This window comes from Homalodisca vitripennis, unplaced genomic scaffold (genome assembly GCF_021130785.1).
Source record: "Homalodisca vitripennis isolate AUS2020 unplaced genomic scaffold, UT_GWSS_2.1 ScUCBcl_573;HRSCAF=2883, whole genome shotgun sequence".
In the NCBI taxonomy this organism is placed as follows: Eukaryota; Metazoa; Arthropoda; class Insecta; order Hemiptera; family Cicadellidae; genus Homalodisca; species Homalodisca vitripennis.
In genome coordinates, this window is record NW_025776689.1 from 54,239 (window position 1) to 126,327 (window position 72,089).

At 31.8% G+C, this 72,089-nt stretch overlaps 2 protein-coding genes across 2 annotated transcripts; both read left to right on the forward strand.

Moving 5' to 3' along the window:
• The first annotated feature begins 6,045 nt into the window (after nt 1-6,045).
• On the forward strand, nt 6,046-8,137 carry LOC124370839. Its single transcript, XM_046829140.1, has 2 exons — nt 6,046-6,190; nt 7,742-8,137. Exon 2 carries the CDS (start codon nt 7,796-7,798, stop codon nt 8,135-8,137), a length of 342 nt encoding a protein of 113 aa, XP_046685096.1. The 5' UTR covers nt 6,046-6,190; nt 7,742-7,795.
• Nucleotides 8,138-28,909: 20,772 nt separating this feature from the next.
• On the forward strand, nt 28,910-39,490 carry LOC124370840 (protein IMPACT-like). Its single transcript, XM_046829141.1, has 3 exons — nt 28,910-29,096; nt 35,785-35,855; nt 39,317-39,490. The coding sequence occupies exons 1-3, from the start codon at nt 28,910-28,912 to the stop codon at nt 39,488-39,490; spliced, it is 432 nt and encodes a 143-aa protein (XP_046685097.1).
• Nucleotides 39,491-72,089: the final 32,599 nt, after the last annotated feature.

The window sequence follows — 72,089 nt, forward strand, 5'->3', positions numbered from 1 at the left end:
CCATGCAAAGAGGCAAATTTATAAAATATCACTACAAATTGTCTGGCTGCTATAAAAATTTTAAATAAGTATTAGATTCAAACATTAAACACATAGAAAAATAAATTTCACGTTTTCAATAACATATTTGTCTGGAAATTGTTTGTAGCAATAACATATATTTAAAATTGGGCTCACATTTTTGAATTATTTAACCCATAATGTAATTTACAAAGGTAAAATAGCATAAAAATTGAAAAAAACTCGAGACTAGAATATTACAGAATTATTGATAGAAATAATATATATATATATATATATATATTTATATATATATATATATATATATATATATATATATATATATATATATATTTATGAAGTCGAAAATCCTGAATGAGTATAATGTATTGCTCTTTTAATTACGAGTATGTTGAAGAAGTAAACCGAAATAATTTACTAGGAAACGACAAAAACCTTTTAGCTTAAACACCAAGAATTTATTTAGTAACAATGACAGATCAATTTACCTTAAGATCCAAAAGGATATTGTTTGTAACGTCCCGGGACTGTAAAGTAGGTAAACGCTTTCTGAGTTTGTCACTTCATGGACGTTTTATTTAATTGCATTAGAATGTTACTTTTAGCATTAGTGAATTCAAATTCAAAGGCAAAATTTTTTCTTATTTCTATGGTATTCATGGGAAATAAACTTCTACTTAAACTTGTTAAGGTTTTGTTCCCTGCAACCATATCAAAGACAGTCAACCTTTTTGTTAGTAAAAAAATGCTCTTTTGATAGGCTATTCAAATGATTGTAAAAATAATGAAACTTTAAGGTTGTAACTAATATTATACATACATAAATACGAAGTGTTACTTATCTTGTGTATTAAATAACATGAAGGCATACTGCTATGTATCAAATAAGCAATTCAGTTGAATTAGAAGGACATGTAAATAAAATAACTAAGAAGCTTTTTGCTGCTTATCTCGTAGATGTTTATCTTAGAAACAACGATTAAACAGAAAAAAGCTAAATATATCGTCTATAATTTTTTTAAACAAAATTTATTATAATATCGAACTGTGCTTCTCTTAAGCAAGTAAGATGTAAATTCTCTAACGCGTGAACTTATACAACCTTACTCGGGCTTAGAGGAGTCCCCATGACTTTATAGGGTCAGCTGTGTAACTTTTAAATATCAATGTCAGCATACCTCTGTTCTCGCTCAATATGGCACGTGACACCTATGAGAGTCGGCGTACGTTTAATCGAACGACATTGGACAGGCCCGTTCCGTGTGTAAGTGTGTGTGAGTGACAGTAAAATAGTTGTGGTACCTTTTAGGAGGTGGTTAATACCCCCTACAAAGTAAAGAATTATACGAATAACACATTGAGAATAACAGCTTAAAACGGACAAAGACTTTTCATGGGTATAAAAGAGTCATGATCTATTTTTATCTTTGGAAATTTATTCCCGAGGATTTATAAACCTCTCGGATATACATTCATCTTTATGAACATTTTAAACTCTCAGTAAAATTAAATTTCTATTATAGTAAATATATTGTGAGTTTGATACAGTATTCCTGGACAATCGCATTCTAGATACATTATAGATTAAACTGAGTATAGAAAAGTAGTTACTTACAAAATGAAACGAATAACCCGTCTATTTTATAACATACATACCCGGAAAATATTTTGCATATCAATTATCTTTTCCACGTCTATCATTCATTTTAAAATCTTGTTTAGGCCCTGCAGAGTTAGAAACTATCGATTTTGATGAAAAAGTTGTATCTGGAATCTCAAATTTACTGCAACCAGAATACGCAAGTGTATCCTTATATAATTTTAAACCAATATAGGGAATGGAGTTTTTCGTGGCAATCTATGGAGCCAGGAAGACAAAACACCGAGCTTATACAAAACTGATGTGATCCTTTACTTATACTTTGTTCTTACAGGGCAACTCTCATTCGACATTTATTCCATTACTCACATTAGCAATTAATAATTTTTATATGCGATATTATTTATAAGAAAACTCTTGTATTGTTCAGTTATCTCTACAAGCTGTACAAATAAATCATTGTATTTTCCCATCATTTCTAATTTTGATATCCATTCTTTAATTATGTAATTTTCTTCTTTTGGTAATGTAGAAATTATGATCTGATATTGATTAAGGTACTATAATAATAATAATGCATTAAACGTGATATTGAATACAGTCTCTACACATTTGTTACCCAATTTATTTTGCTCTCTTATCTAATTAAATTATAGTATCAAAGTAATATTGTTGATAGCAGTGTTTGGAATTATTTTTATTTCTTAATAACTATCGATTGTATCAGGTTCGTGACGTGAAGAACGAGACAACATTGTATTTATCATTCATCAAAAGGCACAGGCTACCTGCAACATACAGTCAGAGTGGGCATGGTTTTCCAACAAATGGATGATTAGATTTTAAATTCTTGTGTTTTTATATTCCTGAATGTTTGTTTGATTTGAGTAGCGTTTTTAAAGCTACATTGATTTTTTTTATTAAAATTTAAATTAAATGAACATTTTGGGATCGAAATATTGGGATTTTAATTTTAGATTAGATTGGGAAAAGTCAGGGTAAAAAAGAACATGTAATCCTTTGGCAAGTTAGAACTGGTAGTTTTAAATTTTTAGGAAGGCAGGTTGACTCCCTTGAATTGATTAGAACTTGTTTTGTTGCGACTATTGTTTCTCCTTGTTTGATACAGCTGGACCAATGAGAGAACGCCGCGGATGTCCTGCAAAGTTGATTGGAAAGGGAAGTATTTAAGCGCCCGCTTATAATTTTCGCCCTTATTTTGGTTATTACAGTGCGCCGTGTTTCTTAATTTTTTTTTCGTGAGGGATTTTTAGGTAAGCGCCAAATTTATTGTACGTTCGTTGAAATAGTCTTCCTGATGTGATATTAAATTAATTTTGCTGCATAATTAATTTTTTATGAACAATAGGGCATAATAGAATCATACAAGTTACAGTTGGTTCAATCTTGCAAGAAAGCTGAATTAAAATTGAACTTTGTTAATAACTTTAATTGAAAGTTGGAAATTTATTAATTTATTAATATTTAACTGGAACTGTTTTACTGTGAATTATTAATTGGAAATTAATTGAACATTAATAATTGTTTGAGAGAGTTATAATCTGAATTGCAGAGACTTGAAAGTTAAGGATCAACAGTTGATGTTACAGTGTACTAGTTACTAGTGTAAAGTGAAGTTTAAATTTTTATGTATTGAATTGTGAGTGTACTTAGAAGTGAACATTTTTATTTTAGTTATTTCCAAGTGGTGTTAGATTTTTGTTTTAAAACTTTATTATTTTTGAAGTGAAAACTTCTTTAGGCGCGTTGAGCGTTTTGGTAGAGGGTTGAATCCTCGGTTCGCGTCACCGACATGCTAATGATACTAACCTGCATAAAAAAGTCGGTCTCGCTGTGTTTTTTAACCGTAGACTTGACCGCGGACTACTAACCTGCATGAAAAAGTCAGTCTCGCTGTGTTTTAAAAAACTGTCCCGGCGGAGTATATGAAAACAGACTGCGAAAATCAGTGACCTTTACGGCTTCCTCTCGCGATTTAAAAGTAAAGCCAATGTCGTACAATTCTGTAAGATGCATCAAATTAAAAAGCTCTTAATATTGGCAATCTATTGGTTACATTTTTAAATATTAAAAAAAATTTCGAAATAATTTTGATTATTATTTATTTATTTATTTATTTATTTTGTCTTCCAACGGCTTAGCCAATTTACAATCAGTATAGTTAAATACAGGACATTATACAAAAATTAAATTAAATTGATTATTGTTGGATTATTGTTTAAATTTTACATAGCCTTTACAATGACAAGAAAAAAAGTAGTAAGCGAGGATTTTTTTTTTTATTTTTTGGTCAGACAAAATTTGTCAGCGAGAAAGTTGTGTGAAAATAGATGAATATTTTTTTTGTAATTTATCATTTTTTATTGGAAGTTTAGTTTAGCCTGTAGTAGCGTATGAAGTGATGAGGTGAACGTTTCTGCCGGAACTGTAGTTGGCGCATTGGCTCACTGATACCGTATTAACTCAATAAATTAGTTTATTGTGCAATAAAAATACCTTTACGAAAGAACCAAGTTAATTTAACTAATTTATTAGTTTTAAAAATATTGTGGGTTTAATTGTTATTGCAATTATATACTTTATCCGTAAGTAAAGTGAAATTGACCACGTGGGAAGTTCAAAAGTGAGTATGAAACATATTAATATTTTTTATACAGATAAATAAATAATGAAAACAACGAATATATTTTTAATCATTTTTAATATTTGTACGAATATTTGTATTTAAAATTTAGCATTATTCATTTTAATTATGTTTTTAATATTTAACCTCTTCATCATGAAATGAGTATTATTACGGTATAAGATTTATCTTACTAGCGTGGTAAAATAGATTTCTAGTTATTTGATAATATTTTTTTCGTGGATTTTAAAATTGGAAAATTAAAAACGCGTCACACATTTACAATTACAGATGTACTGCTACTATAACGTATTGTTAATTACTCTCAACTTAATAGTTCCGTTTTCACTTCTATCGGCAGTCCCACGACTGCTACTGTTTTTTTTTTAGAAGAGAGCCTCTGATTTTTAGTTTGATATATTTGATTACAATTTTTTATTTCTTGCCAAAGGAACTTTTAAATTTTACTAAACGGTTTGTCAATTCTTTGTGGAAAATAGAGTGATGAAAATTCTGAAACGTTGAACTTATTAATTTGCCAGTTTAAAATAAATCCATTGTTTTTATTTAGAACTGTGATTTTAATTTTTAGACAAACCAGATAATATTTAATAGTTAAACAATTTTGTAATAAAGTGTACTGAATATTCACTAGGAACATACTAATCAAAAAAATATTTTATATCGTCTTGGATGTCTCATTGATAATTTAAATTTTAATACTCTGTAATAATAATATTAACAATCCAAGTCGTTATAAAAACTGAATTTTAGCATCATTGATAAATCTTTATAGGAAAGAAATCTTTTATATTTCCTAGACTTGGGTGTAAAACAAAAAAGAAGGATTGTTAAATTTGAATGAAAATGAAACACTATTTCTCCGGAAATTTGCCATAGTTTAAGTGATATAAAAAACAGTAATACTGCGTTCCGAGATCTGGAATCTGATCTCTTCCTCAGGTGAATAACTAACCTAACACATAAGTAAAATCCAGGTAAAAAGAAACATCGTACCAGAGCGCTGTGGCATGCATAACTCAGGAATCACAACAACCATGCGATTTAGCTCTATGGATACCTATTTTAAAACAAGAACTTAATAAAACAAAAATAAATAATTATTATTATATCTGAACTACAGAACACAGGTCACAATAGGTCTGCGGTTATCCCGTATTAAACAGGACAATTAATTTCTTATTAGATTTCGGTATTGAGTCATACATTCACTTGTTGTTCAGCAGGAAACTGTGTTCGAAGCTACGGCTTCCTACCATATACTTTCTGATATTGTATCAAGTAATAAATTATTTGCTTATTGCTGAGTTGTTTACTACTGAAATACAGCTGTATAAGATTGGAACTGAATTAAAATTAATTCATTTGCTTGTCGCTTACATTGTACTAAATATATATCCGTTTTAGAATACAAACGATATATATGTAATCATTATAGATAAAATCAAAATTTTAAAGCTGACTTTATTTTTTTCGAAATAAAAACAGTTATTATAAATTACTTAGTAGAACTACACACCAAGGCCTTTCTTTATACACCTCAATCGTCAAAACCATATATTGATTAATCAAAAATAGTAGAAGAGTCTGTTTACAAAAATTGGCTCAGTTTATTATAGAAAGATTATAGCTGTGATAGAGCTGTATTTATTTGTTTTTAATAAAGAAACTTTTTAATGGTTCTGTAGAAATGTGTAATAACCGAAAAAAATGCATTAATTTATACATAATCAGCGACATCGGTCAGTTATGGCAGAAGTGCGACAAGTGACATTGATATCAGATGGAGAGGTCTGATAAAACTAGCATTATACATTTACGTACGCATTCTTGTGTATCGTTCTGTCGGTTTAAAATGAACTTCAAAGTTTCTCCTTAAGTTACAGTGTCCCTAAATAATACAGGTAAGCCAACATCAGTCACTACCATGTATTAAATGTATTATACTTTGTAGTTATGCTGATCTGTTGCCATCATCACAAAGTGGGTTACACAGGTTAATGTGAAAACTTACAATAAACAGGAAAGTGATTGTGAACTTGATATTTCTAATTATAACAGTTCACTAACATTTTGGAGTACAACATTAATATGTTTTTTATTAACTATCAGTTGTATGCTAACTTGACTTTTAGTTTTCATTGTAAAGTGGTTACTAATTATTCTGCATAGTATCAGGTTAGATATATTATGCTGGTCAAGATATAAGACGGTTTTAGTTTATATATTACAAAATAGAAATTTAATTTTGATTTGAAATTGCTTATTGTTTTAATTGGGGCAAAGTAAATATTGCACATCGTACTACTACTGTATAAGAAATTTAATGATTGTAAATAATTCTAAACTTTATCTAATAATATATAACACATTAATAAGATAGCTATTTTGCATTTCTTGCAATAATACTTTATTTTTATCAATTGTATCAGGTTGAATCCATAAACAGTAATAGGTTTTACTAATAAATTTTACTGCGTCGAAATTTTTCGTAATATTATAGTTCTTATGATGGATTTGGCCAAGAATTTTTGTTTATAATTGTAAATACCTGGACTTTGTACTAACTTCAGACCAATATTTAATAGAACTAATGAAAATAAATTATAATTTTATAAAAATTTATATATTTTTTGAGCTAATTTATTTTTGTAAATTATACGAGAACGTGATATATATTACTATAAATTTGATATAAAAAAGTATATTTGTCATAATAATGCATGCATTAAAACGTGGTCTACTGCACATAGGGTAAAGCTTGTCTCATCAGTTTTATAATGAAAACATTTGAAGCTTCATTGCAATATAACATTTGAAATTTACAAAAACACCTATAGACTGAGAAAGTAGAAACTTGTTACAGTAATAAAATTTAACGATAATAAAAATTATATGGTTGTATGAATATGGAAAGTTTTACACAAATCACAGAGCTTTCACAATACAGCATACAATATGCAAGGTCATGGAGCAAGACAAAACGTTCCGGTTCATTTGCTGTAGTCTTGCGTTGGCTAACTGCTGAATTCATACCAATAATATAATACCTGTTAAACCAAACTAATACCTAAACACACAATATAGTAGTACTAAATGTTAATAAAAAACAACACTTTTCCAAATAGTTTATTTTTTGGACGAAAGTCTTTCGAAACCACAGTTTTCATCATAAGGCGATGAAATAAATCTTTACATTATATTTTTATAATTTATATTAAAATACTTCATGCCAATATTTTTCAATAAACTCTGTGTATTGTTTTGGGTCGCACACTGTTCATTTGTTAAATAGTTTAAAAGTCCAAAAATATTCAACAAAAAGTTTATATATTGAGCACATTTAGTAAAATTAATTTCAATTTGCCGTACGCAATAGGTCGACAATTTTTCGATCTATTTAAGGAATCAATTAAATTTTGCCATTAAATTAATTAAGCAAATTATTTTACCAGACAAATCAAGATAGGCATAAGACAGCCGAGCAAGAGTCAGCACACGTGACGTAGATGCTGCCAGGAGCAGGAGTGACTGTCTGGTTAGCGCTTCCAGCACTGCTGCTAGCTGCCGAGGACCTGGACTCCAGCACCTGCCTCACCCTTGACCCATTCGACAGCGCGCTGCCCCAGACCACACCCTCGCCCTACACCCTCTCTTGTAGCAAGACTGGGAAGATCACGAACCAGGACTCCATCATCTTCACCATCAAGTCCTCGCGACCAAGGGTCGACTTCGGACGGTTCGTTGTGGCAGGCCCTGGACCGCGAGAGCGGTGTGGCCGTGGGCATGTTCGTGGACACAGGAGACGCCGACATCACCGTCGTCAACTGTTTTTGGTCGCTCTGAGGTAATGTCTTATTGATGTTGTAAAGTGGTACGGAAATACAAATAATAGGTTTTACTGGTGATACATAAGATGCATACTTACATAAGATGTTGGTTGGTCTAATGCGGAAATCCTCAGGAGTACAAATTAAGCGCTTGAAAAAAAAAATTATCAAATGTTGTGATTCAGAGAGCAAGTTTTGTCTTAGTTTTATTCTCACATCACGGTTATAAGTACAGCAGAGAGTTCCGTGAGACACCTGTGTGGTACAAACGGACCATACAGTAACTACCATATCTGAAAAGTGTAACACAGGGGCAGGTATATGATCTCTGATTAATGCCCATCGTACGTACCGCGTGTAGAGCTACAGCTGGAATTAGTCTAACGTGACAAGTTATAAATTATTCGTGTTAGTCTTTAACATTATTTTATTACCTAAATGTTAATGGAAATATTCATTTTTACTGCAATTTTAGCAATATATAAAAAAAACATGAAATAATGCATGCAAACAGTATAGATATACGTAGTAAAATACGAAGCATTCGCATTAGACATAGATTGCATAAACTAAAAAAAAAAAATAAAATAGTGTAACATTTGCACATTGTTTCTGGATATAACTATCCAGATTTGCTGATGTTGGCTGAGCAGTAAATAAATCCATACATGAATAAGATTAATCAAGTGTGAGGCTTACATGGTACCAGTATATAAATAGTACTTAGCTAGATGTTTTATCATGAAGTAAAATCCCCCTGTATGTAAAAACAGTTTTAAGTGGTAACTGTTTAAGTGGTATTGTTTTGCAGAAACACTGCGATAGAATTCGATACAGAGCCGAAGACAGAAGCGCGCATGAGATGGATGCCTGACTTTGACTACGCAGGCAACATCACTTTCTTGTAAGCAATTCTATATAATTTAATAATAATAACAAGTTTATAACGGTCCCTATCCCAGGAAACCCAAGCCCGGGGATGAAATGTGTCCAGGCCATAGAGTATGGACAAAAGTTTGAGTGGTTTTGCAACTTCATTAATATTTCATAATGTGTGATAGAATGGTGGTGTGTACACGCAAGCACTGTATCCATTTTGTTTCATAGAGATACATAAATAAGACATGAATTATTTTGTAATACTGGAAAGTTGAAATATCATGTTACCAGCACACAAAATAGTAAAAAATCAGATAAAATCAAACAAGCTGACAATGTATATTGGAACATTAATTTATCACGTTAATTCATAGCGTTTTCAATGAACACGGGCCAATGTTATGATTACCATAATATATATGCCCGTATACAATCAATAATAATATGTTTGGGAGTCTGCAATGAACTCCACCACGTAGTAGTAATACCTTTTCAAATAGATAACTCTTCAATTTCATCTTAAGAGGAGCTGTACATACACTGTTTGGATTTTAGGTCCATAAAAAACAATGTTAATCTTCAAGCAATTCTAACACTTTTTGCTACGGTGCAATTAATTATGAGAGATGTCCCGTTTTAAAGATATTATTAAAATGAATTTAAACATCTTTTTATTTTTTCCCACATTTATATTCTTTATTCAAAATTGTCAAACTTTTTATTTCTTCATTGCAAATTTAAAAAAGTATACATTTATGCGTAAAGTATACACAGTGTTTGGGTACTCACTAATCATATCTTTCCAAATAAGACATATACTGATTGTACGCCCGAAAATAGGGGTTTAAAAGTGCTTAAAGTTTTACATTGTTTTATGAGGTAAAGCTCAGGATCGTCATACAACAAAACGGTTCTTAAAACTCATGCGTCCACTTAATTATTGAGAATTCCGCCGATAAAACTGTTATCTCAAACAGAAATCTGTGTGAATATCACCGACGAAAGTGAAATACCGTGTATACTGCAGTGTTCTAGTTTTGTTTGTATTTTTTGTGCTTTTGACTAGCGTTCTTATACAGGGACATTGTTTGGGTTCATTTTCTCTAGTCAGGACTTCTAAGCTGATATTGTTCAATTCAGTTATTATATAAAGTTTTTTATTACGAGTGGGTGTTTTTATTTCATAAATACCCCATAGATTATTGTAAGCATACACGACATCCTTAGGAATTTACAATCTTGGCAGGAATTTTAGTAAATTCTGTTGCTATATTTTTTCTTGAATGGAATTAGAATCACTACAATACTTAAGAATGTTGGAACGTAACATTGTCCCTACAGTACATGAAATAAATTTGGGACAGTTAAAATCCCTACTTCCTATCCAGTTGTCTACCTCACTAAGACCTCATTCTTATACCGCACATGGTTAGGAAGACATGGAGCTGTGGACTAACCAGCTCGCTCATCCGATCTTCCCCCTAGATTTTCTCTAGAAGTTTTAGTAAAGTAAACTAAACCAGACTACCAAACCTTAATGGCTTAAGAATGCCGAAACATTCCTATAAATAACGATTGAAATGTTGTGTCCTCTGAGTCCAGCTTTTATTTCTGTAAAGAAATAAGAAGGAGGAATTTCCAGCATGTATTTTTAGTTAAGACTATGCTCAAGTAGAATATTTTTTATCGCTATTGTGTTTTTTAAAGATGTTTTTTTATATTACTAAATATTAAACACTTATTAACAAATTTATTGATGTTTTAGTGTTACTTAAATAACAAAATTTTAAACACCGCGATTTTAAACTAGAATTGTTCCCATTTTAAAATAGCTATTCATAAGAAAATTTCACACAAAGTTTAGTTTGCGATAAACATGTTTATCGAGAATTGATCGCTTGGTTATACTAGTTGTATGCAGTACTATAAAACAGAGTTTCTAAGTACCATATGTAACGTAAGGAAAAAGGAACAAAATCACTCATAACATATTGGCGAGTGGGCTTGCTCTTTTACTTTTTGGTCTTCAAATCAATAGAGTTTCATCTTTGGAACAAGAGCCATGTATCATGTTTTGCAGACCTCTCGGACCTTTTTATAAATATTTATCACACAGACTAAGGACGAACAAACAAATAGATAGACAAAGTATGCATTCAATTCGAGAGCGTTTGTACTTCCTAGGCAAGTAACCGGAATTTTGTAGAAGTTGGAAAGTTGGGGACTAAGAAAACGAGGGAGAGGTTATCGTCAAACACTGCTCGAGCTGTAGACTGCATCCACGTTCCAGATATGGAGAACTCATTACATTCCACTGTATGTTTGCTATTTTCCAAAAAACTATAATGGAAGGAACTAATATTATAGCTGTCATGAATTCACTAGCTGCAACAGTAGGACTCAACGCAGATTTAATAATTACTTTGTTGAGGTTTTTTATTAGTGTTAATTTGTTTCTACGAGGCACGTCCAGAAAAGTAAGTGTACTGGTACTCTCACAGCTGTAGGAAATACTTTTTCGACATGTTGACAACACTGTCGCGTATTCTGAATCCTCCCCTTCAAAACGAGAACAAACCGAATTTAGTGTGTTGAAAACTCTTGACGCAGTAGCATCTCACGCGAAAAAATGTCGATCGTATCTCCCGCCAAGTGCGAAATTCGCGCCGTCATTCGCTACCTCGTTCCGAAGGGAAAGCTCAGGTTGATATTTATAATGAGGTGAAATTGTTATTATTTTGTATTATCATTTGTTTATACTAACTGAATATAGATATAACAGTAACGCTAACGAAAGCAGGTTTATTATAACCCAATAATGTACCTAAATATATTTCAGGAATAAAGGCATGTAAATAATAAACATAAGTTAATTAATTGCAGTATTTACTTATTTTAAGTAACTTTTTCTGTATAGCCTTCATATATACCGTTTTTTATCAATTTGTGTTAGGATTTGTGCATACTAACGCCATATAGCTATAACAGTAAGCGGTAAAGGAATGAGGTTTCACTTCTTGTAAGTAAGTTTCATTGTAAAGCCTCCATATATACTGAATTAACCAATTTTAACTTTCTATTGACTATTGATTTATACAATGTGTTATAGTTTTGTACTATTTCCTGTTTTAGGGCCACAATTGTCCAGTCTGGGGAGATATTCTGGCTAAGAGAGAGAAGGGAGATTCAATATCCGTATACAACCCCTGGTAGTACTATACAAATTGTTGGTGTATGTTTGTATATTTTCTTTACTGTAAGTCGTACTGTGTTATTATTGCAAACCTCTCTTTCACGCTAGGCGAATTCTGTCAACACACAATATACATGGAATACATTTCTTACAGTTAAATCTTTCTATATTTGTAACGAAATTGTTTTACTTACCAAATTTTTTATTGTAATGCTGTATATTATTGTATGAGGAAATAATATTATTAAGTATATTACAGTACTAAATGTTGAAGCAAAACAGTCTTGTTGTAGTTCTCTGAGGGCTATATAAAATTTGTTTACATAAGATTTATTTTTCAATGTCTAATAAACCAGTTTTCAATATGTTAAAACATTCTTTTAAACAAAACCCCTAGTTTTTTTTGTATTTTTTGCCACAAAGAAGTAGATTTATGCTTTTAAGAACAGATACAATTAATACCTTATTTGTTTGGTTAAGCTTTTCATACAAGTTGAAAATACAATTGGTATGAAACAGGTGTTGGAAAAATGATGAGTATCATACGTCTATAGACCGTACAAAAGCAATTTTATGAGCAAGGTACATAAGTTATGTCAATTATAACAATTTGCTTGTAGAACAATGGCTCATTAATAATACATTTATTATAAAATACAAATGTTATTAGTGTTTTGGAATAACACTTTGTACATAGTAGTATTTTTTACATAATTGTTTACACAGTGAGAATATTACTGAAGGACACAATGGAGTGTTATAATGAAGGAATGATATGAATAAATGTGTATGTAAATGGCAAGTAGATCTGGAGTATCAATGGAATTCATCGAAGGACGAAGATGTGGGTTCAAATACAAAGTTATATATTATAGAAGTTAGTTGTGGACCCTGCAGTCCCTCTGTCGTAGTATCGCTCTTAAGTTACATATGGAATATGCTGTAGGAATATGTACATGGCAGGAACTTCCTCTAGTACTTTCCTGGACACATTACTCATCAATACCACTTGTTAATTCTTTGATTCAATATTATTAAAAGAAGCTAATTTTACATATGGTTTAAAAATACAATCCCTCAAATATACGTGATTGGTGCCTTGCATTAGACTATATTTGTGTGGCAGAGTCTTTAATGAAAAATACGAAGGCATTTCCGTGATTTGTATCAGTTATTAAATTTGAACATTTTTATTTTAATGAAAGGAAGAATTGAAACATATATTTTCAAATGGTTTCCATACTAAGTAATACTTTTCAAAATTAATATACAATTATGTATTTTGAAACCACTAAATCTTTCTCCGCCACACTTTCGCTGAAAAAACTGTACATTTATTAAGGAATAAAATACAATGAGTTATAAAGTATACACTAAAAGTGTGAAAATAATGCAGTGCGTTTTGCAATCTAATTTATAAATGAATTTAAAACATATTAATTTGCACAATTTGACGTTTTTAGAAGACAAACATATATTTTTAAAGTTAATGATTTGTATGTTTAAATGAAATGACAATCATTCCAGAGATTATATATTTAACAAAGTTATACTCATGTTTCACCAGTAGAAGTCAACTAATAATACGATACGACATACAGACCATCTGTAATTGAGATCTTGTAAAGATTCATGTCTTAGACAATGTAAACGTTAAGTGATGTGCACGTTGGTCAAAATCAGAACTTTTTTATAGAAATTAAATATCTAGTTTGAAAAGGAACAGCTTTTGTGCAACAGGTTTTCTATTTTTTGTTGTTATTGTAAGTTTTTATATCACTTAATGTATAATATACCATATTTTTAAATTTTAATTCTCAGAAAAGCTGGTTATACAATATTAAATACAAGGCTGTACGAACAGATACCGTCCTAATTTAGTAAAACCGATCAATAAGCAATAAAATCTTTTAAAACGTACAGAGATATTGTAACAATTTCCAAACCTGTACGCAATGTTACATATTTAGTTTTAAAAAGAAAGAATTTAATTTATTTAAGAATGTAACGTTTATATATTGAAAATGCAATATACGAGTGTTTCCCTAATACTGTTTGTGTACTACACACAATGTGCAGTGACCAAACCTGCACGTTTTGCTGGACAAATGTGACATTTACCGGCAGAAACGTCACCGAGGACACTTTGTGCAATTAATTGTAAATGTTACTAACTGTGTTCCGTAATATACGTGACATTTCCATTACCTACGTTGTATTATTGTGTTAACACAAATACAGTACCATTTCTTCTGAAAATTAAATTATAATTTTACACTATATTAAGGTAATATTACTAATTATTAAACACGATATAATTGTTTTTCACAATTATAGCATATCGCTAATGACGTACAGTGTACAAAGCAGTTTCCTAATTAAATGCTAATATTGAACACGTCACAATAATTGATATATTTTAATGCATTAATATAATGCATCTTTACTGATGCTTTTACGAAATGAGTTACTTCAACAATAAAATAACTCAGCAACAGCAGTAATTCCTTTATTAGATAGTATAGTACTAACCACAGTTACTTTTACTATTATAACATTTACTTTTTGTGTGTTAATTGATATTTATAGCTATAAATTATGCATTAGGAACCCAAAGTAGATTAGAATAAAAAACACCTACCGATAAAAAAAATTGTATTAGGTGTTATTAATTTTCATATTATTCGTATTGGCATGATTGTATTTCAGTGTGCAATTTAAAATCTAAACATTAGTGTTTTTAATATTTTAATAGTTTTTAGTTTTTATTTTTATTATTTTACTAACCACTGTAAGTAATGCTATACCATTATGTATTGTTGTTTATTGTTGCACGTTACATGTGTTTTGTGTGGTTATTATAATTGGTTATAATTCTTTAAAATGACCAGTAGTATTTAATAAGAAAACTTAGATTTTACTAAAGTATGTTTGTTATATTTGTCTGGATGATATTGGACAAGTGTTTGTTATAGACTTGACTATCGCTACACAACATTACCAGTATCACTACTGATGTCGGCTCGTAGTGTAGAAGTGAAATGGTAAACGTGTGTCCTGTTATTGCTAGTAATCCCAAGTTGGGCCGGGAAAAGTGTGTGTTATGGACTCGACTATCGCAACACAACATTACCAGTAGTGTAAATGTGAAATAGTGAACGCGTGTACACATGTAGAGAGTCCTGTTACTGCTAGTAGTCCCATGTTGGCCGGGACAAGTATGTGTTATGGACTCGACTATCGCAACACAACATTACCAGTAGTGTAAATGTGAAATAGTGAACGCGAACGCGTGTACCCATGTAGAGAGTCCTGTTATTGCTAGTAGTGTCATGTTGCTCGGGACTAGTGTGTGTTATGAACTCGACTATCGCAACACAACATTACCAATAGTGTAAATGTGAAATAGTGAACGCGTGTACCCATGTAGAGAGTCCTGTTATTGCTAGTAGTCCCATGTTGCCCGGGACTAGTGTGTGTTATGAACTCGACTATCGCAACACAACATTACCAGTAGTGTAAATGTGAAATAGTGAACGCGAACGCGTGTACCCATGTAGAGAGTCCTGTTATTGCTAGTAGTGTCATGTTGCTCGGGACTAGTGTGTGTTATGAACTCGACTATCGCAACACAACATTACCAATAGTGTAAATGTGAAATAGTGAACGCGTGTACCCATGTAGAGAGTCCTGTTATTGCTAGTAGTCCCATGTTGCCCGGGACTAGTGTGTGTTATGAACTCGACTATCGCAACACAACATTACCAGTAGTGTAAATGTGAAATAGTGAACGCGAACGCGTGTACCCATGTAGAGAGTCCTGTTATTGCTAGTAGTCCCATGTTGCCCGGGACTAGTGTGTGTTATGAACTCGACTATCGCAACACAGTATTTCCGTGTCATCTTGTTGTCTGAATCTCTGACTGTGTATGTACCATAAGCTTTAACATGAATATTATAAAACTTTTTATACGTAATTATTTCACACGTAATTTTTTATTATATAAATAAAACCTCTTCCATTAAAATCCTACTGCGCAATACAAAATTACTTTAGTTGGTCCAAAAGTGTATAGTGTGGCTGCCTATGTGAGACAGTGCAGTATCTGGTCACGTGTCTACATACACTACAATTACGTGTAATTATATGCTACATACGTGAAACTATCACAATAGTCAACACACAAATTGAAATTAATATTCAATAATTTTCTGTTGCAGGTTGCTAGAATTTTTAAGTTGGCTCTTTTTATTTTCAAAACATTTTGAAAAATCAATATACATCTTTACCCCAAAGTTAAATTGCATTGAATGTACTTGGTTTATTTTGTAACATTTATAAAAATATTTAATTTACAAACACGTGAGCCTTACCATTCCATCAAAGGTGATGCTAAAGTCTAAAAACATTGAGAGGATCATCTATATGATAATAGTAGCTTAAGCTTTGTATTTCTGTTAGCTGATTTGGGTGATACTATATTTTCTCATAGGCGTTCAGAGGTGCAATGAAACATGATCATATAGTTAAGAGTTTGAAAAATTTCCAATACTATCTATATAATAAAACACATTGTTTGTTCGTTAATCGACTTCTAATCATGAACTCGTAATAAGGTTTTGAGTCGAGCTAACAGATGCGTAACTAGTTAAGATTAGACTGCAACCCTCAAATGTATAAAATACAAAACAAATGTAAATGTGTGTGTTTGAAATCATTGAATATTGGTATCCTACTTTTACCCAAAGTTACTCTAGGAATGAAAACATCAAATAAATCACTTCAATATACTGGTGGCGAGAGAAAAGAAGAGACCTGGCCCGTGCCGGCGCACAGCTGTGTACTAGTGTGTTGCAGCGCGGTAATTTCAGGCGCTTCGCCCCACAGCCAACCTTGCGAATTGTTTATCCTAGCAATGGAGTTATTTGTTTTCAGTAATGTGGCATTCCTGCAGAGTGTGACTCATCTTAGACGCGCCCATTATGTCAGTCTGTTAGTGTTGCATCACGTGTTTAAATTTTTTTTATCCAATTACAAATGTTCCTATTTTTTGCGTAAGAAGTTTTTTTGTATACTGTATATTGTGTTAGTCAGTAAGGTATCAATGTTAAATTTTTATATACATAAAAGCACTACATTTACATTATACATATGAACATTAGTAATTGTTAACAATACAAAAATCTTCAATTTCAGCAATTTATTCCTTTAATTATTGTTTGTTTACAACCAATGTAGAGCCTCATTATTAGAATTTATTACAAACATAAATTTTTGCTCAATTTTAATTGATCAAAACAGTACCGTCATTTAAATTATCTTATAAAACATAACAATTATGCCGTAAATCAATCAAAACAGTGAAACAATAATGGAATTAGGAAACAAGGCGCGGCAACATACAGTACTAGTAGTAGCGCCTGCAATTTTCAGATAGGCCAGAATCCAGGCTCTTCTTTTCTCGCGTCCATCAGTACTTAAGGTCTTTCAAAAGTAAAAGTGTCGTAAAAGGTTAGATAATTTTAGTTTTATCCATATATATAAAGCCAGCTGTTTATTGTCGAATGACACAAATGTACATAAAAGACTGTTATCTAACAAACTGTATGGATGTATTTGGGTGGACCTCAAAGCTTTGAACTGTTGAAGTGATCAGGCCAGGAATAAATGCTTACATGTCCTTATTCTGAAAAGAAGCGTCCATGCACAATTTCAAGTCAACAGGATACGAGATATTGTGCAGACAGACAGAGAGAAATACATCTTTCCAGCCCTACGAGTGATAGTGCAACAAACCTATCTGTTGGTTTAGATCAAACAATTCGGTACATTATGAACTAGTAATGCATTATAGCTCTGTTTGATTTATAGCTCTAATCTGGCCATGTTCCAAACAACATAAATTAGTTGTTTGAGAAGCTGAAGTAAGTACAACACAAACTGCATTAAGAGGTAGGGGAAGGATATCTTGCTTTTTGTCATCAAAGACACTTTTTAAAAGGTTTTTCCAACATTATGTAGATGAAGATTCGTAAAACAAGTTTATTTTCTTAAAGTTAATTTCTGCCATCAGTAAGTAAGTAAGTAAAGTATCCTAATTTTCCTATCATTTGGACTTAAAAAAGTTTCAAAATCCCTATCTAATGTTACATAGTAATCATAGTATCTGTATTTCGGACGTGGTAACTGGATTACGATTTACAGCTGCTCTAAACATTTTATACCTCATATAACTTGTATTGTTTTTTATTTATTTCTTTATCTTGAAATATATTTTGTATTAAAATTAGAATATAATTATTAGACAGACAAATGAATAAGTTATATACTAATAGTAGCCAAATTTTATACAATTAAACAGTTAAAGTTGCAGAGAAATAATAGTTGTTTTTACAATTTCCGATTTATTATTACTAATCTTAAATTGTTGGTGGACTTCTTGAGAAAATTGGTTCATGTGATCAACCTACTTTGGTTGAGTAATGTCCCAGCATTAATACCGAACCATTATATAGTGTTTCCAAAGGACTGACTGCACAAACAAGATTTAAAAGTACTTTTCTCTACGGTTCCTGATTACTTAAAAAGAAGCAGGATTAAGTCCTCAGAGAAGTCTCGGGGTGTAGTAAGCATAAGTGATTAAACATTTCAAGGTTAAATTAAACAAAACCATTATATACAAATAAATATTAAAAAGCTGTTGATATTTTTAGTTTTTGAGCAATGCAAAACTAAATTATACGCTTTATATTCATAAAATATTGAACTCAAAGAATAAATTAAGTACAATGAAAACTGTAACATTTACGCAGGTGTCCAAACTGATCTCCTCTCAAACAATATCATCGAGGGAGATCTGAAGGTTAAACATTATTGCTTATGTGAATTCAATTTGTGATACAATAATTTTCCTAATCCCTATTCTCAAGTTCACTTTTTAATAAATCTCTTTTTTAAATTATCTAGTTAAAAAACCATTTAAAGTTTTTAAATTGAATTTAAAATGTAAAGATAAATAAAAATAATAGTTTCTATCTTTTTAATATTTTTACAGTATTATTTTGGCCTGTCAATAAATTTAAAATTATAAAAAACTAAGAATATATTTACATGGAACATAAGCTATAATATATTTATTTTATATTACTTTTTTGACTTATAAACTAATAATCTTTTAGAGCCCGACACACTGACACTGAGTTGTCCATGGAGAGAAATATAAATGTAACCAAAAAATTATAACATAGCCGTCCTGAAATTGTTAAATTTACAATGACAATAACAAATGTTAAATTCTAGAATATATAAAAGAAGTTGAAATGACCAAATTAGTTTTTTTTATAAATAAGGATAAATATTGTTTAACAACAAGTTAAAGGGTGCATGCGATATATCTCTTTGAATTAAATAATTCTATCAGTGTAGGTTTTCAAGCAATTAACTGTATTAACATAAATATAATGTTTAAAAGAGAAATGATGCTATGAAAGACAACACTACTACTGCATGCAATATTTGTCAATCAATAAATGGTATGGAATAATCAATCAGAGCAGCACCGGTGATTGCACTCAGTTTGCCATCTCGTACCGCTTGGGGCGCTGCGCCGGCTTGTGTGGCTTTATTTCATGTTAAATGGAACCTGTAAAATAAATCTCTATATTGTCACTAAAAATAGTAATCGAGACTCCAGATGAAAACATGCAATACTCAACATACTGTATACCACGATGACGTATACCTAGCGAATCATTATATATATTGTCATAATTATAGATTGCCCTTTAATCCCGATGAAGAAAACATGTAACGTACGTATGACTGAAAAAGTTTACTGCGACAAAAACAGTTAGTTTGGAGCGCTTAAATTTACTCCCGGTCTAATTTATTTACGGAGCCACAGTTAAGTTTATGTTGTCGCACTGACCAAGAAAATAAATACACATTTGGGATTTGTGTGAATGTAAGTAGATTATTTTTATTGTATTTTATATATAAATAAAAAACAAAACTATAATTGCAATTGAGTTTTTAATTCTGTAAAACTTTACTCCGGAATCACACTTAATGTCACCACTTTGATTTCAAATGTATTGGTCTGATGATGTTTTCATTGAAGTCTAAAGCCTTTATTGAAATAAAATTAATCTTATTGAAATTTTTATTTAAAAATTATTTACTACCCATATTAATAAAATAAAACTTACTTTGCCAATGTTACGCATTACACTTGTTTGCTCATCCATCTGATTGATGAGTTTTAGCTAATTGAAGTAATAGATCCACCGGAAATTATTACATATAATAATATCATTTAACATACTGTACATGGCACGAGTTTTTTTAATACAGTCGTTATACCTATCCACCAATACTGTTCTTGTTATATTGGACTACTGCGCACCTCTGTGTTATAATTGTGAAGCTCAAGCTACCAGTATAAGGGAAGAGGTACTCATAGATTTAGCAGTCAACCCGCAGATGACAACGAATCAGGTCTTTATGGGGAGACTCTCTGTACATATCCAAGCTTCCATAGAAGTTAATACCGAGCTCATTAAACACTACTCACCTTACCTTACCATAAAGCATGAAAACAAATTAAACTTGTTATAAAATTACCAAGTTATTCTAAGTAACAATTATGCATAGATAGAATATACAACAATTAGTATACAAACAGTGTTTACTTAGTTAACTTCACAGTGGAATTACAAATAGATGAAATACTATATAATGTGAAGAACGTAAGTAAATTGTACTGTCTATAGGCTTGCTCGTATAATAAAACAGTACAGGTTTAAAATATGATCCAGCAGACAAAGTAAAAGTGTTACTTAAAATCTTTTATTGTTACTGTATAATTTAATGTCCTATCGGAATCCTGAAAGAGTTTATAAAATATCCGTGTCTGCACCGCAAAAACTGATGATTTATACAGTCGATATTCAGTGGAACAATTCCCAAGTGGAGCGTTTAATAATGTATTAAATCTTCCTTCTCTAAGTGCTTTGGACAGTGCAGCTTGTCTCTGGTTTCTTTCTGTCACCACTTTACTTCAACCAGTTCACTTACTACATAGCGGTTTACTTACACTAATCTGTGTATAAAAATATACAATTACTTAATAAATATTGTGGGAAAACCAAGCGGGACTGCAAGCAGATGAATGAAAAAATAAAAAACATGTGGCGTCTGCCACTTTTATATTGTTGGCCGTTGGTCGTGCCGACCTTTTTTCTGTTCTCGGCCTAAGCTGGTTTTGTTTTTCTGCTTTGGCTAGGTTGTTAACCTCATTGTTAGATCAGCTGTTTTGTTTACTGGTGATTACCTGTGGCTTATGGGTTTTTGCTTTAGAGGTTTTAAGCTCTCTCTTCTCCTTCAAAAGTCTTTGGGTGAAGACGTCAATTACCTCAATGACCTTAGAACTAGTTACTTCCTTCAAAGCTGGCTGCCTCTCTCCCTATAAGTCTCGGCAGTGTTAATATGTCTAGAAGTATAATAGTTGGAAGTTATTAATATATATCCAAAAAAGGTTCTGATGTATTTTATTTCTTTTTCAGAAAAATCTAACCTTTCGTAAACAAAAGGAAATGTGACAAGTAATAACTGCATCAAAGGAAAATAAGCAAAAGCTATGCTGAGAATCAGAAGGCCTAACAACAATCCACATTTTTACTATTTACTGGCTGATGACTCCGATAAACCATCTTACTTACCTGGACATTAATAGAGCACATAAAATATTTACCTAAAGTTAATATACGATTTTCACTACGTTTATTTCGAATACAAATGTTAATGATACTCTAGCAATGCATTTAATAAATACAAGCTCAATATTCTTAGTTCATTTCTAACGTTTTTTATGTTGTTATTTGGTTAAAATACAAAACAATTTTGTTTTAAAAGTTTTGAAATTAGGATGAAAAGTACCTATTAGATTATTTCTTACACAGTATCTGAGTTTTAAAGCCAACAATTTTAGATGAAAAAATTAAACTCATTCCTTGCCGAAATTACTTAGTTAACATTATTTTCTGTCCTAACATTGTTCTTAAGATTTCAAAATTATCTCGGACGTGATGAAAAAATTACAATTGATTTCCACTGTAAAGAAATTTGTATCTTAGGTAGATTTTATATAAAAAATTAGCCTATTTTACTAAGAAGCCCTGAGACAGAATCATTGTATAGAGTAGTTTACAGTAACAACGCAAATACAAATAGGTTACGTTAATTGGTAGTTGCACCACGGCGATTGAGGCTAAATTGTGCTGATCTTGATTGCTTATACTAACAGCAAATCGATTTCAATTTATCTTTAGTTATTTCATTGGATCAAGTTAAAGCGATTTTCAAATTATTACACTGTCACTCTTACGGATAGTGCTATTTGTATAATATTAAAACTCTAAAGTTCATTAAAATTGCATTAAGCTGTATTAATTCAATAAATTGTTCATTTCGTAACAGTTATACATATTCCATAATTAGTTTTAGTTTAATTTGTACACTCTAGTTTAATAAAGCCAACGCGTGTACCTTTGTTCATTCGAACAGAGTCAAAATCTATTCTAGAGGCTCAACATCTAGGAGTAATTAAGTGGTTCATACTGTAAGATTAATACGTTATAGGTGGAACAAAGCAACGTGCTTAACACTTGCGTTAACAAAGAAGAAACAAGTATCCAACTTGGCGAGAAAATATTCCAAGTTGTAAGTTGGGATAATCCATCATATTCTCCCAGCAAGTATATCTTCCGTTGTGTTGATGGCGAAATTTTATAAGGTATAAATATCGTTCTTTATCCTTGACGAGTTAAATAGAGCAATTGTATTTCTAAAGGATTTTAACACCTAAATTAAGACGTAAAAATCATAAAATAAATCTCTAGAATATTTAACTATATTGCCCGAGCATTAGCGAAGTTTAATGTTTATGTAGGTAACTTTAGTTTTGATAATTTTGTGTGTTACTGTATGGGATTTGGCTAATAACCTTAATAGTAATGCGAAAATCAGCATAAACCACTTTATTAACATACTGGAGTACAATCAGACGCTATGATTATTTCACAAGTGGAATTTAATGGATATTTATTTCAAAACGAAACATTGTAACACACGTAGTCTACTTATCGTCTTGATATCTAAAGAAAAGTAAATTCCTCAATCTTGACATGAAATTTTATTTATTCGTAAACAAGAAAGAATTCTATGATAGTTTATGTCTGTCTATTAGATGTAACCTAATGTTACATAATTCTATCACTCAGTAGGCTGGGGCAATCTCTTTTTATCTGCTAGGGGTTTGACCTTTCTTTACATTTGTCTGTATACACGCAGGTTATCTAAAAATTGATATGAGATATAGGGATCGTGCAACCTAAGAGAATCCTGTTGTGCGATATTTCGCTTAGCGTAATCCCATCTTGTCTATTTTTAGATGATTATATAATAATTAAAACACAATGTACAAAAAAAATTAAAATCCCATAATACAGGCAGAGAAATGATAACAAAATGGCATACCTGTAGTTCTGACTTATTAATAATTTTATAACTGTGAAAGTGCCTGGGTGCGTGGTATAAAAGACAAAGTTACTATCGACTTAGGGTATACTGTAAATCTTTAGACTGTTTAAAAACCCATCTTTGTTGTATTTGACAAATTAGGTTTCTTAGATATTTTTTTCTTTTCTTAATTTTATTGATCGAGAAACAAGGCAAAATCAACTATAGAACAAAACATACAAAGACCGGAGTAAATTACAATGGCCATAAATATACACTTTTTGACGGATTCTCATGATCGCAACCTCAACATTGGTGTAATATATTAAACCACATGCAAAGCTTACTAAATTGTGAGTGAAGTTGTAGGTAATTGTAACAAACTATATGAGCAGTGAACCAATTTACGTTTTATAAGCACTCAAAATACATTTTGTGCCATTTATAAAGATAACGATTCACCTTGTGTATTTAATTTGGTAGTTGTGTGTTGGTCCATACCAGGCAACAAAATATGACAAAACATGATTTGTAACCTTTTTCAAAATTTTAAAATACTTCAAGATATAGATTTCCTTCACTGAACCTGCATTACTTTCAAAAATACAACTTATCTATTATTCTGACAAGTTTCATAGTCTGAACTACTAGATGACTTTTCCGTTTCGCCCAGTCTACTTAGCTGAACAATAATTTGAGAAAACAAAACGTTGCAAAAATAAATCTATTTAGTTAAGCTATGTCTTTACCACTAGCTCGTGGCACTTAACTAGTTTAAGTACACTTTTCATGACATAGCAAAACGTTGATAGTTTAAAACGGTTTAGGTCACAGAGACATATTAAATTCTTGACTTCATTCCTTAAAACTGCACAATTATCAGTCACAATCTGAGCAATATTAAGAACCATTGCCCTTTGTTGACACTCAATAATAATCATAATGTAAGCTAGTTTTTGTCACATAACACTAGGTACTTGAATTCAGCATTTATGTTACATATATTTTATTCAAAGTTTTTCCATAATTTGAAAGGAAAGTAGGAATTTTGACGTTTACCCCATTGTATTTTACACAGGTATAGTCTTATACTTACAATGACTGTAAAAAAGTACAATGACTTTGAATTTATCCGTAATTGATAACCATTGGCACGTATAATTATTCCGCCAAATAGTATGTCTGCACGCAACAATGATATTGATAGTGTACCAGTGACATGTGGAATATTAATGAAGTGGCGGCTTAGAGATAGGGATGTATCTATTGGCTACGACTTGACATCGTGTGGTTACACTTAATGTTCGTACACTCAAGAGAAACTCATCCTCAATAATAATCCTCTGTAATCGAAAAATAAACTAATATTGTTTCAACTGACAGTCTACTATGACAATTGTCCCCTCTGATATGTTTGGTGAGCCTAAGTGAACCATCGTTAAGAACTGGAGACGCAGGAAGTCTCTTCCATCGTGTGCTACATTCACAGTGGTCATAAGACCTTCACGACAGGGAATATTGATGTGTTACTTAGACCAAGTTATTCATACATCAGTCATAAAATTATGACATATGGTGTATGGAGGATAGTGTACCACTAAATTACATGGCTTTTAATGTATATTACTTATTATGAGTTATCCACGAAAATCGTTGATCTACATAACTACGGGACATAAATTATGTTAAATTTAGTATGGTTACTTTCATATTCTAAATGTTTTAACATATTCATAAAATGTAATGAATGTTACCTTGGGATATAAATTATGATAACACTAGAATGGTTACTTTCACATTTTAACTGCGGTAATGTAATGTAAGTAAAATTATAATTGTAATATTTATAATACTGGTCCACAAATATTGATCGAGATTAATTCAGGACAAAATGTATATTAAATATTATTATGTTGACCAAAATTAAATTTATATTACTTTTTATTACTGATCCACTAAAATTCATCTACGTTATTTCGGGTTGTAAATTATGTTTAGGATAGTTACTTTCATATTATAACGATTGTAATATATATGTAACATAGTATATTTCTTATTATTGCTGGTCCACAAATATCAATAATATGCATCACTTCAGGATATAAATTTCAATTAATATAAGACGCTTATTATAATATTATATTTTATTTGTGCTTATATATAATTAAAATTTATTTTATATAATTTATTAATACTGATTCACGAAAGTTATTGATTATATGTTACATTTATGATGGTTGCTTTCATATTTTAACTGAGATAATAATATATATTTAAATCTTAATTTATATCACTTAAGCACATCAATAATTGATTTAAGTTACTTCAGGACGGAACGTATGTAATATTTATGATTGTTGCTATCATAATTTAACGCCGGTAATGTATAATTAACCTTTAATGTATATGACTTTGTACATGTTATAGTGATTTATAGAGTGAAATAATGTAAAACCCCCAAGATAGTTGGATAAACTGAGAGGATACGATGATCAATAAATATGATTTATACTAATTACGAAGTCTCCTATAACTGTATAACTAACAATTATAGACAGGTGTATAGCATGGAATAAACAGTATTTTTTAATATTCTGTATAAAAATATTTTAGTCATTGTCATAAATGTATTTGTAAATGTTAGAAACTGCATTTTTGACTATTTAATTTTTAAACAGGTATTATGATTTACCCTTATTATACTTAAATAAACGTTACGTTGAAACTTAAAAGAATGTATAGAATAATGTTATCACATTTCCTACCAACTATACCGATGTTTCAGGAATGTTTTTGTTTCGCTCAAGCAAACACAACAATCTCTTCCGTACACATTTTCTTGTTTGCAAAAATAAATTTGCCAAAGGTAAACAAAAAGTGCGAAGCTATAATGCATTAAACTTTGATAAAAGTACGTAGTTCTAAAAATAAGTCAGGCTATGCACTTCAATAAATTTTAAATAGTTTCAAGCTTAGCAAAGACGATTAAAAAATTTAATTCTTAAAATAATACCAGTTCACAAGTACAACCTGAATGTCATTCTACAACCTTTATAATAAATAAGAAGTATCGGCAAATAATATCTTTTTCCATCCAGTTACGAAACTTATAAGGACGATAATCTCACTTTACAATTGATCTTATCTACCATCTCCATCCTGTTCTAAGGTAGACATTTGTTGCAGATGAAATCTACTGCTTTTACACATAACTCTTTAGCTGGAGAGGCGAATAGACGCCGAAACAAGTTAATATACAAAATTGACAAGAGCTTGCGCTCATAGTTTAGTTTGCGAAAAGCGTTTACGAAACGCGGTTTCATCAAAGTCACACGAGTAACAGTTCCCAAAATTGTAACCGATCTCTTTGTGACACATTCATTCGAGTAGGATCCCAAAAGAGTTTTGATCTCTTTGTGACAAAGTCACTACCTGGTCCCAAAAGAGTAACCGATCTCTTTGCGATAAAGTCATTTGAGTAATGGATTCACAATCCTTGCATGTAACTTTTCAGTACTTGGTGCGTAGAACTCGGTTAATTATCAAGACTGTCTCCCTGCAGACAAATTACAAGATCTAGCAGTTATTTCTAGGACTACAGACACTTGTGCCCAAACTCACCTAAGCCACAGATCACTGCGTATGTAATACACAAGTTAACCGTTATAACGGTAGACATAGTGGGGATTGGATAGTCGAAGGTGGGCAAGTATAAAGGATTTTGTATGAATGGATTTTCATTAAAAGTGTTCAAATGTCGCACAGGACACTTCCACCGGCTGTGTTCTGTGCCTGGACCCGAGACTCGGTGGCTTGAGTTCAACTGTTCTTTCTGACTGCAAACAATAGACCAACCTCGTACCTGCTCTTTCTTTAGCTTTTTTATGTTTCACTAGATGTTCAGTTTTAAACACGAATACTACTATTAGTATTCATTGGTTTGAGCTGTTGAGTCTGAATCTAGTAAGCCGAAGCAGCATTTTAACTACCATCTAACGTTTTCGGTAATACTCGGATGGACTCGGCAACATTCGGCCTCCTCGCCAAATCTTCCCCTTCACACTCACAATCCCCCTCCCCAATTTTCAGATGCTATTACTTACAGAAGTAGTGCTATTGCGCTGTTACCGTTCCGTTTTGCGTGAAGAGAAAACAGTTCGTTCGCTGTTTAAGGAATCAGTGTACTTCTACTGTTCTAATTCACCATGGAAAACAAACAAAGACAAGAAAGTAACCATATATGTTTCTCGTAATGTTTAATGTGCACAAAAAAGTGTATTTAAATTCCTATTCAATATGTATATTTTGTATGCCAGTGTACTGTTTGGAAAAATATGCTTTATGTACACCTATTACCTACATATTGAACACCTATTACAGTTGTTTTATGACACTTTATACTACAAATTAGTTGTAATTTATTTATTAACAGTTAAAACATAATTTTAAATTACAATGAAACATTCAAAAAATAAACAAAACATATGAGTAAAACAAATAAAAAAGAATCGTACAAGATTATTCTTAGTTTTTTCAAAAATACACTTGATTGTGAAATGAAATACAATAACTTACTCTAATGTATCAGATAATATGACATACGAGTGAAAAAACTTAAACCAGAACTGCCAACTTCAAAAAATTTGCAAGTCTATTAGCACATTAGTAACAATAAAATTTCAAAGCTCAATCTAAAATATGTGCAATAGTAAGTTATGTTCTTGCTGTTAACTTCGTTTTTAACACTTTGCAAACTTTCTTTTTAAACTACGCCACCTCTAAAGATGACCCTTTAATATTACCTATTATTATAATGTACATAATTTATTAATATAAACTAGTGTTACTGTTTTCTTGTTTCACTGGACGATGGCAAATGTCCGGAAAAATCCTGTTTTCCTTCATAATTTATTAAGTACACAAAAGTAATCACAATAATTTAAAAGCAGTACTGTACAGTATCAGTTATTTAATAGTACAGTAAATTAAACTTGGTATAACACAGTATCCCTTTTAAGCCTAACCAAATAAAAATTCCTTAATTTCATAAAAACAATTTCTTGCTTTGGTAAGATTCAATTTCCAATACTCTAGTGAGGCTCTAGTTGAAGTAACTTATTAGTAGTATAGGGAGTTCATGTTAGTTCTATGTTTTATGGAGAACATTGGTGAGAGTGTTATTTACCAATGGGTAGAGGCACTAATGGAGTTTCTCCAAAATAAATATTCATCCAGTCACAACTGCGTAGTGCAAGACCTAGTTCAACACGAACATTCCAACCGCAAAACAACCAGCAACAGAAGCCTAAAAATCACCCATGGTAAAGTTGTCATCGACCGGAAGAGCATATTTAAGGCTCATGCAGCTCTTATAACCCCCGGTGGAGCAAGTCAAGTAAATAAACTTTTATTGAATGAGTTACATATCAATAATATTTTAATAACGTATTTCATCACCGTGTTGATTATTTATAATATAGTTTACAGACAAATATCTAAATTATTTTATATCTTATAGATTACGAGACGGTCTAAGCAAAGCTAATGTTAATTAGTGAGCTGAATTTGAAGTTTATTTCACTAGCATAACAGAGAGTTAGGTTTTCAGAGTCTGGATGTTATACTTTGAGTACTGGTTGAAAGTAGTATAGTTAATAAACGTTGATTTGAGAGTCTGGATATCACACTTGGAATAATGGTTATTAGTAGTATAGGGAGTACATGTTAGTTCTATGTTTTATGGAGAACATTGGTGAGAGTGTTATTTACCAATGGGTGGAGGCACTAGGGGAGTTTCTCCAAGATAAATATGTATCCAGCAATAACTTAAAATTAGTGGAAGACGTTGAAGATTCCAGCAGCAAACAACTCAGCAACACTAATAGCCTGAAAATCACATTGGTGAAAGTATTATTTACCAATGGGTGGAAGCTTTAAGGGATTTTCTCCAAAATAAATATTCCGTACAGTCAAAACTGCGTAGTGCACGACCTAGTTCAACATGAACATTCCAACCGCAAAACAACCAGCAACAGAAGCCAAAAAATCAACCATGGTGAAGTCGTCATCGACCGGAAGATCATATTTCAGGCTCATGCGGCTCTTATAACGCCGGTGGAGCAAGTCAAGTAAATAAACTTTTATTGAATGAGTTACATATCAAAAATATTTTAATAACGTATTTCATCACCGTGTTGATTATTTATAATATAGTTTACAGACAAATATCTAAGTTATTGTAATTCTTATAGATTACGAGACGGTCTAAACAAAGCTAATGTTAATTAGTAAGCAGAATTTGCAGTTTATTTCAGTAGCATAACAGAGAGTTTGGTTTTCAGAGTCTGGATGTTATACTTTGAGTACTGGTTGAAAGTGGTATAGTTAATAAACGTAGATTTGAGAGTCTGGATATCATACTTAGAATAATGGTTATTAGTAGTATAGGGAGTACATGTTAGTTCTATGTTTTATGGAGAACATTGGTGAGATGTTATTTACCAATGGGTGGAGGCACTAAGGGAGTTTCTCTATGATAAATATGTATCCAGAAATAACTTCAATTTAGTGGAAGATGTTGAAGATTCCACCAGCAAAAAACTCAGCAAAATTAATAGCTTGAAAATCACATTGGTGAGAGAATTTTTCACCAATGGGTGGAAGCTTTAAGGGATTTCCTCCAAAATAATATTCATCCAGTCAAAACTGCGTAGTGCAAGACCTAGTTCATTACGAACATTCCAACCGCAAAACAACCAGCAACAGAAGCCTAAAAATCACCCATAGTGAAGTCGTCATCGACCGGAAGAGCATATTTCAGGCTCATGCGGCCCTTATATCCCGGTGGAGCAAGTCAAATAAATAAACTTTTATTGAATGAGTTACATATCAATAATATTTTAATAACGTATTTCATCACCGTGTTGATTATTTATAATATAGTTTTACAGACAAATATCTAAATTATTGTAATTCTTATAGATTACGAGACGGTCTAAACTAAGCTAATGTTAATTAGTAGGCAAAATATACAAATCATTTCAGTAAGAATAACAGAGAGTTTGGTTTTCAGAGACTGGATGTTATACTTTGAGTACTGGTTGAAAGTAGTATAGTTAATAAACGTAGATTTGAGAGTCTGGATATTACACTTTGAATAATGGTTATTAGTAGTATAGGGAGTACATGTTAGTTCTATATTTTATGGAGAACATTGGTGAGAGTGTTATTTACCAATGGGTGGAGGCACTAAGGGAGTTTCTCTAAGATAAATATGTATCCAGCAATAACTTCAAATTAGTGGAAGATGTTGAAGATTCCACCAGCAAACAACTCAGCAAAACTAATAGCCTGAAAATCACATTGGTGAGAGTATTTTTTACCAATGGGTGGAAGCTTTAAGGGATTTCCTCCAAAATATTATTCATCCAGTCAAAACTGCGTAGTGCAAGACCTAGTTAATTACGAACATTCCAACCGCAAAACAACCAGCAACAGAAGCCTAAAAATCACCCATTGTGAAGTCGTCATCGACCGGAAGAGCATATTTCAGGCTCATGCGGCCCTTATATCCCGGTGGAGCAAGTCAAATAAATAAACTTTTATTGAATGAGTTACATATCAATAATATTTTAATAACGTATTTCATCACCGTGTTGATTATTTATAATACAGTTTACAGACAAATATCTAAATTATTGTAATTCTTATAGATTACGAGACGGTTCTAAACTAAGCTAATGTTAATTAGTAAGCAAAATTTGCAGATCATTTCAGTAGCAAAACAGAGTGTTTGGTTTTCAGAGTCTGGATGTTATACTTTGAGGACTGGTTGAAAGTAGTATAGTTAATAAACGTTGATTTGAGAGTCTGGATATTACACTTGGAATAATGGTTATTAGTAGTATAGGGAGTACTTGTTAGTTCTATGTTTTATGGAGAACATTGGTGAGAGTGTTATTTACCAATGGGTGGAGGCTCTAAGGGATTTCTCCCAAATAAATATTCATCCAGTCAAAACGCCGTACTGCAAGACCTAGTTTAACATGAAAATTCCAACCACAAAACAACCAGCAACAGAAGCCTAAAAATCACCCATAGTGAAGCCGTCATCAACCGGAAGAGCATATTTTAGGCTCATGCGGCTCTTATAACCCCGCTGGAGCAAGTAAAGTTAATAAACATTTATTGAATGAGTTACATATCAATAATATTTTAATAACGTATTTAATTTCCGTTCTGATTATTTATAATATAGTTTACAGACAAATATCTAAATTATTGTAATTCTTATAGATTACGAGACGGTCTAAACAAAGGTAATGTTAATTAGTGAGCAGAATTTGCAAATCATTTCATTAGCATGACAGATTTAACGATATCGCTATTGATATATTATCAGAGCCTTGGCTTTGGTGCAAACCTTATAGAACTACTTTATTAGTTCATGGTCGGATCAGACAGGGGAAGTATCCTTCTAAATTTAAAAGTTTACAAAACATTAAAAATTTGTACTACTTTCACATTTATAAATTTCCTGTTTTGCACAACATTGTGTTTCCTGTAGTACTTATATATATATATATATATATATATATATATAATTATAAAATTATAGGTACTAATAATAGCCTAAATGAGTGTTTATAGTAGGTCTGAATGTGGGCAGGTTTTTCTATTTTGAAAGAAGTAAACTTATTCCTAAAATCTCCTGTAAATGGGGGGGGGGAGACGATTAAAAGATAATAATGGCATCACATTCATTAAGGAGCTCATCGAAAATTTGTTTAAACGAATCAATATATTTTTGCGTATTATAAATATATTTTTTATTAATCTTTTATAAGCATAATAATAAATTGTATCTTACCAAAAGTGATAGCCGATATATAATGAATAATATATATATATATATAATATATATATATATATATATATATATATATATTATATTCACACGAACCAGGCTCCACATTGACAATCAACTGGCGTAACGCTGAGAGCCCAGGCTGCAAAAAACGTCGCGAGAAGGCTCATCAGCTATTCAAATTGAATACCTAAATTAAGAGAATTACACAGTTCATATTATTTTCTTTCACAAAATGCAAAAAAAAAAATTCAGAATCTCGTAATCATTTATTATTTGAGACTTAAACCATGATCAGTTCTTTTTGTATCAACTGATAGAATAAAATAAATCGAAATATGTCTTATTTTTTAAATTCATTGATATAAAACTGGAAATTGTAATAAAATACTCTCAATACCACTGTTTCTGTTAAGGCAAGCGTTGAATACAATGGAGCTTTGAACTAAAATATTCTATAACAAATAACCTCAGCTTTCCAAACTACAATTAGTTGTCGTTAGTAGACCGTTAGACAAGAGGCGGAAATGGGCAATTTTTAAAATGTTTATAATTTTCTTTTGTGTTTCACTAGTATACAAATGTGTAGATAAGTAATATTTTATGCTTGAAAATAAATGCTTAGAATCTTATCTTTACAAACTGTATACGCTTATTTTGGTTTCTAATTGTATTGGACATCCAATCTTGGATAGAAAAGTTTAAGCTCCAGCATTTATCGACTATCATTCCACGAACTATATTCAGCTGACAAATATTAACGGTTTCTACTTACAGATTTAACGAGTTTTATAAATAAAGAACAAGGGTGAATTGGAGGTCTCTGAGTTGATTTCGTGTGTTATATTGTAATTATAATTTTACCTTTGGACAATCAGAACCTATTGTGGTTTGTGGAGCGAAATTTTATTAATATGTGTGGTTACTTAACTAATTCTCCGAATTACTTTTACTGTTTGTTATTTTTTACAGCTATTAATAGGATTTATAACTGCCCATATCTACAGTTTAATTCCAGAAATTTACGAAAACGATCTCAGGTGATCGTATTACGCCTCAGGGTATTTTATATTCTGAACCATTTAAAAGTTATGGTAGGGGGCACTTTGTAAAGTATAGACAATATCAGCAAACCAAACATAAACTGTAAAAAAGGTTAAGTTTATAAGGTGATTTAAGCGTATGTCGCGGTGGGCACTGTTCGCAATATAATATAGATAGTGTTGGAAACATACCGGACTCTCAATACACAAAAACTCAATACCCAGAAAAGGGGATATTTTATTATGCATTAGTGTACTAAGACAGGAACATATCATAGAGTATTATTAATTTGTTTAATGCTGGATGAGGCACACAGAAGCTCGAAAAGTTTGCACTGTTAAACCTTTTAAGGCCAGAACTAGGAATGGTTTCTTTAAATTTTAGTCCAAAATTGTTTTTGTATATTGTTTATAGTTTTTAGACTATAATTTATATTTTAATAACTCTTTTAATTTACTACCAGTTTCACTAACCACTTCTGCAATATACATTATGGGTAGCATCGTTATTCCTCTTCTCAGTTATTAATTGTCTATGCTTAATATATTTACTTATTTAGCTAAATGATATATAATTTACTTTAGTAACCACTACTTGATTGTCTGGGGGTGTATTGCCGACCTTGATCGAAAACAAGAACATTTTCCAAGCAAAATATATTCGTGGTCTGATTACTGCAGGAAAATGACAACTTGCTCTTCATTCGTTTAACCCTTTTAGTGCTATAGCGTCTACGTCGTAGACGCTGCGTTTAAGTCTAAAAGTGCTAGCGTCTACGTCGTAGACGCAGCGTATTTATATATATATATATATATATATATATATATATATATTGGTTCAGTTTATGCAAGTTACTGGCTGCAAACGATGACAGTTCATCCAAAAGCCATAGAATAACGATATTTGTATATTTAATTGCCGACGACCAGCTGTTTATACATCTTCGACGTGAAATAAAAAGAAGGTCAGTTCGGATGTTTACGTTGCGAGCGAACTGACGCTGTGCTTTGTTTACTCTGTTTTATCTTATTTTATGGATTAAATTGTATTATAATTGTGAAATACTACTTCATTAGTATTCCAAATCATTGCATTACTTCATTTTTCATTTTTGTTTCCGTGTGTTTTATATTTTACTAAGTTACAATGTCTAATAAGAACATTGTAGTTAATAATGAGTTACTTCAACCTTTTTTATAGTTTTATTACTGAATAAAACAATTATGTAGGTAAAAAAGTGTTAACTGTGCTTGAATTTCTAATTTATTAATAATAATAATAAAGTTAGTAAAGCATTTATGCTAATACTAGTAAGTGTATTACTTTTTCTCTTGAGCGTTTCAAACATTAGGCCTATATGTAGGGCAAAATTTGGCGCGGACAACATATATATTTTTAATCCACACTTCTTATTTGTTGTGTAAAAATAAAATCAAATATATGGAATTTGTTTAGTTTTAGTTGCCCTTCCCGATGGTAGCCCCAGAAAAATAATATAAAATTGTTTACATACTAAAACTGTATGCCAAAGTGAAAAGAAATCATTAAAAAATTTACATTATAAAGAAATTTTTTTTCTAACAATCCAAATATGTACAAATGTATTTTTTTGTATTTATTTCTGTTTATTGGTTATTTATCTTTAATACAAAAAAGTAACAAGATATGATCTCAAATAAGGAAATAGTAAGGAATTTACTAAAACTCTGCATTTATGCCCTAAAATGCTTAGCACTCTTGGGTATGGCAATGCGCCAGACCCCTTAGCACTAAAAGGGTTAAAAGAAACGTTAAAAATGCACTAACGGAAAACTGTTTATGCTCTGTAGGAGACTTTATACATTAAAGTTTTAGTTGTTATTTGTAGATTGTTTTTATGGTTGTTATTACTTAATTGTTCCTATTTTGTTATTACTTTGCATTCACCAATGTAAATTCAATGAACTGTGTTTCAAATATTACAGAAAATTATTCGAATGTCAAAACCTTACTATTAGTATCGATTAGGAAGTAGTAAAAAGGATATATATAGTACAATAAATGTATTATTTTCTTTTACCAATGTTAAATGATAGATTTAGTACACAAAAGTAACTATCTATAAGAAAAAAACATCACGGATACCGAAAATTTGTTTGGCAATAAATGATTTGATTTCAATGTTACAGGCTACATGGCTAAGCACTGGAATAATGAAAGAGAGAACGCTGCTGGGAGTCACCTGCTTCATTTATTCCAGGTAGGCAGACACAAACATTTTATATTAGACAATAGATTGACAAAGTAACACATACTATCTACACATACCGAATGCTCCAGGACGGTTGTGCCAGGCAGCACGGCTTGTAATGTCCCGAGTCCCAGTCGGTTGCATAGTCGGGGTTGAAGTAGTAAAGTCAGCAGGCAGTGTTATGGTTACTAGCAATACCAAGTGTAGGCTGAATGTAGGTTTTTATCAGGGCGCTGCCCCGTGGTGGGTTACTTCTTTTATGGACAATACGGGGACCTGTTCCTCCCGTAGTTGTTATAGCTCCTCACTGGTAAGGCAGACTTAGTTTAATAACCATTCATGCATGCAAACCTCAACAACAAAAATCACTTAAGTTATGGACCTGAAAAATTTTAAAATCCAATAGCTTTCTCAATTAGAATTAAATTACGCCAAGGCTTGGTTTTTATAACAAATAAAGAAAATGTTCTAAGTATCTGGCAATTGCTGTACCACAATAACTGAGTAGTTTTTACCTATTCTCAGTACTTTAATACCATCAGCATGCGCCAACTATAGTTATACTTTTTAGATAATTATAAGAAAAAGGTTAACTTCAGTGAAAACCAAGTTCCAATTATCAATAACTTTAATTTATTAATCCTATTAAGATTATGATATAAATTTAAAACACGAGTTTAAGAGCCGATTTTTATTTTTATATAAACTAAGTAATGTGAATCTGAGGTTCAAAATTTCACCTGAAATGCCACAAGTAATATATTTAACAGATATGTTCTGGAAGTGCCAAACTTCACTTAGTTGTCATACCAATAAACACCCTGACGTACAGTCTGGAACGAAAACCAGAACCTTATACAGTTCCTTATAAACAGTAAAACAACATAACAGTGATTACACAGTCATACAATACAGTTGTCATAATTATAATTATATTGTGCCGATAAAATAATCAAAAATATCATGCTGACCAATCTACTATTCGATAAAATAAGATAAGCATTTAAGTATTTAAGAATACAGAATAAATTAGTTATCAAGTTACCTTATCTTTTTATGCTCCAAAATGTTCAAAGTTTATAACCAGCAAGTTATTTTTATTTTGAGTTAATCTTTATCACTCAATTAAGACTTTAGAGTTTATATTATATGAACTGATCGCAAATTAATTTTGGTCTTAATGTTACAATACATTTAGCAAACATTATTAACCGTACACATTACCAATCATATTTACTATCATTAAAAGTATTCAATTGAACAATAAAACACAAGGTTAAATCTGACTGACAAAAGTTTATAATCATACATTTGACCTGACAGAAATTTATTACTTTATACTTTAACTAAATAGGCCCACGACTACATGATATTACTGTACAAGATTGTTACTTTATTCTGATTTTGTTTGAATTGTATGTTCTTTTCATCTTTCTCATTTATTGACCTATAGGCTAAAACTTCGTTTGATACACGTAATTTAAATGGTAATTATAAGGTTTTTGGTTTTAAACAGACATAAAATAAATACACAGACTGATTTTTTACAATTTAACAATAACTACAAAATTGATTTAAATCTGAATGTATTATTTACTTATTACCGCTATCAGAAAACTTGATAACTATGGTGATCTAAGTTTATTTTTAGAAGTGAACAATTAAAACCATAAATTTGGTTGTTTGACTATTACCTAGACATTTTTATTCCATAACTAATACGTTACTCTCTTCCAAATTTAATAAGTACAATATTTCACCAATAAATAAATTAAAACCATACAATGGGTTTTAGCGCAAAGCATTACAGTATAACGTTCAAATCTTTAAGAAAATAAAAATTTTCCTGAATTCAAAGTTTGTTCACACTCTAAAGTAAAAAAGCCATACTATACAATTTGAAATAAAATGAATTTGTATTTCAGTTAACGTGAAAATTATACATTTGTCAAAAAGGGCCGTTACATGTTACAAAATACACTTTAAAGTAAAACTTTAAATTTGAAATAAAATGAATTTGTATTTCAGTTAACGTGAACATTATACATTTGTCAAAAGGCCGTTAGATTTACACTGTAAAGTAAAACAACCGTAGCATACACTTTTAAATAAAATGAATTTATATTTCAATTAACGTAACATTATATATTTGCCGAAATGCCGTTACCTGATTAATTTACACTTTAAAGTAAAAAAAGCCGTAGCATACATTTTTAAAAGAAATGAAAATCATATCCTACCTAACATGAACATTATACATGTGCCAAATGGCAGTTACATGTTTCATTTTCATGCAGGAATGGATTTGCCGCTCGATCCTTAGTTTAAATTAAATTTTTGTGTGCAAAACTGTGTAGTTGAATAAACAAAGTTAAATTTTCTTGAAACAAAATTTACGAAGATACTAAAAAGTACAGTCTGCCTTACCTCTTCAAAAATATCTAAAAAATCACGGACATAAACCTCCCACGAAGCTGAAGAGGGTCGGTCATCTGTCTTAAACTCTGCATTCTGCTCAACAGACCAGGAACTCCTAAGCTCAAACGTTCCGTTCGTGACTCATCACCCCCAGAGCTAGGTGGACGAACTTTTTTACTTCAGATATCGTCATCGGGTAGCCTACTTCATTGTAACAGATAACGACTACCAAGTTATCTATCTGTTCAAGGTTGGGGGGGACACACTCCGTTACCTTGATGATTGGCGAACTACGCAATATAACTTTGTTTAGATGATCAGACTAAATGTTCGTCCATTAGACCAAGAAACGAGCGTTTTAGGCTCCAGCACTGAAAAGATGACGGACGGAGAACGCTGCTGGGAGCCCGTTTTTTCATTTATTAAAGGTAGGCAAAACTCAAACATTTTAGATCAGACAGTAGATTGGCAAAGCAACACACAATATCTACGCATACGGAATGCTATAGTAAGGTGTGCTGGACCGCACGGCTCAGCACTGTGATGATGACAGGGAGAACGCTGCTCGGGGGGGGGGGGGGCAGTTGTTATATTTACTGCAGGTAGGCAGACGCAAACATTTTATATCAGACAGTTAGATTGGCCAAAGCAATACACAGTATCTACGCGTACGGTAATGCTCTAGGAAGGTGTTGCCGGACCGCACGGCCTCATCACTGTGATGATTACGGGGAGATCGCTGCTGGGGAGGGGGGGCGGTTTGTTACATTTACTCACACGTAGGCAGAACCCAAACATGTTAAACATGAGTATTGTTACGATAAAAACATAATACAATGTTGTGGATTAAATCTTCTTAGTTTCAGAAAACTCATTCGAGCGTAACATTTAACATAAACAGAAGTATATGTCCACAGCTAGACTAGATTATCTTCAGATTATAACCTTCATAGCAATGTGTGGGAGGGTATGAATCAGAAAACTTATGTGCATGCCTAATAATTAAGAATTTACTCTTATATTACGTTATAATGTTTTGTTGTTTGTTGCAGGCTATGGGAGCCACTAACGTAATGGTGGTGGTGTCTCGCTGGCGTGGAGGTGTCAACATTGGCCCAGACCGCTTTCGTCACATCAACAGTGTGGCGAGGCAGGTGCTGCAGCAGCTTGGGTTTTGTGAAGAAATAGTTAGCAACCAGATCCTGCTTACAGTACTGACCCACTGATATTACAATTACAAAAATCATGAACAAATTGACAGAAGTTAATGCGCGGGCGCGCGTGTGTGTGCGCGTATGTGTGCTTGTGTTTTCACACAATTCTATACTTAAGATAACTTGTGTTTTTGCAATAGGTGGATATATTTTTCTAAACGATTTTACTATGATTATATTTGTTTTTATGACTTTATAACCCTCTACTCATACTTAAGATTCCTCATACTTCTATTAAAATTTGTGCTTGTTATTTTTATTGTAAGTATAAGAATTCAGAGAATTCCACGCAAATCCAAAATGAGAGAATGCAAATAGGTTTAAAAGAATGTTCTAAAAAAACTTTTTATGCTGCCCTCTAAACACACTAAATTACACACTTTTTCATTGAATCTGGCTCGGAAAAATTTTAGCCATTTTACCCTTCAATAAAATCTTCAATTTAAAAACGTTATTATGGTTCAGGGAGTGGAAGAGCTTACGAAGGAAGTGTGTGAATCGGGGTAAAATTTTAACGTTGATTGACAGCGTTAAGTTTATGGGCCAGTTGACTAGAGTGGTTGAGGTGATGTGAACAGACTGGTACATACAGGGCGTGCGTGTACGTCTGTACATTATACACATTAATTAACAATTAAACTTGGCCTTGGAGATAAGACATTCCTGAAAGATTGTTATAACGTGAATATTATGTCCTGGAGTAATTAAGGCGCGGGTAGATTTGAATTAGAATTAGAATTGTTTCCTGATAAAATGTCACGTTTTGTTCTTTGTGTAACCGGAATGAATATGAGACGGTCTTTTAGTTTGAGGGTGTTTGTGATAAAAAATTTGAGATAACAGTTGTAACGAGCCCCAAAACACTAAAAAAACAATTAATTATAACACTTTCAACTATTTTAACCATAAACGTGTTTTCCAAAAATTGTACTTGAAACGCTAATATTATATTAATCCACAAACTAAGTAAAAGCCTTTAATATCTCATAATATATCATAATCCTGTGTCAAACCTGTTATATTTCAATCTTTAATTTTAAAAATGAATGAATTAAATTTTTTAACTCTGTTATAAGACTTCCAACCGGAAAACAAGACCTTACAGGATAGAGACCAGAATCCAAATCTTAACTGGGCAAATATTTATCTTTAGTGTTTGCCATAAGGCTTATCCATGGGCTTGTCTACGTGTTGGCCTGCAATAAATCTAACAAAATACCACAAACCACTTTTTTTAAAGAAAAACTTTAATTTAGTCGTCCCCTTGAAACCAAATTGGAGTAATAAAGGAGTCCTAATGCCTCCACCATTATTGATATCGATTATAAAAAAAGGTCAAATTAAATACTGCAATTGCAATCCTAGACAAATAAATTATATAATCCTTACGTAACGAAGGTTAAGTATATTTTAAATAGGGCTAAATATATTTTATAAATTCAGCGCTATATGTATATATGTTATACAATTTTTGTTAGTTAATGCGATATTTGTTATGAATGTTACATGGATTAAATTTATTTTAACGTAACAAATAAAGTTTTATTATTTTAAATTTTATTATAGACACCACCAACAACGATCTTAGTTCATGGCTAGTGTACATTTCTGTATATGTTTGTGAAACATGCAAGTAGTTTAATAAAACAAGTTTCTATTCTATCCAATTCAAGTCTGCATTTCCATGGTAATGCGATTTTCAATATTGTTAATAAACAACAATATGGTTCGTGAAATATTAAGATAGTTATAATGTTCACATTTTCATAATATTGTTGTATACTGCTCACAACTGTACTCTGCTTACAACTGTATACTGCCTCTCTCTGAAAATTTTACGAGGCATAAATATAAGTATAAGAATAAGGATTGCAAATGACCGAATAATTGTAGAAAAACAGATTCCTTTTAATCTACGATGTATAATAACTGAAAATAATGATTTATAATCCAAACATAAAACGTCTATCTTAAAATCTTAATAAAATCAAGCAGTATTGGAAAAATTACTAGCTTCAAAGTTGATTATAATGATATATCTTATTAATAATATGCAAAGAGTTAGCAAAAAATTATCTTTAAAACATAGGAAACTTGGATTTTGGGGTGTTTATTATAGAGTTGATACTCAATCAAAGAAAATCTATTAGATAGATTTAGACAAAGGTTTACATTCATATAGCTCAGATAACATAGGAATAATGTAATAGACACTTTTATATTAAAATTAAATTGTAATTATTTTAAAAACACTTAATTCCAAATTTATATTATTGTGAAATACCCTTTTGTCGTCGTGGTGTGCTACAAATAATTATGATAATAGATTTTTTATAAACTTTTAAATATATGGGCAGCAGACCTGAAACCTCAAATAATTTAGTTTTTATTTGGATAGTTATTATAATTGGATACTTTAATAACTAATTTTATTTGATCTGTGCGATGGCGTATAACCAGTAGTGACCAAATACATATACGAAACAAAAAAACCATACGGTCAATGCAATTACAATCAGAGAGCAGTTAGCCCGTAAAAAAGTCAATTTTAATGGCGGTAAAATTATTGAGAGGATCGTTCGTTTCCTTTTGCCGTGGAGAGACACAAGATACAAAATATATGGATAGGAAGGAAGTATTCTAATATTGAATATCATTCCTTTGACATGTCCATAGCTGTCAAGACATTGCCTAAAAGCTCTTATATCTCAAAGCGAGTTTTAAGTGCTCTATTGTTTAGAGTTATGTAAATCACAAATATTACACCCTGCAAAACGATGCTAAATACTCACAGCGAAATATACCCGTTTGGGGTACAACTGACATACTATAAAAACTGTCACGCCTTACAACGGGCATACCAGACAACTGTCCGTACCACACAAACTGTCACACCATACCAACTGTCATACCATGCAACTGTCATACTATAAAAACGGCCATATAATAATAATACCACTGTATTTATTTACAATATGGCTCGATTATGGCTTATATTCAAAATTGAAATTAATAATATTATAAATACGCAAAAGTCGATTTAGATATGGAATGATTTAAAAATTTTATGCACTAAGATATCTTAGATTTTACAGATTCTTAGGTGGATATAGCAATGCATTAATAGGATTTTTTCACTATACATACAAATAGGATAATAAAAATATTTTATGACAGTAAGTTAGGAGAAATGAAATCAGAAAAATTGGAATTCTCTCCTTCTTTGTGTGTTGAGAATAATACATTTATAAACTTTAAATTTGAACAAAGTTATTTTAAAGTTGATTTGTTAAACACCTAAAAAATAGTAATCCAAATATTATTAGAATTTGTACTCCTTTCGATTATTGACTTGAATTAATATTATCAATTAAGATTACACTCAATCAGCGTTATTACTTAAGTACACCATTAAAATAAACATCCGCCTCTTATTTGACTGCACGAACAATGGTTTACAGTCAACTTTCTTCCGACAACAACATGTGTAATAAAACAATATCCCCATATAAAATTTAATAACCCTCATGGGTCTGGAACAATTTTCTTTTCTGTCTTTATGTGCACATGAAATGTCAAAAATAAACTGGCTATATACTTGAAAATTTTGTATGAAGCTTCATTTTAATAGGCAGCCAATAAGATCGATGATCACCACACCGTGGTATTCAATGAGCGTTAGTGAATAATTTTTTACACTGATTTTATTAGTAAACTATGAGAAAGTAACAGTAAGAAAAAAACAGTATGCACACTAAGTACATTGATATTTTAATACGTGATATTTTTATTCGTTGAATAAACGATAATAATAGAGTTTAAAGTTAAAGTGAAAATTCGGTGACGAGAACTTTTTATCATTTAAGTATTGCTTTGAAACTTCAAACCATCACAACAAAGCTCTTTGCATTGATTGGACATCAAAGACGGACACATATTCTACATAATAAAGTGTAATCTAGGTGAAGAGGCATTCTCATTGCACAATTGAGAAGACTATGACGTTTTAGAACACGATACCAAAGCAATGGTGACTTCACCAGCTTAGATCGTAGTATTTTTTAATTTCCGGGTATTAAAGAAGCATTCTGAACATATATACTGAACAGTTATATTTTTAATGAAAATATGAGGTTCATATGAACGACAAAGTAAATTTAACCCACAGTATGTACTGCGGCGCAGCATTCTGCTACACTGTTTATTTAAAATTAACTAGTTTTCTTAATTAATATAGAAAAAATGGGTAAAGAGAGCAAATATTAGAATCTAGAAGAATGTTCTATCGTCGTAAGCTATAACCGTATAGGTAGGTTAGAACATGTTATGTAATTCCTACACCAAAGATCGGAGTTCAGGCTGGGAGCGATATTAAAAATAAAGGCTGTTGACTTAGACAGAACCGGCCTCAACGACATCGAATTTGGCTGAACCTATCGTCTCAACCCTTTTATTATATTTATGGTTCGTCGTCAATAACTATGAGTGAGAGGACCTTTCCTGAAACTTTGGGTGCTTGGACCCAAGGGAATAAAACTGTTTTCCAGCAATAAGATTTAAGTTCGTATTTAAGCTTTTACTTTTACATTTTAAATTTTAAAAGTCTGACTTTTATTTTAATAATCCTTCTAATGGGATATTTAAAAAAATGGTTGTTTACGTTATCTTCTACTTTTTGTGTTAAAACAAAGTGCTATTTTTTCCTTGCAAGTATTATTTGTAGCAAATAAACCCCCAAGTATGTGGTGAAATACGCCATATAGAAAGCAAGTTACCAAAGAAAAGGTTTCCTTAACATGCTGTATCGTACTTTATTACTATACTTTCCGCAAAGGCGTAGCGTTATAAGAATGGAAGAGACGCATCCAGTAAATTGAGTTACAAAAGTCCTTTTCCCTCGAAGCTGCCAAATTCTTCCTCTTTTGAGATTTCGCTAACGAAAATACACAGATGTATCACAGATACATTGCGTTTAATATTAATAATTGACGCACTGTAAAAAGTATAATGAGATGTTAAGTCTACAACTGGCTATTCGTATTTGTATAATTGCATGGTTTTTTTTGTGTTTGTTTTTTTAAATTTACAATATTACGTAATTTGTTTTCACTCTTGTACAATCATAGCATTCTAAATAACACTAATAATAATAATAAATAATATCATCATCCTTCAGCATTCCATCTTATTTCTTTGCTAATTAATTACAATTTAGCTATAAACTACTGATAATTATTTTTCCCTACACCTTCAAAAATATAACTAAAAACTAATAGTAGCTGGTCTAATTTAAGAAGGAGATTTTTTTTTTTTATTATTACTCAATTAATGATGAAATGTATCCTTTAATAAATGTAACTGGATTGATATTCACTGAAAATGATAACGGTAATATTCCATTTGTCCAATTATTCCAAAAATATGTCTTAATCTATATTGCATTATGCTTACTGATATATGTATAATAATTAAATTTAAAATATTATACAAATTAATTTTCGTTCAATCACTTTTGCTTAATTTATTTAGGTGTTTGTAAATACCTTTTTGTGGTTATTTATGAGGAGTGTTTTTTTATTGTATATTAAGCAGACTGGTATATTTGTGGAAAGTGTGGCAGGGTTACTATTAAATAAACAGTTGTTAGCATAGTGTACAAAAACTCTCCTAAGTACTTGAAATGTGAAAGGACGAAAGGACTACCAGAAGTCACTTGATAATTTGAAGTGTTTTCGTACGCTGGCAAGCCCAGAACCTCACTAGAGGGTTGACCTTTTTATCAATTGTGACACTCTGCAAAACGAAAAATATTACATTGTAATAAAAAATCATACCAGGTTTATTATTTAATAATTTATATAACATACATAACAAATATAATACACCCATGGTTACAATAGTTACTTTTTTTTCATGAACGTGGTATATCGTTTAATGACAATCGACAAAAAAAACGGATATTATACCAAATATATTTGAAAATTTATCTGATCTTCTACAGCATTTAGATATAGCTTCTATCAAACCTGCTACTAGATTTATACACTATATTTCCTCAAGGGTTTTTAGTGGTGGTAAGTGAATGTTTGTTTTTGATTTTTCTACAATTTCTTATTATGTAATTATAAAACGGTTCAAATTAGAATAGGACATATGTGACCAAAATAACACATAACGTACAAAGAAGAGTAATAAATGGAAATAATATGTAGGAATAATAAGATTTAAAAAGCTATAAAAAACGTACTGATGGTATTTTAGAAATTCCCGAGGTTCAGGTGGATCACCGGAATCTTTGTTTCTTAGCGATCATTAATAAACCAAAAGTAAATTTTTTAATACAAAAGACATTAACGTAACAAAGGAATGCATGAACTTCCTCCTATCATGCAAATATACACATTTGATGTACTCACTAAAAATGATGTGACGGTAGCGTCATTTTCATCCTCGGGTGCCCATCTGGCCGTGACCTCCGTCTTGGGGGAATTGTCAGCGTGCATGGCCGTACTCTGACAATAGAACAAGGTTAATATACTGGTATTGGTCCATAATTCATAATAATTGTCTTACAGGACACCTCAACATTTCTATAAGTCCTATGTTTGTAAATAAATTAACTGATAATTAAACTTGCAGCTACTTCATTAATCTCTTATCCTGGAAAATAAAACACAATTATGCGAAATGTTATAATAATAATCTGTGATTTTTATGATAAATCAAAATCATTCCTTAATGTCTGTGTTACCAAACAGTTCTCGTTTAACTACTGAACTAATTCATTTACCACACCACTGGATGTGCAATAGTCTCATTCTTATAATAATACACAATGTTTTTCTCATTTAATATAATAGATAACTCACTCAGCTGGAAGGTATAAGGACTATAGTATAAAAGGTATTAATGTACGTGTTTGTTTTTAATTATACATGTCTATTTATATTTGCTATGTTTGCACACGTGTTGACACCTATAAATGCAGCTTTCGCTCCTGTGATGGGAAAAATAAATATTGAAGACACACTTTCGGCTTTCCTAAACTCAGCATAACATTGTATTGTGTTTTTACTGAGAGGAAATTCTATTGTGAATTAAAAGGTCGTTTACAAAGAACATATTTCGAGTTATGGTCAATGTTGAATATCTGACACGTAGCGAGGACTTTCAATCGTTAGTCGCAATTTACTTAATAGCAAATCGCACATCTAAGTTTGTGATTAATTAATTGATCATTGAACTTTATATTTTATTTTCTCTATATAACTGTCGATTCAATACGACTATTCTGCTGAATGAAACAATTTTTTTTAATTATATAAGTTTTGATCACAATTATGACAATTAATCACTTTATTCTGACTTATGTATAAATTATTTACATATGAAGCGTTCAGGATTTGACGAAATAATGGAAGTCATTATTTTTATATGATATTGTTTGCTTATGAAGGGAATATCCGAAACAAACGGCATTAATGCCCAGAGGGTGAACTTAGTTTAGTTCTCTCGTCAGCTTTGATGAACTTATTCTGTACTGTTATAAATAACAACTTAAATAACAATTTATATATTACTGATACAATAATAATAGTATTGAAATATATGCAATAGTCTTGACTAACCCAATATTGAATAAGTGAAACTATTAACTACCCGCCTCTTGTCCCGTCTATAGAACCACGTACGCCCCTTTGCTCATGTGACGTCTACTTGGGTTATGGCGCGGTGAAAAGAAAACATCGCGGCTAGCGCCACAACCTCCCTCTCTGCGGGACGAAACGCGAGAGTAGATTGACCTTTAAGGGGTTAAGGTTAAGGAAGGATTAAGAAATCAATATATGTCAGTTTGATCATCATACTAACTAAAATGATGAATGTGGAGAGTGGGGATGAGTGGTATGTGAGTGACACGTTGCGAGTGGGCTCCTTGAATAATTGTTTTTTAATACGGGAAATAGTGAAGTGGTTTGTGCACATTTTTGTAATAGGTATTGGGACTAACTTTTACTACCATAAGGTGTACATGGACATAGTGTTGCTTATTCGTACCCCGATAATTTTGTTTATTTTAATTTTTGTCGGAGCCTGTAACGCTATCAATTTAGTTTCGCAATGCCAGGTGGTAGTTCCAAGGTCACGACACGTGGAGCGCTCAAGTCCAACAGCGACACTGCAGACGACACAACACCGGCAACTTTACAGTCAGTTGATGATAAATTAAAATACAATTATGCAAATACTAAACAACAATACTGATGACATCAAGGGGAATAAAAAAAGGAACAGAAGGAGCTCGGATTGTCAATTGAATTATGTCATACTAATATTGATGATTTAAAAATATTAATAAAAGCTCAAGACAACAAGATTAATGAATGTAATGGTGAAATACAGCGTTTTAAAAACAATGAAAACGTTGAACTACGAAGAAAAGTAAACTCTTTGTCTCATTAAATAAATTGTATGGAACAGTACTCTCACAGAAGTAATTTAGTCATCTACGGTGTTTCCCGAAGAAAAGAATGAACATATTCTTAACGTTGTGAGAAGGGTGGCGGCTGCGATTCAGTTCCAGAAATGGTCTACCAACTTGATAGATGCAGTTCACAGAACGGGGAAGGGAAATAACGCTGAGCCGAGACCCATTATCATCAAATTTATCAGCCGATTAGACAGAGACGAGTTTTTTGAGGTGCAGAAAAGTGAGGCCGTCATCTGAAGGCAACTGATCTGGGCTACAGCAGCGAAAACTCGATCTACATCAACGAGTCACTGACGCCTTCTACGAGGGAACTGCTCAAGCTGACCAAGGCGAGGGCGAAGGAGAGAAACTACAGCCAGGTGTGGACCTTCAATTGTTCCGTCTTCGTTCGAAGGACAAGGGAAATACAACACCTGTGATCAAGATCCTCTCTGTGGGTGACTTGGACAAGATGTGAGATTGTAAGTAGGCTAGCTGTACGTCTGTATATTGATGCTTTATGATTTATATACTTGTTGCCGATGCATGTTTTGTTTATATATTTTATACATTTTATAACCTTAATGGTTTTATTTTGTTTATAATCTAAATGGTTTATCTTGTTATACTCTTAATAGTATATTTTGTTATATTCTTAATAGTTTATTTTGTTATAAGTATTTGTTGTTTTTGAAATTTATGTCAGTTTATTTATTTATTTAATTTTGGAATGGGTCCATGTATGTGTATGTGTATGTGGATATGTACATGTATATATACTCGAATGTATATGTATGTATGTATATATAATGTATTTAATAATAGATCTAGATTATTAGTAACGTCATATGTCACCTATTTAATATTTATTAACATGACAATATTTACAAATGAGTAATTTAAAGGGAATACATATTTATTATCAGAATGTAAGAGGTCTCAGATCTAAAACAACTTCATTTATGAATAACATTCTTGCTTGTAGTTACGATATATTAACTTTGACAGAAACCAATTTACAGTCTGATATACATACCGGTGAACTGTTCCCCGACACTTACAACGTTTTCAGAAAAGATAGAAATTTGGATGGATGTTACTGGGATGTCAAGTGGAGGGGGTTGGTTTTTTAAAAATAGCAGTAAAAGCTAATTTCATTTGTAAAAGAATTTATAGCCTTGAAGTCGACTTACCAGACTGTGAAAATATATGGATAAAGTTGTCAAGTATTGCAGGGAAAATCAATATATTTATGTGTTGTTTTATATAAGGCCTAGAGCGTCTGTACTAACATACCCAAACTTTTTATGATAGATTACAGAATAACAATATCATTAATAATTCGTGTGTAAAAATATTAGGAGATTTTAATTTACCGATATTTGGAAGACATTATAACTTAAACAATGGGGGATAGATTATGTAGAGAACTATTAATATTTCTAAATACTCATAATTTACAATTGAAAAATAACATTTTGAACTTTCAAAATAAAACCTTAGATTTAGTTATTTCAAACATAGAGAATACCGAGGTGAGTCGATGTTCGGACCCGCTGGTGGTGGAGGATCCTTATCATCCTGCGATAGAGGTGGAGTGTGTTATCGCGGTACAACAAACGTGTGGGTCAAGGTCGATTGACGAGCCAGGCTATTGTTATCGCCGGGCAGATTTCCTTGAGTTGTATCGTGGTTTGGCAACAATTGACTGGTCTCAGTTGTATCTGTTATATGATGTTAATGTTGCTCTAGATTATTTTTTACAAAGAAGTATATAAGGTTTATTAATAACACTTGTCCTCGTAAAAAATCAAAAGTGTGTAAGTTTCCTGTTTGGTTTACTAAGGAAATTATTTTAGATCTAAAATTAAAAGAAAAAGTTTCGAAAAAAGTATAAACGCTCTGGTAGGCAGGATTATAATGTTAGATTTTCAAATTTAAGGTCAAAAATTAAAAAAAGATATTAAAGTTGCCTACGAAAATTTCGCTATGGAGGCTGAAAATAACATAGTTGCGGACAATAAACAATTTTGGAAGTTTGTAAACAATAAAAAAATCGGCAAGAAAGAATTTGCTAGTAATGGAGTATAATGGTTTGCAACTTAATAATGGTAATTTTGATATCTAATGGCTTTAAAGATTATTTTAGTTCTGTTTTATAATAAATATACAGTAGAGCCTACAGTAGAGTTGGCAATGGAAGGGGCGACCATGGTGGGGTGCGGGCCATTTAGCAGCTCTGGACCGGGTTACGGAGCAAGATGTCACTTTAGCTATTGAAAAGTGGAAATCTAAGAGCACTGCGGGTCCTGATCTGTTGCCTCAGTATATATTTAAAGGGTGTGCAGATGTTTTACTCAACCACTGATTTATTTATACAATTTAGTTTTTGAAATCTAATACATTTCCTGATCAATGGAAGTTGACAAAAATAACTCCAATTTTTAAGAGCGGGAAGGAATCACAGATTGTGAACCACCGACCAGTAGCAGTGTTATCGGCACCAGCTAAGATATTTGAAAGTATAGTTCACAAATATTTGTATAACTATTTTAAATCAATATTATCACCTGGTCAACCATGGGTTTTTTGCCTCTGGCCGCTCTATTAACACTAACTTATTAAATTTTACAAACTATGTCTCTTCACGGTTGGACTCATCGGTTCAGACTGATGCAATATATCTTGACCTGGCTAAGGCTTTTGATAAGGTGGATCATTTGATTTTATTAAAAACATTGCATTTTTATGGTTTATCGAATAATCTAATTAAGGTTTTTTCATACCTATTTAATAAATCGAAAACAGTTTGTCTATTATAAAGGTTATTTTGTCTTCCACTTTTCTAGTACAATCTGGGGTACCACAAGGGTCAAATTTAGGCCCATGTTTATTTACAATAATGATCAATGATCTGTGTGGACTTTGTAAAATCTTTAAATGCTCTGTTATTTGCGGACGATTTGAAACTGTTTTATCATATAATCCTCAGTAAATGATACGGAAATATTACAATCTGACCTAGATAATGTTAATAACTGAAGCGTTCCTTAATAAATTGAGATTTAATGTCTCTAAATGTCATGTGATGTCATTTAAAAAAGGTCAAAAAACTGTATACATAAAAAATTATAACTTAAATGGCGAGGTAATTGCAAGAGTTGATTTAATAAAAGATTTAGGTGTTGTAATTAGTAGTGATTTATCATTTTCCAGTCACATAGAAAATTGTGTCAATTCAGCTAGTCGTATGTTGGGGTTTATAATAAGACAGGGGGTCAATTTTAAAAACATCAGGTCTTTTATCACATTGTAACACATCTTTAGTCAGGTCAAGACTTGAGAACGCCGTCATTGTATGGAATCCAATGCATTTAATTCACGAAGAACTGATTGAACAAGTTCAAAAAAGATTGTTGAGATATTTATATTATAAATGCTTTAATATATATACATATTTAGTGCCATACATTGAGTTATTTAGAAAATGTTTGGGCTGGAGAGTCTGAGTCGGAGGAGACGGGTCCTGGCGCAGGTGTATCTCTGGGGGCCTGGTCACGGGGTCGGGTGGTGGACGACGCGAACTGTTTGGGACTTGTCCTCAGTTATCGAGTGCCAAACTTCAACAGCAGGAACAACAAATGTTTGTTTCATTTATTTGCCCTATTCACGCACTGCGACGCGTGCATTCTTTCCTCTGTTGAGGATGATGAGGTCTTATAATACAATGCTCTTGGGTGGGTCCGACATTGACATTCACCATGACAGCTTGAATGTTTTCAAAAAAAGATTAAGCCATTGTTGTCATGAGATCCGTAGGTCAACGTTCTCCATAGGTTTCTCCCCGGGCTGTTTTGTTCTCTATGTGGGTTGGTGTTTAGTTATTTATTTATTACTATTATATTATGTTTATTGCATTGTTATTATATTATATTTATTGAATTGTTATTACATTATATTTATTACATTGTTATTATATTATATTTATTGCACTGTTATTATATTATATTTATTACATTGTTATTATAGTATATTTATGATATTACACTAGTTACTGTAAGAAAAGTAAAGTAAAGCCAAACGTGAAGAATTGTGCTATGGACTGAGCTATAACTCAAACCACTGATGTCTGTTTTGTAATTTTTCTTGAACTGCTATAATGTTATTAGGGTAAATCCTGTTTTATAGCATGTAAATAAAATAAATAAATAAATAAAATGCCTATGCAGCAGACAATTCGGAATTTTGGTGGCCCCTCTCCTAGTGAGGAGCAGATAACCCCTGGTTGGATTTACGACGGGGCGACGCAATATTGACAAAACAGGCGCCGCGCCGTGGACGAGGCTCCAGGACCTCCTCGGGGAGACTCCCGGTGACCAGCGCGACCGACTCAACCAGTAGTGAGGTTATCAGTAGTTGGGAGGTAAAAGTACCTGCTAATAATGGGGGAGCACAGTACCAGATGCCGTGGACAGAGCAGACTCGAGTTTTATATAAAATAAGTGCGTTATAATTACCAGCGTTGACTCCCACCTCCCCCTGGGGCGAAAGGAAATTCGAAAACCCATTAAGGAAGAGGCCTCTTAGATAAGATAGTAGTGCACCAAGGCAGGGTGTTTTGGTATAGGTTTTTACTAAGATGTTAGCCTTAGATATTAATACTGTTGGTCAGCAATAGATTTTTGGGCCTACGATTGCAGGGGGTGTTTTGTTTGGGTGATACCACAAGGTGAGTCAAGGCGCCACAAATGGCAGTTGCCATTAGTTCATAAGGTTTACAAATTATCCAGACAGTTCGTAAAACACTAGGTATTGTTTACAGTCTTCAATGTGAAATACACTATTGGGACTCAACTTAATTTTTTTGGGATACTAGCCCATTAACCCATTGCAATCGAATTAAATTTAATCAATTTATTACCAATCTATATATTTGTGAGACTTAGTACTGGGTAAGGATAGTGCTTACCTAAGGTGCACACCCATCTGCTCCAATTGTAATGTAAATATACTTGAGTGCATTAGACTTGTTTTAATTATTGCGGGTGCACGCTGGTAATCCGTTAAAAAGAATTTGGACTTTCTTCGCAAGCTCAAAGCCTACTCACCTTCAGCATCTGTCATGATACGTTAATATATGGGAATTAAAGCCAGCCGAACAAATGAAAGCACATGCAAAACCAAACAACGACATTAACCTAACTGTGAAAACGAGTAGTTTGCACAGAAGAGGGAGGGTTGGGTAAGGTAAATCACTCGTTTATATGCAAAGGAACTAATCTAGTAATAAAACCATAGTTGGCTACCCTTTTGTAAAATATTTTTAAGACGCGCGCTTATATTTATTGGTGAATGACGAAACTATTTAAAGGATTCCCCTTAAGGCCCATTTTTAGCTATTTCATGAATAATCTTAATAGCTATGACAATAAAATATTAGCAATATTATAAACCCTCTTAAGATAACATTATTATGACATTTAAACTAAATAACAATATTATAAACCTCTAATAAATATAACTAAAGATTTATTCCTAAAAAGAAAAAGATGAAAAGTGACAGGAGTAGTGCAGGTTAAAATAAATTATTGTAGTGTGATTTGCTGTTGTACACTCGTCTGCCTGGTCCAGTAACAGACAGCTGCCAAAGGTTTATAAGAGTGGAAGTGCCCTCCTCTATTGAAGCAAATAACAATAATAATTAAAAAAATTAAAAAACTATAAATAAGAATCCAAAAGAGGTGGACTAACTACTTTTCCAGCAAAATTGTAATGCAAATAAAATTAAAACTCCTTCCACTCGTATAAATCCCGGTAATCCACAACAAAGTGTTTCGGACATTGAACCCGAATGTCCACCATTCTAGGTGAATCCTTAGAAAAGACGCACCTTAGACCAAGTGGTGGATTTCCCGGACAGTTCGTCAATTAGTCCGAAATGATGTGTGAAAAAAATTAGAAGAGGAAAACAGAAACTTAATACTAATAACAAATGAAGAAACTCAAACCAAGATTCCCTCTGGGCATTAATATGTTGACAAGAAAAAATATTTTCAATTGTGATAAATGGGCCGAGGGAATAAATTTTCCAGTAGTTGCATTAATTAGTTCAGATGTAACGGGAGACATAAACAATTCTATAACACACGGTTTAGATAATTATGACATTAGTGTATAATTTGTTTTATCTAAGGGCAAGCCCCTTAGGCACTGTAATGTTGCCTAATCGGTCGCTATTTTGGAACTTACCGCGCTTGCAGTTGTCAGTGAACATTTTTCATTTTGGTCTAGTTATCGTTGTAAATTTAAAAATTTTGTGTAGCAGTACCAGTTTGTAAGTTAGTATCACCTTATGGAAGTTATAGAGCATAATAGGATTAGATCAGAACCTTGGCTTATTGACGTTATCTTTACTAATATTATAAAGAGGAAAACTTTGTTTGTATGTTTGTTTGTTTTGATTGTAATGAATAGGCTCAAAAACTACTGGACCGATTTTTACAATTCTTTTACCATTCAAAAGCTACATTATCACCAAGTAACATAGGCTATATTTTATTTTGGAAAAAATAGGGTTCCGTAAGATATTTGGGTTTTTCGGACACAAGGTGTAAGAAATCAACCAGAAAAGTTACTTATTTCGCGTACGCTGCCTAAACTATAATAGATAACACCATAAAATGTTCTAATTAATTGCAGATATTATAAATAGCTACAAACAATTCCGCGACACACTATATCTATCAATGTCGAGTAAAACACAACAACCATTTTTTTTATTACAAAATCTTGAATTTTTTTGGACTACATTTAAACGTGTTTATTTTACTGATGCCATTAATCGTTATCAAAACAAATTATGTAATCACTAAGTACAGGTTATATAGATAATATTTGGTCTTTAAATGATTAAAATTGGACGTTTGGTTTTAAAGTTATGGCGAAATTAAAATATCACGATTTCTGCTTCACGGCCCGCTGCGAAGTGGGCGTTACCAAGGCGGAGGTGCGCGTGCGGCCCTTCAAAAGGCTCCAATTTTCAGTAAAACTTTGTTTCGCACTAACGATAAACAAATCCCAGGGCCAAACAGTCAAATTAGTTGGAATAGATTTACGAAAGAATGTTTTACGCATGGACAACTTTACGTTGCCCTATGACGGGTCGGGGCTCCCGACCATCAATATATTTTGTTTACCTGAAAATAATTTAACGTAAAATGTTGTTTATAGAGAAGCTCTACAATAATCGCTTTAGTTATCTATCATAAAACAACGGTTTGCATTCCGGGGACTGCCGGCAGAAGTGAAAACTTAGTATTAATTACATTTAAATATTTTTTATCATTAACAAAATGTAATATCCACAGAAAGACAATCTATTGCAGGCTGCGGATAATGACTGCGTCGTCGATGTTAGTGTCGGTGTCTGTGAATTGAACCTGAGAATCATTTTGCTGAACGTGTCTTTCCTGGGTAGGCCTATTGCAGCTGTAACCGACATCCACCGCAGGTGGAGCTGTGGGCGACTGCTATTTATAAAATCATCGTATACTTTTAGCGATATCTGTATCTATACAGAATAAGTTTTGATTAATAAAAAAACATAAATTTTTCGTGTTTTGTTATGTTTATCTTCCGTCATCGTTTACAGCGCTCCATGCTTCTACTACTCATACACTACATGCTCACATACTTATAATGTATTCATGTTATTTTACTGAAATAACGTTTAAAAAGAATTTATGTGGCAAAACAACGTTTGCAGGGTCCACTATGTATAATAACATGCTTCATACATTAGAGAACCACTCATAATTTTCAAGTCGTAAATAAACACATTGTTTTTGTGCTTATATTTCAAACGCTAGCAAAACTCTACGAGATAGATCAAAATCATGTTCTAAAGTTAAAATGTTTGGACATCACGGTTGCGGCGGTAATGTGGCCGGCCGGTAAGCGCGGCACGGCGCGTGTACAATGAAGTCAGCGGTGACATGCATCAATCATAATAAATCATAAAAGTCGCTAACGAAGTAGCGGGCGGGTGGCTAGTTCTTAATAAACATGGTAATATTTGCATCATTTTCTCTTAAGACACAAAAAACTTTAAATTCAGAGTATTTTAATTCCTATGTACCTTAATTTTCATTCTCAAGATAATTTGCATTACTTTAAAACCTGTTAAAAACCCAGATTTTAATAAAATTGTGCAACTCTACCACCTTTCTACAAATTATTCACTTTATTTTACCTTTAGAGCATGACTGTGCTTTAAGGATAATATTTCAATAAATTACAATCAACTCAATTTTTTTCATAATTCTATACATCTCACTAAATATAAAGTAAAACATAGAAATAACTGTATGTAGTGTAAGCTAAAGTTAAAGTAGAAATTAATTATAAGTTTATCACTTGTCTTTAATATACTTCAATGTATTTATTTGTAACTAGAAATATTTTATAGACCAGCATATTATTTGCAGAAATGGTTGGCAAATAAAGGCACTTTTAATCCCAAAATAATTACTACCCACTCCCAACCAAAAAGTTTTCAAAATATAACATCAATAAATTCAAATGTAGACCCTTTGCTAAGTATAAATGCTGTATATTTTTTACCAGAAACAGGATATAACAAGCAACAAAAATAATCAGTGTTATACGTATGGAATAACACTGAACGCATTGATTCATATCTAATTTCAATAAAGCAATTACATAATAAATGTACATTACCTACTATGTAAAACTGGCAAAAGTTCTTCATTTCAAATTTAAGAATTTTAATCTAACATGCAGATAAAGTGTATATTCAATTATTAGAAAAATTAGAGCTTTTGGAGAAAGACCAGATATAAAATGCAATCTTTCCTTTTTTTCCTTCTATTTCTTGCTATAGTAAAAATAGTAAATGTAAAGTTAGTAAAAAAGTAACAGTACAATACCAACAAGCTGTATTATTAACATTTCATTAATTTATGGCCTCTATTTCTAGTTACACTAACAAATTTAAACTTGATACCAAAACTAATGTTCAGGAGTAATCATGTATGTACTTATATGTTACCACTGTAGAATCCTGTTCATAATTGATAAATGTAAAACTGGCCCTCTGCCAGTGGCAGATTATTGTTATTTTATGCCCTCGCATAAAATAACAATAATCTGCCCCTAATTGAAGATTTCAGGGCGTAAGGAAGTTGTGGCAGGTATTAATTTTCTATTAATTGATATCGTAGGTCATGAAGTGAATATCCGGATCTACCTGTATTTTACTCAGAGAGTGTACTTAGTTTAGTTCCCTCGCCATCTTTCATAAACTTATTCTAGACTGCTATTATTAACACTTAAATTACAATTAATATATTAATCATATAATAACATTATTATTTTATATACAACATTTAAATAATCTGACCCTCCTGAATGATTGAAACTAACGAAAAAATTTTTAGCAAACCCTAAACTCCGAAAACCCACCGGATTAACTTAATTAAGGTATATTCACATTACGGCATACTTCGCGAAATGATTATAATAAAATATTATAATTGGTTAGAATAATTGTACTTCCCCACACTGCTGCTACTGCTCGGCCAGGGACCGTCGTCGTCTTCTACCGGTGCACGTCCTCGTGAGCTCTACTCGCGACTGCGACCCGCCTCTTGTCTCGTCTCGAGACACGTACGACCTTTGCTCATGTGACGTCTACTTGGGTTATGGCACGGTGGAAAGGTTTGGTTATGATATTGTCCATTGTCTACATATGTGTAAGGTATACATCTTTGTACTCTGCTTAATGTTTTCAATGGAACTTACCACTGCAAATAATTGTTATAATTTCTATAACAGGACGTGTGTATAATAGATTTCTCTTCACAACTGAAATATTTAGTGCATCAAAAAGTGGCATGTATTTGAAATAATCATTAAATGAAGTTAGTGAGATTAAAGGGACTTTATCTAAGAGTTGATCTAATCTTTAAGTTTTATAATAAAACATGAAATCAATACATACAACTACTAATCTAATTTTACTATATATTATATTTCGTTGCTTAAAAATGATAATGTAATTATAAAACTGGGCTATGAATTGAAATTGCAGAAAATTTTATAAAAAATATTTTACTTATAACTGTAAAAATTAAAAATAGCATGATTATTATAATGTTTTTCGTAGTAAAATATGTGGTTATTGTTTACCATTACACCACTGAGTGAACAGCTGTTTCAAAATTGCACTGAATATGCTCACTATATGTTACTGAATAGGCAGCTATTTTACAATAAAATCAAACTGCATAGAAGAGAAACTCTAAACATTGAAAGGTCATGAGTCCTTCAGAATTGTAATATGAAGAATTGAGATTAAGAATCAAGAAGAATGAATCAAGACGTTTATTTGCAATAAATATTTACAACCTTGGGTCCCAACAAATTACAGATAATTTGTCGTTGGATTCCCATCTTTACCATACACAAAATCCTAATATAAATGTGTTCTAATAACAAAAATAAAAACGTTAAAGCGCGCTTTTGGCGTCTGTGTTTTTCACCCATTACCAATGGAATGCACAACCAGACTACAGATAAAGTAATAGCAGAAACATCGTGCCTGAATTAAACCATTGTATAATATACATGATCAACATATTCTATATTCACGACCATCTACAACTAATTCCATTGAAATATATTACAGTATGTCAACAATAGTTCAATACAATATATCAATAAATGATTTACCTGCAACATACGCACACACGCGCGCGCGCACACACACACACACACACACACACACACACACACACACATACACTTTATTCTGTAAGAATATAAATCCAACCTCAACGTATAAGACAGAACGCTATTCACAGGTACAATTATATGAAAAGTTATACAATATTGTGTATTCCTAAGCCTAAACGTTGACTAGTATATTCATCAATTTCCATTTCAAGCAGTTAATCAAGTATGTAAGGCTTAGCGATGTAAAAATTCTTAAATTTTATCACTTCTCAAGGGATTTGATTAAAATATTTTTGCATTAATTTAACTCAACAAATTTTTACCGTATGTATTACTAAATCTCGGCAGTTTTTATTTATCTAATTTTCTAAATTTTATAGCTCGTTTTTGTGGTTTCTGTTTTAAACGAATCAGATAAGTAGTATATTTTTAAATGATTTTTAATTTTAAAAAAGTTGTTTGGAATATAAGGTATTGTAGATACAAGTATTGAGATACAAGTGAACAACGACGACCCGTGTCCATTTATTGATACCTCACTTGTTACAATTAGTTAAAAATTAAACGAACAAATTTCCACACATAACGTGTCTTGTACACCAAGAGGTGAACAGGAAACTAAATTTAACGTTCCCGGATTATGTTTCTTTGAAAAATTTTACGTGATATAAATATATATTCACATCTTATATTAACCATATAATAACAATAGCTTGTAAGGATATAGCCATGCTGGGTTACTTGAGAATATGAAAATAAACTCTAATGTAGCATTTATAATAAGTATTTCTAGTGCAATACGTGCATCTTAAGACGGTATCTCTGACAGCTTCACCAATCTTGTTGTCCCAATCCTGAATCACGTACCCCTGGAATCTAAGAACTAGGAGTGATCTTACACATACTGATCATAATACTTACATCCGGCCTGCCGAAACAATTAATAACGCTGATCTTCCTGTTGTCTGTGTCGAACTCCCCGACAGCCTGACCAGTCTTGTCGTTTTTCCGAGCCTGAATCATAAACCCCTGGAAGCTGAGTGGAGGTAGTGCTCTTATATAGACGTACACCGCCTGATCGCTGTTTGATGTAGGGTCTGTTGAGAGTAACTATGTAGGGCATGGGGTCGGTCTGGGGTTCAGTCAGGTTACAGGGGACCATGGACTCGCAGTTGTCTGCCCAAGGATCCCACAGTTCATCTTCTTGACCCTTGACCTCCAGAAGGATTGTTATCGTCCACAAAACCATCGCTAGAGTCTGCATGCTGCAAGGTACTCTCTTAGTTCGTTCTATGATTAATCAACGTCATATGTAAACGGACTAAATATACGTCAATATTTATACTATATTGAATAAATTTTCGATTAAATTATTTATGCACATCATGTATATTTAAAGTTTTTTTTGTAGTTAAATCTTTCGCTTCCATAAAAGAGAGTAAAAATTTAACCGTCATAAATATTTGTAAAATACATTTGAAGTTGTAATGCACATCATGAACATAATAATTGTGAAGTATCATAAGGTTACACAAACATAAGAAATATGATATAAGAATAGCAGTACAATACCTGGTAAATAAAGGAAAAAAAGTTAAAAAATATGCACTATTTATTTTTATACAGTTACTCCTCTGCACTGACATCCAACAACAATAGGAAAATATTCAGACGATATAAAAAATTAAATTTAGATAGATTACAAAAACTTAACAGATGTACCAACACAAAATCAGCTTGTTTATAAAATATTATTTACCTCTGATTATTGCTAGAAAATTGTACCATGCAGCGTTCATCCAAGGACCAGATTAGGGCAGCCACGGAAAGATATACTTTTATAATACGTAGCTGAGGGCTAATGGATTTACCGACGCGAATTAAACATGCTCACTAATGAATATTTACCTTAGATCGTTGTTACAACAGTGCACCAGGCAATGTTCCTGCTAGGACAAGTTTGAAGGCAGCTACGGACACGATGAGCCACAACACGTAGCCGAGAACCATCGCTCAGATAGTGGACAACTGTGATATCTCTATATCTAATCAGCCGCTAGCGATACCGAGCTATAATCTATTACTTCATTGCTATCACAATACGTATTTCGTCGATGTAGCTTGATAAAAAATACAGATTCGGCATCTTCAGTGGCTTTGAACTTTTCTACTAGTAAATATTTTTTTAAGATTGCAACTAGTTTTTATTCATGCAAACGCATTATTTTTCAGTATTTTCAACACGAATAAAATTCATCACGATTTTTTTTGGAAGGTATAAATAATTTCATATCATTTCGATAGTACTAAGATTCTTTAAATTGATTAAAATACTAAAAGATATTTCAGTTTAAAGACGTTTTATATATATTTTTAGGGGGTGTGGGGAGCCGATAACTGAGTGGTTCAAGACGTTGTACTTTGGGTCTGAGTTGGAGATAGTGCAGGTTCTAATCCTGCTTATGATCGTATCCCATTTTATCGGATCCATTTTCCTTGTATTATCGTCTCTCATCCTTAATCTTTTTTAAAGTTCCTTACAAACAGAATACAGTTTAACAGGAGAACGCCATCTCGTATACATATGTTATAGTAGCAAATTTAATTTAGAACAAGTTTTAAAAGTGCCTGCACATTATAACCTAGCATTACTACACACTACCTTTTAGTGAGTAGCCAAACATTGTTTTGAAGGCGCTAAGTAATGATATATATTTGTCTTTAAAAAAAAATTTGTTGCTATACTTAAAGCTTGAGTGTTAGACCACTCTATTATAAAGTAAATGTACGTGAGCTTGCGTATTTTTAAAATTTTGTTTGTGATTTCCAGGCATTTATGACGGAAGCTCGCCTGAAACGGTTATTGCTGTCTAAGGAATTCTACTCCTTGATGATTTATGGATTACCTCTGGGACGATTGCATACCAGTTTTTGGAACCAGTGCTTATCGCGTCTTGACTCCGAAATTATACCTTTTAAATTTAAATTTCAAAAATGCTAATCGTAATTATAGTTTCATTCAAATTGTATTATTGTTCACTATTGGTATTATTTATTGCGTTTATGACACATACAGTTTTTATAACTGTTTAACTACTGTTATATATATATATATATATATAATATAATATATATATATATATATATATATATATATATATATACTGTTACATAGATTTAGTTTATTCATATAGAAAATAACATTTTGTTTGTATTTGGTAAATATTGTAAAGTTATGCTACTGTCTAGCTCTAACTTTCTACTATTGTGATATAGAATACTAATTTAGACGATTGCAATAGAATTGCAAAATTGTTCTAACCAATAAAGTTTCTCAAAGGATTTTTAACTTAAAAACACTTTGTATTCAGTACGTATGTGTATTTTGCACGATATTTTTTAATGCGTGTAAATAAAACAAAGACAGATTTTTATAAGTTGCTGTTGGTGTATTGGATACTTTAATATAAATAATAATGTGCCTAAGTTGTTTAAGAATCATAGAATGACAATATACGGGGCCGGGTATTAATTGTTTTGAACATTAATAATTAGTTTTTGATTAAAATAGAAAAGAAAACTTTATATGAGATTGTAAAAGAAGTGAAACTCTTACAAAGAATGAGAACTCAGGTTCCTAATGTACACAGCTCACGCGATCTGTCGTGAGGCTTATCGTAAGGCAACAACACTCTCGAGTTGAAACAAGAACATTTTATAAAGAAAGAGGTTTTAGTTCTAGTAATTAAATAAGAACATCGAGTAAATTAGAGAAGTACACGTAATCTTGCTTAAGGCGAGCAAAAAACTTAAGGAATCCAATGCATTTAACTATATAAATAAATTTCGCGCTTAGGATAATTATGTTTTATCGTAGTTATGCGTAAAATATTTTTGTATAGTATTGTAGACGATAAACTTTACCAAAATATCCCTATTTATTTTGTCTGCTATTATTTTAATAACTAGATAAATATTATAATATTTCAAAGTAACAATAAAATTTCGAAAAATCCATACGCTATAATTTAGTTTTTTAATAACTTATCGTAATCTTAAAAAAAACGTATCAGAATATGAAATTGAGTTTACAGTAAAACTATTTTAGTGTATAACACAATGTAATTGGTACTTGATTTTTTGTTTTTGATTGGTGCGAATTGACTTGTTCTGGTTGTTCATCAACTTGTCCATTCTACCTCCACAGTCTTTGTTAACTAGTGCGATGCGTCTCTTTTTAAATGTACAAGTCGTTTTACTTTAAGAATACTTTTATATGACTGTAAACCAAAATTAATACATTTATAAAAATTTACCAAGCGCGACAATTTGAAACATTAAACTTTGAACTTTGACGTTGTATCCTCTTACGTTGAGGTGTAAATATAAGTATGTTTATAAGTCGTATAGTGGGGCATGTTTTCTTGATCAACTACAAAGTTAGTTTTATATGCAAATCTTTCACTCCTTCTTATGGATTAGTTTTGGGGTAATTTAAATTTTGTAATAAGTACCTCTAACAAGTAATACCCTCATTTAAATAGTGTTATAAAATTAAGAATAATTGCACTAACTAGAGGTCTCTTATATATCTACATAAAATTTGGTGGATAGTTAGGTTTAGAATTTTTATAGAGTAAGTACCAAATTCGATAGAGTAACATTAGAGACCTCTAGTCTGAGTTATTCCTTTTTTATAATACATTTAAAATGGGATGTCATTTGCTAGGTATTTCTATTTGAAAATGTTCACTTATCACTTTCTTCTAGGAAGGGTTCAATAATTTGCATGCATATAAAAATGTAATTTATATAAAAATTCCTGAAAATAAATAACTTCATATTTGTGATATATATACAATAAATTGTATAAATGGCAATAGCCTTATTTAATTTCAATAAACATTGAATCACAAAAAGTAAAAAGTTTTTTCCGATTCAATTATTTTGTATTTGGCCGTATATGTCACATATGCGTTTTAAAATAAGCAAACTAACATAAGATCGGAAGAATAAATACCAAATATATAATATATATATATATATAATTTTTAAGACTCCTTTTTTTACTTTTGCATATATATATATATATATATATATATATATATATATATATATATATATATATATAATATAATATATAACCTTAGGTTGGTCCTTAATATTCTTTCCTCTATGACATAATAAATATTTAATTTGAGAGTTCAGTAAAATACGCTGATTGCTATTTTTATCTAACAACAATTATTTTTATGTTCTCCGTTTGCGAATATTTGTGACAAAATAACACTTTTGGCTCATAGGTGTAGGTACAATCTTAAGCCAGCATGATCTCTCAAAGGGTCTGAAATACCACATTAATATATACATACATTGTAATTTATTTGGTCACCGTGCGAGCACAAGAATAAGAGATCCAATATAAACAAAATACATTTGAGTACAATAAGGTGGAAACTGCGACAAAGGGAACCCTGTTATAGGGGAAAGTAAGGCTCTGGCCTACACGTAGCCTCATATGTTTACAAAGCTTATATATGTTATTTGGATAATACAAGTCCCTATCCCTTGTTTTTGTTAACGTACTCGTGTGTAAGATACAGTTTGAAATATCGATATCTTAGTTTATGCTGTAAACTTAAGTGGCTTCATAGTAGAGAAACAAAATAAAGAATATCACAACGCCTTGCAAAAACATGGGCTAGTTACGTCTAAAGCTTCCTAGAGTACATACTTTGTCTGGACAGAGCATTATACAGTGGTAGAATTCATGCAACTAGAACCTAATTTATATGCTTAAAATAACAGCTAAAATACTCGTTTAAACAGGAAACAATTAAGTATAATTGTAATACAAAATTCCCTACTATTATTGGTATTACTATTCTACATTTTAGGTTGCCTCCTTAATATTTTTTTCCTTTGATATGTCACAATTAGTATTTAATTTGAGAGTTCAGTAAAATACGCTGATTTTTACAAAAGTTTATTTTTATGTTCTCCGTTAGCGAATATCTGTGACAAAATAACACTATAGACTAATAGGTGTAGGATGACAGGTACAAATTTAAGCCAGCACGATCTCTCAAAGGGTCTGAAATACCACGTTAATAAGTATATATTTATATATATATAAATCGAGGAAAAATATCTGGGAATCACCAATAGTGAATATAAATGTATTATGTACTGCATGTTGTGTGTCGGTCTGAGCTGATGAAAATCAACTGACTTTACATCCTAAGAGTAACACAAGTACAAACACCGATGGGGTCAAACCGACACATGTGACAACATAACAAAGAAGGCAATTACAAAGAGTACACTCAAGTGTGAAGCGTCGACTTGTGTTGAAAGTACTTCACGGGTGAACAACATCGTGAGCGACAAGTATTGTGTTGAGTGTACAGTAGACTGTGGTCAATTCCAACAGCTCATCTATGGCACACGTTTAATCTATATGGGAGATAGTTATATATGGTATAGTTATTTATGACTCAAGAGATTGTAATGAAGTTAAATTAGTACACTTGAGACCTACAGTTTCACAGTTAACGACATCAGTTTATAAATTTTACATTTTACTTTGAGTCTACTTAGAGATTTTTTTATTCTAAACTGTTATTATTAGGTTGTAATAAACATTTAAAGTATTACATTAAAACATAGTTCTACTTTCATATTTATAGGAAACACGTATTTACATACTTGTATTTGAAAAATATGTTACCATTTGAAACCCAGTGATCTATATTTATTTATTTTACACACATGGAATAAATCCTACCCGAACAATTTACTATTATTTAAATATGTAAAAAAAGCCATATCAATCCAATTTAAAAATTATTTTTTGAAGATTAAAGAAGAGTTAGTAAACTTGTACATAAATAGAGTGTGTACTGTGTGTAAATATTCGTATTTGTGTTATTATCAGGTTATTTTGATAATCTAAAGATGGTTTATTCATTGTTGGTTTTACTTTTCTTAGCTTTATTCTTAAAATGACTTCCAAACGTGTAAATTTTCAGCGACTTAAAAAAAACTTTGGTGGCCTCCTGAGCAGAGAGAGGAATCCAGAATGCAATTAAATTAATACTCATTATGTTACTTGTCTTTCTTAAGTATTAAAATTTTTTATTGTGAAGTAAAGATGAGATCAAGACAAAATATTACTAATTATGACTAATTATGTTTAATTATGATAATACGAAAAGTATGATTCCCTTTCGAAAATTGAAAAATTGCCTCACCCTGTCATACTCTCCCAGATTTGGCCTATCAGTAGGGCTATCATTGTTTAACCATACAGTACTTACATAGCGGTACTCATACTGCCAAGCATCAAGAGTACACGTGATTTTCAGTACCGCGACGTCCTATTGTTCCAGGACTTGGCTTTCAGTAGGGCTATCGTTATTTAACCATAGATTACTTGCATTGCAGTACTCGTTAATCCAGAAATCAAGTGCACCGATGGTTTCCAGCACCACGTCCTGTTATACAGTCCCAGTTGTTAGCTTTCAGTGGGCTATCATTGTTTAAGCATACAGTACTTGCATTTGAATGCTCATTATTCCCGAAATCAAGTACACCGATGGTCTTCAGCACCACGTCCTATTATACAGTCCCAGCTGTTAGCTTTCAGTGCGGCTATCATTGTTTAACCATACAGTACTGTCATTAGAATGCTCATTATTCCCGAAATCAAGTACACCGATGGTCTTCAGCACCGCGTCCTATTATACAATCCCAGCTGTTGGCTTTCATTGGGACTATCATTGTTAAAATATAAGCTAATTTGATACTGCCAAGCATCAAGAGTACGAATGATCTTCAGTACCGCGATATATTATCACATGTAGCCTAATTATATAAGTTTTAGACTTGCATACGATTTTTCTTGTAAAATTTAAATTTAACCATTATTTACAAATCCAATAGAGGCAGCCACAGATGTAGTAACCAAATTATTTTGAACCTCTATAGAAAGCTAAGCAAATTAATTTAAGTTCAAGTTTAAATAATTTATTAAACTACCATTGTGAGTAATAGACTTTCCTAGTGCTCAGCGACATTTCTCTGAAGAAAAGGAACCATCACGATGTTTGTTAAAAAAGAAAAAAAGCATGAAGCAAATTTCTTAATTTACAGGTAAGTTTGTTCACGAGATCTCGTGCGTACAGAAAGTCAAAAGAGAAATTTTCCCCATCCCCTCGAGTGATATTTTGCTGACTCGCACTTAATATCAAATCTTTAACAACTTTTTCTTGACGAAATGTTTACACAAATTTTCACACAAAGTAAGCAAAAAGTTATAGGAAGAGGCTTTCTTTTGATATTATTTTCTAAAACTTCTCTTATAAATTAGTCACGCGTACACCAATTTACATTTCTCCAGTGCTCGCAGTGAGGGCAACTAACTGTTAGTGGATCCTGGGAGCTGCAGAGCAAACAAACTAACGATATGCGAGCGTTGGAAACTTTGTCAGGGATGAATGGTCACACTTCAAACGTTTTATCAACTCAATCATAACAGTAAACAATATTTTATAATGAGCACCAAATAAATTTTACTTTGCTACAATTTATGTTACATGAGATATTCAAAAACAGAATGAGCAGTCATAAATATATAAAAGAACAAAAAATTTGTAAATACAAAAGTAAAAAAAGATTAACCTCTAATGGTGGCATCGTTTATGGTATTTTATACGTCGAAAGGGTTCTGGAATTAATATAAATAAGCAATATAAGTAACTAAGTTTACTATCAAAGCTATTAAGCTTAATATTTGTAAATATAGTATATATTATATAAACGATCTACAATAATATGAATCCGTCGCTTGAGTATAAGAAATTAAATAGAACCATAAATGTAATGAATATAAAAGTGTATAAATATTAATTTATATAAATATATATTTTTAAGTTTGCTGAAGTAATTCTCTACAGAATGTTATTTTTCTATAAGCCAATGTTTCTTAAATGACTTTGTACTGTTACTATACTATATTGATAATAAATTAACGATGCAATCCACGTAATTTTAAAGAAAGTTTCTAAGTTTGTTATTCATTAATGCCAGACACATTCCTATGTGTTAATAACACAGTATTAGCCTGCACTAAAAGAGTCCCTGTGATATTAACTTTGACACATCTTTTGGGCTAATTAAAGCCCATCTACAGGCAGTTATATGAAGCTCAAGACGAATGGTTGTCTAACCTAAAGAACCCCATAGTCACACATAATAGCATGTTTTCACTAAAACTTTAAACGAATAAAATACTCATGTTTACAGGTAAGTACTCTTAGACTCTAATGACATATCCCTGACATGGAACACAAAAATGATACAACGTGGAGTACGGAATATATATTGAAAGTTAGGTGTATAACTTGACTTTTGAATATTGCATTTAAATATTAAATAACGTAATAACCCCCTTTTCAAAAATATACCCTAAATACCTAGATATCTGCATCTCTTAAACCAATATTTCACCAGCAGATTTCCTGTTATCCACGAAGTTAACATAAGATGGCAGTGTATTTCTGATGTAAGCTCATCTTACATTTTTATGTAATATTTACATACCCGTTGATTATTAGAACACAGTTTATGAAGATCAAAGTCAATAAATACATGGGCGAGATTTAATCCCAAATTGTGAGGAAAATGTCTAAATTCGTACACCATTAGGCTTACGTATGTACTCATTGTCAAATTAGCTTGCATGTTGACTAATTTTAGAACGAAACGTGGTAAATTAGAAGGATAACTCATCAGAGCGACTCGTACAATATTAAACTTTCTTTTTAAAAGGCCATAATGTTTTACGGCAGAACTTTTGGACCGACAGTAACTCTTTCAAGCTACTCATAATAAAGGACAAAAAGTTTTTAAATTTAAAATATTTTAAAATAAAATGAGTAGCAAAAAATATATTCAACATATTGTACGCATTTATACCTAAATTTGTATAAAATAAAACTTTAATGACTCTTTAGGACGATTTTGAAACGTGCAATAATGATTAATATGCAGAAGTTAAATGTAAATAAAATAAAATTCAATTTATATTTGTAATAGTTATTCTTGGAATACAGCGGGTGGTATCCTATAAATAATTTTGGTTCTCAGAAACAGTAACAGTTTGTGCATAGATTTACCGAGCACTCACTCAAGTTCCCGGACGCCTTAACGCATTCACAGTGTGGTGTCGATAGAGTGTACCTGACTTGAACTGATGAGCTACGATTCTAGGCATCGTCAGTGAGAAGGTGATAAGTGATAGTGACTGAGTTACACTGCTCACATGTCGTGGTTACACCTATTTTTATGAGATAGTGACTGAGTTTACACTGCTCACATGTCGTGGTTACACGTAGTTTTATGAGATAGTGACTGAGTTACACTGCTTACATGTCGTGGTTTACACGTAGTTTTATGAGATAGTGACTGAGTTACACTGCTCACATGTCGTGGTTACACGTAGTTTTATGAGATAGTGACTGAGTTACACTGCTCACATGTCGTGGTTACACGTAGTTTTATGACATAGTGACTGAGTTACACTGCTCACATGTCGTGGTTACACGTATTTTTATGAGATAGTGACTGAGTTACACTGCTCACATGTCGTGGTTACACGTAGTTTTATGAGATAGTGACTGAGTTACACCGCTCAAATAGATTGGCTACTCGTATTTTGTATGTAATATTGACTGAGTAACACCGATTAAGTGTCGTGACTACTTGTACTGGTGTGGATGAAAAAATGTACTGCGTTAACAATTTAATATTTAATATTCAATACGTAAAATGCAAAGTAATTGCTATACCTTAAATAAAGTAAAGTAATTATATTAGGAGTGAGGAACCACTCTTCATAGATTTTCAAATAATAATCAGTTACCTATTTATATTATCGGTTTCTTACCTAGGACATACAAACGAATCATTTCATAATTCACATGAGGATCGATTAGGAATAAGTGCGTGAACATAAGGTTAAAGTGATTGATTACTATTTTCTAAATGAAAATTTTATTGATTATTTAGTGTTGTTCTGTTTTAATACAAAGTCATGTTTCCTTTTTTATGAAGTCTCGATTGTTGCTTGTCAAATTTATTACAAACATCGTACTGAAGGCAGTGAAAGATTAATTTTGATATCCATTAATATCAATTAAAATAAATTAGTTTTGGTATATAAAGAATTTTTTTAGAATCTTTCAAGTTCAATTAATATTTTATGACTTTGTTTTACTTTTCGGCAAACTGAACTAAGTACCAAACGGGATGACATTATAAGAGAGTTTAAGATGTTAGTGGCCGACTTTGAACGGTATAGTCAGGAAATAAAAACATTAAACTCGCCACAACTTACTCCCCACAGCTATTGACGTTCCAGAGATTTTACAACCTGTTGTGTCAATATGTTCTCTAAATATTTGAACTGACAGTTTGTCAGTTTCTTGCGTAGTACACTGTGACATTCCTTGTGTTAGAAGTTGACAAGTGACAGTCACGTTATGACGTACGCCGATGTGGCGCGACTCCCTCGAGTTCCTTGGAGTCAATATTTTTAACTTATTCAATCAGACTCGTCCCTTGGGTTTCTTGCTGTTTTGAGTTCAAGATTTCTGGTACTGGGTAATAGATTGTGCACAGTTATAATTAAGTAATGGTGTGATATAGTTCATGTAACTAAAATATTCATGTAAACTAAGTTGTATGGTTCAATTTGTATCGAAAAATTGTTCAAGCAATTAATAATAACCCAGCATCGGTGTATACAAATACATTGGTATTAAAATAAAATTTTTACAATATAGTTTTGGGAATCTTTATATTGCAACAGTGTTATTTACATTTAAGGAAGACAAGGTCAGCTATGGCTTTCTGGTTTCTTAAGGTATTAAAACACAAATACTTTGATAACATTGATTCTTAATCCATAGAATTACCTACGATATTTTATATAAATTTAATACAGATTATGATATTAAACTGAACTAACTATTTCTTGAAAATGATTGTGTAACTAAACTAGTAAATAAGGTGGATGAAAAAGTTTTTTCTCGATATAATACTAATTTTCGGCAAATCGTGCGACTGCGGTTTTAAGAATGCAAATGAGATAGTTACTGGTCAGGCATCTGAATCTCCAATTTGGGCAGTCTACTCTCTAGAAGCGGATCTCCCGCAATAGACCATTTAAAATGCTAGCATTTATTGTAGGTCTCAAATTAGTGACCAGACAGAGTCAGAAATCTGCAAGAGGCCAGGACATTTCAAGGTGTTAGAAAAAGCCAGGAGCTCTCGGAAGACAGGATTTTTGCTACATACTTCGAAATCACAATAGATGATAACTTCTAGAGTTCTGAAGCAACATGAGAACGTGAGATTACTGAAACCGGGATCTGCTACAGACCGAGACTTGCCAGAAACCGGGATTTGGCAGAGACATATGATATTGTATGTGAGGTAGACGATTATACTTATCAATTAAATTAGAATTATGCTAGCGTAATAAATGTGTATGTATAATGTAAAATAAACTTCATTAAATGTATATACTGCACCTATATCTAAAATTTAATATGCACCTGTTCGCTAATTTTCATTTATATTTTACAACGTGTTTCAAGTTTATAATAAGACTAGCAGTTTCTTTGCGCTCTATTTCCTCTTGAATAACATATTATACATCATAGGCATTTCCTTTCACATTTTTAATGAGCACAAACGAAAATTAAGTGATAGACTAATCACTGGAAGATATTTCAATCTCCTAATCTTTTTCAGAATAATTTGACTTTAGGTTTAAAGAGGAATGTTTTTAAAACATTAAGTAAATTGTATTTTGATAAGCTCCGAAGACATAAAAAAGAATTATTTTAAGTGGATAGTACTCATAAGTGTAAACGTGACCTTCTTAGTGCAACGGGAATTTGAAAAACATCATATTTTAGGACTTGTTACACTATTTCAGTCGCTATAAGAGTTTATATTCATAAATAATTTTACTTTGTCTGGCGACAGCGTAAGCCAAATTTATTAAAAGCTTCATTGATATAGGCTGTAATATACTTTGAAGACTCCATTAACTATACTTGTTGGGATCAATCTAACTTTTTTCCCAATTTTTCAAGACAGCCAGCATATAAAATGTCACTATACTTATATTGTAAAAAAGTGATAAATAAACCAAATCTGATATAGTATATCATAAAATGTAGAAAGTTTGTGGTACTTTTACAATTCTAAAAGATACACTGTACAAATCGCAGAAGATTTGTGGGTTACAAAATGGATCAGTCGGGAGCGGAACGTCGGAGGATAAAAGTTCCTTGTGACAAATTTCAGGATTAACAG

Excerpts from the sequence above, each read along its gene's own strand:
- LOC124370839 (XM_046829140.1), top strand. The coding sequence starts at position 7,796 with ATGCTGCCAGGAGCAGGAGTGACTGTCTGGTTAGCGCTTCCAGCACTG.
- LOC124370840 (XM_046829141.1), top strand. The coding sequence starts at position 28,910 with ATGGAGTTTCTCCAAAATAAATATTCATCCAGTCACAACTGCGTAGTG. Across the intron at positions 29,097-35,784 it reads TATAACCCCCGGTGGAGCAA|GCTACATGGCTAAGCACTGG; the intron begins GTCAAGTAAATA and ends TCAATGTTACAG. Across the intron at positions 35,856-39,316 it reads ACCTGCTTCATTTATTCCAG|GCTATGGGAGCCACTAACGT; the intron begins GTAGGCAGACAC and ends TGTTTGTTGCAG.